At 42.2% G+C, this 72,089-nt stretch overlaps 3 protein-coding genes and 1 pseudogene across 3 annotated transcripts; all 4 read left to right on the top strand.

Moving 5' to 3' along the window:
* Nucleotides 1-5,805: 5,805 nt before the first annotated feature.
* LOC132883800 (trypsin-2-like) lies at nt 5,806-7,649 on the top strand. The gene is made up of 6 exons (XM_060917823.1): nt 5,806-5,845; nt 5,965-6,115; nt 6,202-6,452; nt 6,760-6,896; nt 7,400-7,501; nt 7,602-7,649. The coding sequence occupies exons 1-6, from the start codon at nt 5,806-5,808 to the stop codon at nt 7,647-7,649; spliced, it is 729 nt and encodes a 242-aa protein (XP_060773806.1).
* A 14,691-nt stretch (nt 7,650-22,340) lies between these two features.
* On the top strand, nt 22,341-31,879 carry LOC132882641 (trypsin-2-like). The gene is made up of 7 exons (XM_060915727.1): nt 22,341-22,380; nt 22,477-22,630; nt 22,717-22,967; nt 27,065-27,198; nt 27,279-27,380; nt 28,095-28,208; nt 31,835-31,879. The coding sequence occupies exons 1-7, from the start codon at nt 22,341-22,343 to the stop codon at nt 31,877-31,879; spliced, it is 840 nt and encodes a 279-aa protein (XP_060771710.1).
* A 125-nt stretch (nt 31,880-32,004) lies between these two features.
* Nucleotides 32,005-54,930, top strand: LOC132882640 (trypsin-2-like; annotated as a pseudogene).
* A 3,621-nt stretch (nt 54,931-58,551) lies between these two features.
* Nucleotides 58,552-60,535, top strand: LOC132883799 (trypsin-2-like). Its single transcript, XM_060917821.1, has 6 exons — nt 58,552-58,591; nt 59,284-59,434; nt 59,521-59,771; nt 60,042-60,178; nt 60,274-60,375; nt 60,488-60,535. Exons 1-6 carry the CDS (start codon nt 58,552-58,554, stop codon nt 60,533-60,535), a joined length of 729 nt encoding a protein of 242 aa, XP_060773804.1.
* The last annotated feature ends 11,554 nt before the right edge of the window (nt 60,536-72,089 follow it).

Below are 72,089 nucleotides of genomic sequence, written 5' to 3'. Positions count from 1 at the left end.
TGTACAACCCCAAAACAGGATAAGGTGGGATGGTATGTTGAATTTGAAATTAAAACCGAAACCAACGATTTGTAAATAATCTTTGACCTGTATTGCGTTCAATACAACACAGCAGCACATGATTTGATGTTTTGATTAAAATATCCCCTTGCCAATAGTCAAGTAGCAGGTAGATCTAATATGGTCCTTGTCTTGCTGGAACATGTTTGGGCTTCTTAGTTCCAATGCAGGAAAACTGTAATGCTACAGCATACAAAGCCATTCTGTGCAATTGTGTGATATTGAAACATTAGTCAGATTGCTGAGTATGAATCAGAATGAAATTAACAGTTGGCTTATGAGTGTTTTGGTTTGGTATGTTTTCCCACTGCGCATATTTAAAGGAACCAAAAACGACATTCTGTGCTAAAATTGGCAGGTTATATAGGGCTGAAAACTTACTCTGAAAACATACAATACATATAATAGTGGGGCGGCACGGTGGTGTAGTGGTTAGCGCTGTCGCCTCACAGAAAGAAGGTCCTGGGTTCGAGCCCCGTGGCCGGCGAGGGCCTTTCTGTGTGGAGTTTGCATGTTCTCCCCGTGTCCGCGTGGGTTTCCTCCGGGTGCTCCGGTTTCCCCCACAGTCCAAAGACATGCAGGTTAGGTTAACTGGTGACTCTAAATTGACCGTAGGTGTGAATGTGAGTGTGAATGGTTGTCTGTGTCTATGTGTCAGCCCTGTGATGACCTGGCGACTTGTCCAGGGTGTACCCCGCCTTTCGCCCGTAGTCAGCTGGGATAGGCTCCAGCTTGCCTGTGACCCTGTAGAAAGATAAAGCGGCTAGAGATAATGAGATGAGATGAGACATATAATAGCATTGCACTGCTAATAGAATTATTATAATAAAAACGTGTGTTTGGCTCCATCTTATGGTAGAAGTTGAACATTTTTGGAAGACTTTTTTTTTTTACTACAGCTGAATTTGCTGCTAGTAGTTTTCAATTTAAGGGTGGCATGGTGGTGTAGTAGTTAGCACTGTCGCCTCACAGCAAGAAGGTTCTGGGTTTGAGCCCAGAGGCTGACAAGGGCCTTTCTGTGTGGAGTTTGCATGTTCTCCCCGTGTCTGTGTGGGTTTCCTCCGGGTGCTCCGGTTTCCCCCACAGTCCAAAGACATGCAGGTTAGGTTAACCGGTGGCTCTAAATTGACTGAAGGTCTGAAGGTGTGAGTGTGAATGGTTGTTTGTCTATGTGTCAGCTCTGCAATGATTTGGTGACTCCAGGGTGTACCCTGCCTCTTGCCCATAGTCAGCTGGGATAGGTTCCAGCTTGCCCACGACACTGCATAGGATAAGCGATTACAGATAATGGATAATTTTCAATGTTGACTGATTCAAAAATATTAGGAGTAGTCTGTAGAAAATGAGAAACAAAATAGATCTCAAAATCTAAAAATAAATGTTGCATAAAAGTCAGCATTTTACCGTATTATATGGGTATCACACATTCAAGTCTTGCACACAATTTGTAAATAATAAAAATAGATGAAATGTGTTACTCTATTCAGGAGTATTCCATTTTCTGAAAATTCAGGTAAATGTCTACGTCTATTTTACTGTCTTAAGAATGTGTCATTCAATTATGAGGATTATCACATCTCCAACGGCCTCTTAGTTCCAACATGTCAGTGGAAACCACTGCCATGGCTGCAGTCAGCCATGTCCGTATCCTCAGTAGGAGCTGGGATAAGATATACATTAATTTTTACATCTTTTTGGCAAGTTTTGTAACAGCTGCAACATGCCGGGGCATAAGGATGACTATCAATGTATGAATTCTTTTCAAATATAAGCAAGGCCAAGACTTTCACGATTTTGCAAAGATTTTACTATATTGTAGAACTATATTTCAGACCCCTTTTCTCTCTCAGAATTAGCTATAAAAATGGAAATATATTTAATTTATCATATTGGTTTTAAAAAAAGAATCATCCTCGCATGCCTTCACAAGTTATATGACTTACAAGTCTTAAGTTAGTCAATATCCAATTTTTATTTTTACTTCTCCATATCATAAGTCACTCAACCTGACCCCTTACCATCTCGCTGATACACACCTTCTTTGAATGCTTGTCCTTTTTGTCCTGCAGTGTTTAATTGCACATTCGGCTTCCATTTCCTGAAGTGACCAATTTGCTGGTCGTCCATTGGCAGAGTGACCAATAACCTGGTCATTCATTGGCAGAGTGGTTTGTACTGATTTTCACCTTGACTCATAGCTTTCATCAACCAATTAGATTCTTAAAGATAAGTGAAATCAGACATTCTTACCAGTTCAGACACAGTTCTGATGCTGAAGTGAAATGGAATCAGTTGTGGATTTTTTTATGGAGTATGCTCATTATGTGGCCAGAAATTTATACAAAAGATATCTGAGGCTGTGTGCATCATGGGCAGAGAACCTGAGATTGACTAGAAGGTGGGGTCAGCCATTATATGCCCCTGTGGAGTAGCTGGAGGTCAAAGGTCTTGCTCAGTGGCCCAAGTGTGGCAGGTTGGTGGTGCTAGGATTTGAGCTCTTAGCCATTTGATCAGGAACCCAGAGTCTTAACCACTGAGTCTCCACCACTCCAATAACATCTACAGTGTCTTACAAAAGTATTCATCCCCCTTGGTGTTTGTCCTGTTTTGTCGCATTACAAGCTGGAATTAAAATGGATTTTGGGGAGGTTAGCACCATTTGATTTACACAACATGGCTACCACTTTAAAGGTGAAAATTGTTTTATTGTGACACAAACAATAATTAAGATGAAAAAACAGAAATCTGGAGTGTGCATAGGTATTCACCCCCCCCCCCCCCAAAAAAAAAAAAAAAGTCAATATTTTGTAGAGCCACCTTTTGCTGCAATTACAGGTGCAAGTCTCTTGGGGTCTGTCTCTATTAGCTTAGCACATCTATCCACTGGGATTTTTGCCCATTCCTCAAGGCAAAACTGCTCCAACTTCTTCAGGTTAGATGGATTGTATTGGTATACAGCAATCTTCAAGTTATGCCACAGATTCTCAATTGGATTGAGGTCTGGGCTTCCAAGACATTTAAATGTTTCCCTTTAAACCACTCCAGTGTAGCTTTAGCAGTATGTTTAGGGTCATTGTCCTGCTGGAACGTGAACCTTCATCCCAGTCGCAAACCTCTGGCCAACTCAAACAGGTTTTCCTCCAGAATTGCCCTGTATTTAGTGCCATCCATCTTTCCTTCAATCCTGACCAGTTTTCCTGTCCCTGCAGATGAAAAATATCCCCACAGCATGATGCTGCCACCACCATGCTTCACTGTAGGGATGGTGATCTCAGGGTGATGGGTTTGCACTACGCATAGTGTTTCCCATGATGGCCAAAAAGATCAATTTTAGTCTCATCTGACCAGAGAATCTTCTTTCATGTGTTTGGGGAGTCTGTCACATGCTATTGGGCAAACTCCAAACGTGTTTTCTTAAGCAATGACATTTTTCTGGCCAGTCTTCCATAAAGCCCCGCTCTGTGGAGTGTACGGCTTAAAGTGGTCCTATGGACAGATACTTCCATCTCCGCTGTGGATCTTTGCAGCTCCTTCAGTGTTATCTTTAGTGTCTTTGTTGCATCTCTGATTAATGCCCTCCTTGCCCGGTCTGTGAGTTTTGGTGGGCGGCCTTCTCTTGTCAGGTTTGTAGTGGTGCCATATTCTTTCCTTTTTGCTATAATGGATTTAATGGTGCTCCGTGGGATATTCAAAGTTTGGGATATTTTTTATAATCCAACCCTGATCTATACTTCTTCACAACTTTGTCTCTGACCTCTTTGGAGTGCTCCTTGGTTTTCATGTTGCTTGCTTAGCAGTGTTGCAGAGTCGGGGTCCTTCCAGAACAGGTTGATTTTATACAGACATCATGTGACAGATCATGTGACACTTTGATTGCACACAGGTGGATCTTAATCAACTAATTATGTGACTTATGAAGTGAATTGCTTGGACCAGCTCTTATTTAGGGGTTTCATATGAAAAGGGGTGAATACCTATGCACACTCCAGATTTCTGTTTTTTTCATCTTAATTATTGTGTCACAATAAAACAACAATTTTCAACTTTAAAGTGGTAGGCATGTTGTGTAAATCAAATGGTGCTAACCCTCCAAAAATCAATTTTAATTCCAGCTTGTAATGCAGAAAAACAGGACAAACACCAAGGGGGGATGGATACTTTGCAAGACACTGTAGTCTAACATATCTGTGAAGATACTCAGTTATCCAGGTACATAGTAATCTGTGGTTGGTAGAAGAGAGCAACTGGACTTGCTTGAAAAGTCTTGAAGACGTTTCGCCTCTCATCCGAAAGGCATCCTCAGTTCTGTCTGTCTAATAGGGAGTATCAAGTATTTATCCTCTCATGGATCATCATAGAATCCGAATCAGCAAGTCCAGTTGCTCTCTTCAACCACCCACAGATTACTATGTACCTGGATGACTGAGTATCTTCACAGATATGTTTCTATGCACTTTGGGATGAGATCCCTTCGACTGGTGCGGGAGTGTGAGAGGACTTCCAGAAAACTGGCAGACATCTTAGCCAGAGAGGATCGTTCATTTTTGTCAACCTGGAACGACCATCACTGAACAGAGGTGGGTGTCTATGACATCTATCAGCCGCTTACAATGCAGCCATCAGCATTCTGATTCGGATTCTATGATGATCCATGAGAGGATAAATACTTGATACTCCCTATTAGACAGACAGAACTGAGGATGCCTTTCGGATGAGAGGCGAAACGTCTTCAAGACTTTTCAAGCAAGTCCAGTTGCTCTCTTCTACCAACCACAGATTACTGTAGTCTAACACATTAGTGCAGAAATAAATAAGCAGTAAATAAAACAGTTATGAAGCATGTGGGCCTCATGTTTGCTGGGATTCATCCTGAATCTTAATAGTGGTTGAATGAATAAAATGGTAAGTATTAAGTTATGTGCATAAATAATTTATGATAGTCTACTATAACTAGCCAGTGTATTTCTTTATTTGCTGTTTGCTTTGAAACCATAGCTATAAAGTACCTATCAGGCATGTGTGTAGGAAGTGTGAGAATATGTATGAAATCTTCAGCTGTTAAGAGACTGATAGGATCCCAGCAGAAAAATACTTCAAGTTAAAGAGATTCTAAACTATTTTACCAGCAACTGGAAAACAAATAAACCATCGCTCACTGTGCTGTTTTCTCCACTAAATTACCTTGTATTCATGTATTATATATTGTATATTATAATATATTATATAAGGGAAAAAAACATTCAAACATACAAAGCATAATTATGCATAATCAATTCTGAACATAATGAATTCACTTTTGATGTAATTTCCATTTAAGTTAAAATATCTTCAAAATAAACAGTTGATATCCCAACCATTTTATATGTCCAATAAAAAAAGAAACACCAATTCTAAATTTAATGGGGTTTAAATGTTTTTTGACTGCACTGCATTTTTATTGTGTGGAACAGTTACATCTTAACCATAAAATTGGTGCAATTACCCATTTATATTTGTGGGGGAAAAAAGCAAGATTTTAGTCATTTAAAATAATAATTTAAGAATATGTTCCTGACACTATGAAAAAATGTTGAGTGTTGTATCTCAGTTATTTTTAGCATACACCAAGTCATTAATTTACAGAGTCACTTATCAGACTTGAGATAATCTTTAGGTCCCAACTGTTGATTGGTTCATATGGAACTACTGGTTCGCATAAATAGGAGTGTGAAGTGAGATCCCCATCATCGGCAATCAACAGCCATCATGAGGTCTCTGGTCCTGCTTTTGCTTGTGGGAGCTTGTTGTAAGTATAATCCTCTTTTAAAGACTCCAGGGCAGTATGATCTAACAGACAACCATAATAATGTATTTTGATAGACAATATTTTATTTTATTTTATTTTGTTTTATTTTTTGCATATAGTTGCTCTGGAGGATGACAAAATTGTTGGAGGGTATGAGTGCCAACCCCACTCCCAGCCTTGGCAAGTGTCTCTGAACTCCGGCTATCACTTCTGTGGTGGTTCTTTGATCAATCAGAACTGGGTTGTGTCTGCTGCTCACTGCTCCAAATCGTAAGTGATTTATGTTATGATTAATTAATTAGTCATGATGAAAAATACACCTCTTGAACACAGAACCATTTCCCTCCCATCTCTAGTCGTATAGAGGTTCGTTTGGGTGAACACTACCTCAACGTTGATGAGGGTCATGAGCAGTTCATCTCCTCCTCCCGTGTCATCGTCAATCCCAACTATGACTCCTGGAACATTAACAATGACATCATGCTTATCAAGCTGAGTCGACCTGCTACCCTGAACAGCTATGTGCAGCCTGTGGCCCTGCCCACGAGCTGCCCCCCTGCGGGTACCAGGTGCCGGGTCTCTGGATGGGGAAACACCATGAGCCCCAGTGAGTACAGACTTTTATCATTAGCCCTAGGCAACTTGTTTGTGAAAATGTAGCAGATGGTCTTAAAATGCAATTTAAACTACAAGGAGTAGGAGTTTTATGTCTAACATACATGAAGATGTGACAACATTGTGTGGAAGTATCCCAACACTGACTCATTTTCATTTCTCTGAAAGCAATTTTTCAAATTTGGGGAGGAAAAAAATATTTCCCAGTTGCTTTCTATTTGTATTTTGGATTGTAAATAATATATTCCTGTTTGAATGCTCTTTACTTATGTTGACTCATTTTGGAAACTTGCTTGCAGCTGCTGATCGCAACAAGCTGCAGTGTCTGGAGGTCCCTATTCTCTCTGAAAGGGATTGTAACAACTCTTACCCTGGTATGATCACTAATGCCATGTTCTGTGCTGGCTACCTGGAGGGAGGCAAGGACTCTTGCCAGGTAAAATGAGATACTGCTGCATTATAATTATTTCTTTTACAACAAGCAGAGAGCACAACATTTACATTTTAAAACCTTATATGCAATAAATTTTCTCATTCTCATCTCATTATCTCTAGCCGCTTTATCCTTCTACAGGGTCGCAGGCAAGCTGGAGCCTATCCCAGCTGACTACGGGCGAAAGGCGGGGTACACCCTGGACAAGTCGCCAGGTCATCACAGGGCTGACACATAGACACAGACAACCATTCACACTCACATTCACACCTACGGTCAATTTAGAGTCACCAGTTAACCTAACCTGCATGTCTTTGGACTGTGGGGGAAACCGGAGCACCCGGAGGAAACCCACGCGGACACGGGGAGAACATGCAAACTCCACACAGAAAGGCCCTCGCCGGCCCCGGGGCCTGAACCCAGGACCTTCTTGCTGTGAGGCGACAGCGCTAACCACTACACCACCGTGCCGCCCGCAATAAATTTTGATTTTCTTTTTCATTCAGGGTGACTCTGGTGGCCCTGTGGTGTGCAATGGTCAGCTGCAAGGTATTGTGTCTTGGGGCTATGGCTGTGCTGAGAAGGATCACCCTGGTGTCTATACCAAGGTAAAATAAGTTCTACCTGTTATACTGTGATCAGATATGCTATACATCATGTACATCAAATGTTTCTTTTACACAAACAATCTTCTCACTCTGCCTCTAGGTCTGCATTTTCACCAATTGGATTACCCAGACAATTGCCAACAATTAAATCTGCTCCAGCCCTCTGAAGACAATGCAATATCATTCTGCAAAATCCAACATCTGAGATTGTTAAAATAAAACTTCCTGAATTAATAAAACTATATTGTACGATCCTTCATTCATCAAAACTTGATTTTCTTTCATGAAAAAAATCACTGTAGTCATGTATTTGGATAACTTTACCCTGAAAAACACATTTTTCCTTTTTTTCATCACAGTACACACTGTTCCTTTTGTTCATCATATTGAGACATTGTAAGCACAATTACAATGGAATTTATTTGGAGAAAAATTATTACAGTGATTTCAAACATAAGGGATTACAGTCAAATGATGCTGCTAGCTCTAAAAACAAATGAGCAAGAGCTTTTCTCCTACTCATTTTACAGCAACATTCAATGTCATATTAATGAGAAATTGTATGTTGAAATAGTGGAGAACTGCAAACAACAAAACTCTCTGTCCATGCTGAAACGTACAAAGAACACACATCTGTCAAATCATTCTACCTCTCAACCTTGTTCAATAGCACTTATAGGAAGACTTTTTTCAACAGTCAACAAACTACTCCAACCAGGGCTGGACAGGCCGTCTGGCGTACCGGGCAAAATCCCCGGTGGCCTAACGGTCCAAGTGGCCTGATGGTCCAAGATATTAATTAAATAATAATTATAATAATAATTTTACTTTGAAACCGGCGGTCCGGCGCATAATATAGAGTCGCGGTGCCCTATTGGTTTATTTTCAGTGGACTGAACCAATCAGCGGCGCTCTGCCACCCCCACCCCTCCCATGCCCCTTCCCTGCACCGAATCAGCTCCGCCGAGATTTTGCCTGGTTCGTAGATTACCTGTGGAAGGATGGAGAAACCAAAACGCAAAGGCGGCACGGCGAGGCTGCGAGAGAAAAAAATTAAACAGCTCGAAGCAGACGCAGCAAAATGCTCAAAAATAACAGACCTGTTCACTGGAGGGACTGCTGTAGCCTCCACATCGTCCCAGTTTGAGGTTTTTGAAAGGGAACCCGATGCCGAGGGACAGAATGAGGGAAGTGTAGCACAGCAGCAGCCGGTAAGCAAGCAGTAACGTTAGGACTAACTTAGGATAATAGGGACTTTAAGGTGACGGAAGTAAGCAACGTTAGCTCTATATCACATGAGAATCATGAGCAACTGTTATTTTTACATGTCGTAGCAGTTGCATTAAATAGTGCTTTGCTTTTGTTTCTGCTCCACCATGCGAGTTCCAGAACAGGCGAGGTCGCGAGGACCATGTTTTTACTGTAAAAGCATGCCCGAAACCAACTCCAGTCCTTTCTTTTTGGTAACCTTGGTTGGTGTCATGTACACAAGTATGAGACGTTTATCTTATGATTAGGGCGTATTAAAAAATAAATGTGTCCCCTTATGAAAAACACCCTGCGTTGTACTGCAGTAGGCCTATCTGCCGTTTTTATTCTGCAGTAGTATTGCAGTATAGACCCCTTTCACTGACGTCACCCGAAACCGGAAGTAAACAGACCCTGCGCCATTTTGGAAGACCAACAAACTCGTGATAAGGGGATAATAACGGCAGCGGTATGTGAACCCACGAGAATAAAGTGGAGTGACAAACGACTTAAACAAACAAATCTGAGCTGTTTTATTTATGATTTATTGGCCCAACAGTAGATTTGAAAGAAACCTGTGTGAGACTTGGCAAAAAACTGTGGATATAATGGATAAGTCTGTGCATGATCTGCGGACACTTTGAGGTAAGCAAACGCAAGAAATTCAGATTTAAAACATGCTAAATTGGCCTCAAGTTGATAACTGTATGAGGAGCAAGCCTCCCAGACTTCTACAATTTAATAATAATAATAATTTAGGATGGTTTGGGGCTTGCTCGCTGCTGCCAGGTTGGTTGTTGAGTAGTCTGACTGTTTTTTTTTTCTTGCGTGTGGTATCATTGTTGACGCGAGGTTGTTTTTTGAACATGCCAATGCGGACACGATTTCCCCTGATGAGTTATAACTTCAGACGCGATGCGTGTGTGGAGGTGTGGAGTCTGCGTGATATGTGCGTAAGATAGGCTTCTCATGTGTTTGGAGATCCGCGCTCTGAGACAAGCGCAAGCACACACACCCCCAAGGGAAAAAAGGGGCCCCCCGAAAATATCGGCATAGTTCGAACACTGAGTGTAGGCACTGGGTGTAAACAACAAATAGTTTACAATGTCTGGGTAGCAAACAGATGGCAGAATTGGTGTCCGGTCCTCCTTATGTTTCCATTCTCCCTTGCCCCGAGTCTTATCATATGGGTCAAACCCATCAATCACAGCCAGTTTCTCCACATACTGTGCCCTTTCTGCAACTGGTAATGTACTCACATAACCAGAATTATCATCCATCGTGTCACTTTACTCTCGCTCGTACTTTGTTTTATATTGTGAGTGCATGTACTTGGTCTTCCAATATGGCGCCTAACAAAATCTCGCGGAGCGGTGACGTCATGTGAAAGGGGTCTATACTATCATGCCTTCTGCAGTAAAAGCAATATTTTGCACACGGAAAAATTGGACTACAAAAATACTGCACTTTACAGCATTACACTGCATAATGCAATATTTTAGATGTGGGAATATTACAGCACTACAGAAAAACGGCAGTTTTCATGTTATACATTGCAGTTTTTTCATAAGGGTAACTGAATACTGAGAGATTACTGAATAGAGTGGAGTGTATGTGTTGATGGTTAAGGTTGTTGCCCAGTTTTTCTAGGTTGTTCCAAATAGATTTATTTAATCAATTAATTATTTATGGAGTAGTTTATAAATTGCAATATTCTATCCCTCTCTTCCTGTCTAGTCAAGCCAGGCTCTTGTGGCAGGTGAGGTTGAAGAGAGTGAAGACACAGTAGATTACTTCTCACGACCAGAGCCTGGTAGGATGCAAGCGTTTTTAATGCATCATCCCAAACAAGATGCTACAAACGCAATTGTAAAGAGGGTGTTCACTAACAAAGATGGCACAAGCAGGAAGTGGCTGACGTACTGTAATCAACGTCATGCTTTATTCTGTTTTGTATGCTTGGCTTTTAGCAAGACTACTGATTCCTCCTCCGGGGGGCAGGTTACTAGTCGTTTGTACTCTGGTAATTATGAGCCTGTCGAAGTCTTAATATTGGCCTACCTAAGTCAAAAATGCCCGGCCCGTTTTTTTGTCCCAGTCCAGCCCTGACTCCAACAACTCTTTTCTTCATCTCTTTCCAAGTAAAATTTCCAAAATTTACAACTATCTGGCTGGTCCTACCTCCATTATCTCTTCTTCTCCCCTTTCCTCTTCCCTCATTACTAGCGATCCCCCATCATGCAATCCACCTCTCTTCCACCTCTATGCATTTGACTTTGTTGATTCCTCCTATGTTGGTGAGTTCATCATGTCAGAGAAAGGAGGCGGGTTAAACTAGCAGGTCATTCTGGATTGTATCTGTGGCAGCGAGGGTGTGGTCCAGCATCGACTGTAAATGGCGAGGCGTCAGGTTGAACCAGCAGGTAACATGTGATGATACACCTGTGTCTAATTATTGTATGTCTATTAATTTGTGTCTCTGTGTGCCTTTCAGATTGCCAGTAACCAGAGAGAGAGAGAGCACTGTGTCAACCAAAGTATATGTTTATGGGTGTGTACATGTGAGAATTAAAATCACTGGAAAGTGAAAGCAACAGAAAATAAAAACACACCTTGAATTTTCAAGTCTGTCTCCCAGTTCCTCATTCCATAACCCACGACAGTGTGATAGTTCTCACTTGTGTGTAGCCTACTTATGGGTGTTTTATCTTTCAGTAGGTGCTGTGAGCCAGAGAGAGATGGAATTGAAGCAGCTGACATAATACACTCACTGTGAACTTGAATTTGAATATGAACTTGAAGGTAACGAGTCATGAGCGACTTAGAGTTTTGATTTTGTTGAATTTATCATTCAGTTGGAATAAGCAGCCACTAAAAAGTGCTTGGAGGACAAATAATGAATGAATGAATGAATGAATGAATTTATTTTTATTTCGAACATGTATAAAAAATGTATGTAACTATTTGTACATACAAAAGAAAGAAAATGAGAAGTTAAAAAATAAATAAATAAAATAACAAAGAGCTAAGACATTACAAAACACCGCACACTGTTCGACAGAGGAGTGGGAAGAAGTACAATACTTTTTAAATTTCCCACCCCTTTTTAACTACCCTGAAATCCAAACTACATTAATACACCTATAAAAATATATACCATATATACACTTCATGAATATCTATATAAATAAATAATTACAAAAATAAATATATACTACATACCATATATACACTTCATAAATATCTATATAAATATATAATTACAAAAAATATATATACTATATACCATATATACACTTCATAAATATCTATATAAATATCTAATTACAAAAATAAATATATACCACATATACCATATACTAAGTTAGTTCTAATATAACAATCAACCCTATTCTATTTATCCCTCATCATTCTCCACTGACATACTTCCTCTTCTATATACTTGTTTAAAAATATTTTTTGTACCTTTTTTTAAACAGATTTATATTTGCACTTTGTTTTATTTCTGTCTCCAGTCTGTTCCATAAAGTCACCCCACAGCTCGATACGCACATGCTTTTCATATTTGTTCGAACCTTTGGTTTTTTAAAATTTAGGTCTCCCCTTAGATTCTATCCCCCCTCTCTCTCACTAAACATTCCTTGTATATTTTTTGGCAATAGATTATTTCTTGCTTTGTACATTATTTGTGCTGTTCCGAATTTGACCAGATCCATAAATTTCAACGTGTGATTTTATGAATAGCGGGTTTGTGTGATCTCTGTATCCTGTTTTGTTTACTGTCCTTATTGCTCTTTTCTGTATTGTACATATCGGCTGCAGAGTGGCTGTGTAGGTGTTTCCCCAGACTTCGACACAGTAAGTCAGATATGGCAAAAATAACGAGCAATATAGAGTACGCAAAGATTTGCAATCAAGAATATGTTTTGTTTTCCACAGAATTGCTGAGCACTTTGCCAGTTTTGCTCGTACATATCCTACATGAGGTTTCCAGCAGACTTTATGATCCAAAATCACACCAAGAAATTTAATTTCCTGTACCATTTCTATCTTAGTATTGTCTATTATCAATTCTACATTACAATCTATTTTGTGTTTCCCAAACAACATGATCTATGTTTTGCTTAGATTTAATGATAATTTATTTTTGTCAAACCATAGTTTTAGTTTATTTATTTCAGTTGTGATTGCCTCCAAAGTCTGCTGCAAATTCTCACCAGAACAAAAAATATTGGTGTCGTCTGCAAACAAAACAAATTTCAGTACTTGCAAAATTCTACATATGTCATTGATATATAATATGAATAATTTCGGACCTAATATTGACCCCTGTGGTACCCCGCATGTAATGTTCATGAAATCAGATTTATGGTCACCTATCTGCACAAACTGTTGCCTGTTTCTTTGATAGCTCGACAGCCAGCTCCACCCAACTCCCCTAACACCACACTTTTCTAGTTTACTTAATAATATACTATGATCAATGGTATCGAATGCTTTTTTTAGGTCCACAAATACTCCAATTGCTATTTTTTTATTGTCTATACAGTTTGTGATTTCCTCTATTAGTTCCATTAGTGCCATCGATGTTGCTCTGTCCGTTCTGAATCCATATTGACTGTCTGTAAGGAGGTTGTGTTTTTCAATGAATTTGTCCAGTCTATCTGAAAAAAGTTTTTTGAGTATTTTGGAGAATTGGGGGAGTAAAGAAACAGGCCTGTAGTTTGTGAAATGGTGTCTATCTCCAGTTTTAAACAATGGTAACACTTTTTTGCAATTTTCATTTTGTCTGGAAATGTACCTGATTGAAAAGATTAATTGCAGATGTGGGTGAATGGTTTCACAAGTCCCTCAATAACTGTCTTTACTGTTAACATGTCTATATCATTCCAGTCTGCAGAGGTTTTGTTTTTACATTTTCTTACAATTTGCATAATTTCTTCATCATCAGTTGCAGTTAGAAAAATTGTACTTGGATTTCTGTCCCCCATATCTTCTATGTCCCCACATTGTGTTGTCTTGGGTTCCTTTATTTTTGCCGCTAAATCTGGTCCCACATTTACAAAGAATTGGTTAAAACCATTCACCACATCCTCCATATTATTTATGGTCTTATCATTTTCAGTGTAGTACTCTGGGTAATTTGTAGTTTTGGATCCATTTCTCAATACCATTTAATACAGTCCATATACCTTTAATATTGTTTTATTTTTCTCCACTAATTTATTATAATAGTCTTTCTTACATATCCTCATAATATTAGTTAATTTATTTTTATATTTTTCCTCTGCCTCTATAGTTCGATGCTTTAAGAATTGTCTGTTTAATATATTTTTCTTTTTGCAGGCATTTTGTAGCCCCTTGGTAACCCATGGACTATTTGTATATTTATGTATATTACTGTATTTCTTTATAGGACAATTTTTATTATATAGTTCATTGAATATTATTAAAAATTCCTCATATGCTTTATCAACATCTTTTTCTTTATAAACTACATTCCAGTCCTGTATCATTAAGTCATTTTTTTAGTGCAATCATGGTTTCTTCAGTTTTCACTCATATAATTTTTAGTATCCTTTTTCTTGCTATAATTACAGTAATATTACATTAAAAATAGGTAGGTGGTCACTGATGTCTGTTAATAGTAGTCTATATTATTTTCCAGGATATTAGTAAATATATTATCTATTAAAGTGGTGCTGTGAGAAGTGATCCTGCTTGGTCTGGTAATAGTTGGATACAGTCCCATACTGAACATTGAGTTAATGAACTCTTCTGTCATTTTATGTTTCTTATGATTTAAGAGGTCGATGTTAAAATCACCACAGATGTACATGACCTTCTGTGTTGATTTTATAAACATACTTTCCATCCAATCTATAAAAACTTCTATGCTTGATCCAGGAGATCTGTATATACAGCTCACCGTTATATTTTTCATTTTTTCACAACATATTTCTACTGTAATACACTCCATCCAATCATCAACAGCTACCGTCATTTTATTATTAATTTTATATTCCAAACTATTATCAACATATATTGCCACTCCCCCTCCTCTTTTGTTCGTTCTGTTGATATAATTAAATTCATACCCGTTCAGCTCAAAATCTACTCCCATCTCATCACTGATCCAAGTTTCTGATATGGCTATTATATTGAAAGGAGTGTTGAACTGACTAAGATATTCCTTCATTTTATGGAAATTGGCATACAGACTTCTGGTATTGAAATGAATAATTGATATCTTATTTCCTTCTCTGATTGTTGCATTGTATTGATTTTCAGTGTTATACCGGCAGCTGATATTGATGTTGCTGAAAAGATTATTTTCTGGATCAATATTATTTTCCATATCTTGTGTTTTATGCTCAGTATAAAGGAAAGTGTCCAGTTCTTGTGTCCAGTGTCCCGTCCTTGTGTCATGATTGTAAGTTGCTTTGATTGGCTCCCTCAGAATTTGTCCAGTTCCCCAATATCTCGGATGACCAGGATCTTGGCCTCTTCTGGAGATCCCTTCAGCTTTATGAATATTTTGCAGTTTTGTGTCCAAGTGTTTTGGATTTTCCCCTGTTTCCTCAGGAGTCTCGCCTTTCTTGCAATGTCTGCGTTTTTTTTTTTTTTGGTTAAGTGCTCATTTAGAAAAAACATCTGAGACTTTCAGTTTCCTCCCTTGCTTTAACAGTTGCATTTTATACTTTCTGTTGGCAAATCTTATTCTTAAAGCCGGTTTGTCTGTGTTGCTTCTCCGTGGGAGAGGGTGACATGCTTCAATGTTTGTACTTTTTACCTCTATCCCTTTGGAGTGCAGGAATGCTGTCACCTGTTGCTCCACAGAGTTAGCATCCTCCTCGTTCTGCTCCTCTCCGTCTCCTCTCGCCACTGCTCCAGCATATGACCGGGGTTTAATCTGCAGTCCGGTCACAATGATGCTATTTATCCGGGTGTATTGCTCCAGATCCTCCACTCGGTTCTCGAGAAAGGCGATCCTCTTTGCCTTCTCCGTGTTCTGCAGCTGCAGAACTTTGACCTCTTCCACCAGGTCCAGGATGGTCTTCTGCTGCATCTTAACAGCAGAGATTTCCTCACCCAGAAAATCGAGGGATTTTTTGATGTCGTCAATCTCCTCCACCGTAGGAGCTCTCTTCGGGGGCATTGCATTTGTTGTTGTTACGCAGCCCGCAGGTTAGGTTACAAATAATAATAATAAGAAGAAAGCTCTGAAAAAAGTCAAGTTTATTTGTATCGCGCTTTTAACAAAAGACATTGTCGCAAAGCAGCTTTACAGAAAATGAAAGACTTTAAACATGAGCTAATTTTATCCCTTATTGATCCCCAATGAGCAAGTTTTTGGCCAGGGTGGCAAGGAAAAACTCCCTCAGATGACATGAGGAGGAAACCTCGAAAGGAACCAGACTCAAAAGGGAACTCATTCTCATTTGGGCAACAACAGACAACATGATTATAAATAACCCGCTTTTATAACTGTATCCAAGAGAGTCAAAGTATAACTGTGAAACCAGGAAACTCATTATAGTTTTAACATAAAGTCTGTTTTGTTGAAGTTATAAACTGTTCATTGATGGAAACTTGAGTGCAAAACTGTTCATGACAACTGCAGTCCTCAAGTTAGCAAGTCAACTATAATCCTCAGGCATAAATGTATAACTGAAAATGTCCAGAGCATCTTCCAAGTGTGACTTTTGATTGTCCATAAGGGGCCATCCTCCACAGGAGCGAAGTGATGAGACTCCAGCCAGATGTAGGGCATCAGGATGGATCAGGCAGGTATGAGGAGCAGAAGAGGTCAGCATCTTGGTCTCAGGATTGACATGTAACTCAGAGGGCCTGACAGAGTGAAGGAGGGGTGAAAGAGAGAGAGAGAAAACACAGGTTGTTAGGTATGCCCAATGTCACCTTGTAACGAACTCACTACGAGTTGTCAACAAATCTTATAACTTAGTGCATGAAAACGCGCTTACAACATATTTTCAATGTGAATATTTTATTGTATGATGGTGTAGAGTGAGAGAATAGCCTTTAGGGCAGAGTCTTTAGTCCAACCACTGCGTAAGCAGTATAACAAAAACCGCGCACCGCCCGTGCGCTTTCCAAAAACAAAACAATCCCGCCAGCAAAAATAGGAAAAAAAAGGAGCGATCTCACCTCTTCAGATGTGGGTTTAAGTCCGATTGTACGTTCCTCAAAAAGGGCGAAGAAGAACAAAAGTAATCCATAAGCGTGTAGCAGTCAATCTATTTTGGGTCTTTGAAGAATTCTGAAGGATGTCAGAATGTTCACGCGCCGGCTTCCATCTACCTCCATTCATTCCTCTTTCCGCTTCCCCATTCAAAAAACAAGCACATGATTTAAAGAGTCTATATCCATAGGACAGGGAGCGAGAAGGTGTGTGCATGTGACAGTGACAGGGTGAGTGACAGGGAAGAACCCTATAGACTCCTAGGCTCATGCTCGCCCCTGAATTTCTCTTAAAGTGAAGGCTTTCTATGTATTAATTTACATAGACATTTTAATACCAAAAGTGTTTTTACCAAAACACTCTATGCCTGAGATCCCTCCAGATCTACTCTTTTACCTCATAAAAGTTGCCTCTTTCACACATCCATAATGGACTCAGTAGTGGTGCTGACAAAGCCATCCAGCTTGTGGATGGTTCTTCTTTCTCTCTCAACCCACCCCCTCTCTTCTCCCCCTCTCATTCCAGCTAGTCAGGATCTGCTTTTCACCATGCTTTTCTTCCATCCCTCTTCTTCTTCTCTAATGTTCCTCCAGGCTCCTTCTCTCTCCACACAGGGGAAACCTCCCATGCCCACAAGGACCAGAGCAAAGCCCGGGCACTTTGGCTGGAGCTGTTTGGAAGTCACACTACAGGCCCTCCCTGATTAAGCAAGAATGTACTGCATTCCAGTGAATATTCAAGGAAGAACATCTCAGGCCCAGATGGACTCAGGTTGCAACCAAACATCAGTCCACCAAAGCTTGATTCAGTGCATGATTGATGAAGTTGAGGTGTGTGTATGGGGATGTTCAAACCCAGAACCTTCTTGCTGTGAGGCAACAGTGCAAACCACAACACCACCGTGCAACCTCTTCCTTCCTTCCTTCCTTCCTTCCTTCCTGATTGATTGATTGATTGATTGATTGATTGATTGATTGAGGAAAGGGTATGTGGAGAATGGATAAACTGAGGAATATGGGTTATTTACACTATTTGATTAAGTTCCACTTCATCCAGCCACTGGGGATGCATAAGCATACTCTTTGTGCCGGTCCCAAGCCTGGATAAATTGGAGAGGGTTGCGTCAGGAAGGGCATCTGGCATAAAACTGTGCCAAATCTAACATGCGGAATGAAAAGAGAAATACCATACCCGGATCAGTCAGGGCCCAGGCTAACAATGACCGCCTCCGGTACTGTTGGTCAACAGGGTGCCAGTGGAAAGTGTGCGACCGTTGCGCCAAAATGGAGGAGAAAGAGAGGGGGGAGGCGTGTTAGGAGAGAGCGTGAAAGATGGAAGGGAAGGAGCTTAGAATTGAGGGTAGGAACACTGAATGTGGGAACATTGACTGGCAGAGTGAGAGTGTTAGCAGGTATGATGGAAAGAAGGAAGTTGGACATTTTGTGTGTGCAGGAGATGAGGTGGAAAGGAAGCAAGGCCAAGAACATTGGAGATGGATGCAAGTTGTTTTATTATGGAGTCAATGGAAGGAGAAATGGTGTTGGTATTGTTTTGAGGGAAGAGTTGGTCAACGTTGGATATGAGAATGAAGGTTGGATGTGAGAATGAAGAGAAAGAGTCTTTCTGGGAAAAGATGGATGAAGTGGTAGAAAGTATACCGAGGGAGGAGCACGTGCTGATAGGAGCAGATTTCAATGGACATGTTGGCGAGGGAAACAGAGGAGATGAGGACATGATGGGCAGATATGGTGTAAGAGAGAGAAATGTGGAAGGGCAAATGGTGGTTGATTTTTCAAAGAGGATGAATTTGGCAATAGTCAATACATACTTCGAGAAGAAAGAGCAGCACAAGGTGACGTTTAAGAGTGGAGGAAGATCTACACAGGTGGACTACATACTCTGCAGAAGGGGTAACCTGAAGGAGATTGGAGACTGTAAAGTGATGGCAGGGGAGAGTGTAGCTAGACAGCATCAAGTGGTTGTGTGCAGGATGAGCTTGAAAGTGAAAAAGAGGAAGTGTGAAATAGTGGAGCCGAAGATTAAGTGGTGGAAACTAAAAGAGGTTGAACATCAGAAGGAGTTTAGGGAAGAAATGAGACGAGCATTGAGTGATCATGGAAGTCTGCCGGAAGATTGGAATACTACTGCTGTACTAGTAAGAGAGGCAGCAAGGAAGGTGCTAGGGTGGTCATCGCGAAGGAGGAAGGAAGACAAGGAGACATGGTGGTGGAACAAAGAAGTGCAGGAAATTATAAAAGAGAAGAGGCTAGCAAAGAAGAATTGGGACGAGCAGAGAGACGAGGAAAGCAGGCGGTTATACAGAGAGACGAGACAGAAGGCAAAAAGAGCTGTAGCGAAGGCGAAAGCAGATGCATACCAGGAGTTGTGCGAAAGACTGGAGACCAAAGAAGGCGAGAAAGACCTGTACAGACTAGCTAGGCAGAGAAACAGGGAAGCGAGGGATGTACAGCAGGTAAGAGTGATGAAAGATGGAAATGGAAATGTGCTGACAAACAAAGAGAGTGTATTAAGAAGGTGGAAAGAGTACTTTGAGGATTTATTAAATGAGGAGAATCCAAGAGAGAAAAGGTCAGATTCATTAGAGACAGCAAATCAGGAAGCAGAGTTGGTTAGTAAGGATGAGGTGAGGGCAACCATGAAAAGAATGAAGACTGGGAAAGTAGTCGGACCAGATGGTATCCCGATTGAGGCTTGGAGATGTTTGGGTGAGATGGTTGTGGAGTTCCTAACGAGATTGTTTAATAAGATCCTAGAGAATGAGAAAATGCCAAATGAATGGAGAGTGTGCTAGTCCCAATATACAAGAATAAGGGAGATGTACAGAGCTGCAGTAATTACAGAGGAATAAAATTGATGAGCCACACCATGAAGCTATGGGAAAGGGTATTGGAGGCGAGATTGAGAAGAGAGGTATAGCAATCTGTGAACAGCAGTACGGGTTTATGCCAAGGAAGAGCACATCGGATGCAATTTTTGCTCTAAGAATGTTAATGGAGAAGTACAGAGAAGGCCAGAGAAAGCTACATTGTGTGTTTGTAGACCTGGAGAAGGCATACGATAGAGTGCCGAGAGATGAGTTATGGTATTGTATGAGAAAGAGTGGAGTGAATGAGAAGTATATTAGAGTGGTGCAAGACATGTATGAGAACAGTGAAACAGCAGTGAGGTGTGCAGTTGGAACGACTGAATGGTTCAAGGTGAAGGTGGGACTCCATCAAGGATCTGCTTTGAGTCCTTTTTTGTTTGCCATAGTGATGAATAGCTTGACGGACGAAGTGAGGCAAGAGTCACCATGGAACATTATGTTTGCAGATGATGTGATATGTGTTGAAAGTAGAAAGGAGGTTGAGTTGGGTTTGGAGAGATGGAGATATGCATTGGAACAAAGAGGAATGAAGGTGAGCAGGAGCAAAACAGAATACATGTGCATCAATGAGAATGGGGATGAGAGTGTAGTGAAGCTGCAAGGAGCAGACGTAAAGAAAGTTGGTGAATTCAAGTACCTGGGGTCAACTGTGCAGGAAAATGGGGGCTGTGATAGTGAGGTGAGAAAGAGAGTGCAGGCAGGGTGGAGCAGTTGGAGAAGGATTTCGGGAGTCATTTGTGATAGGAAAGTCCCAGCAAAAGTGAAAGGTAAGATGTATAAGAGAGTAGTGAGACCAGCTATGATGTATGGATTGAAGACCGTACCCTTAACGAAGAGACAGGAGGCAAAATTGGAGGTGGCGGAGTTGAGGATGTTAAGGTTTGCGATGGGAGTGACAAGGTTGGACAGGATAAGGAACGAGTACATCAGAGGGACAGCACATGTGGAGAGCTTGGGAATTAAGCTAAGAGAGATGAGACTGAGATGGTATGGGCACATCCTGAGAAGAGATGCAGAGCATGTGGGAAGGAGAATATTGAGGATGGAGCTGCCAGGCAAACAAAAACAAGGAAGGCCAAAGAGGAGATACATGGATGTGGTGAGAGAGGACATGAAAGTGGCAGGTGTGGTAGAGAAGGATGCGGAAGACAGGGAGCAATGGAGACGAAAGTTCCGCTGTGGCCACCCCTAATCAGGAGCAGCCAAAAGAAGAAGAAGATTAAGTTCCACTTCGTGCTTGGGTTGAGGCATGGCAAGAGTCTGCTGTTATTGAGCATGTTGGATAATATTGTAATAAATATGTGCATGATAAATAAAATATTGTTATAACAAGAAACATTGCTTGTTAACATAAGTTTGTATGTCATAATAACATGAAAATATCATTATAATGTGAAGAAACATCTTGTTATAAAAATAAACTTTTCACATTATAACATCAAATTGATCTGTTTTTTTTTTTTCTTTTCCCACATGGCAGCAACACACTTCCATAACTACAGAATCTCAAAGCTATGAAAACTAAATCTTTGGTACAGAGATTTAAAGATATTAAATGAAGTTCGCTGGGCTGTAATCTCAGTAAGATCTTCATGTCTATGATGAAATGTGCATGCACATGTGTGAGGACCGACTGTTATTTGTAGCCCAGCCCTAAACTGTCAATCAACTTACCAACCATGCCCTTCTATTTATCAACACATTTATTGTAGGTAAAATATTGGAGGAGATATCAAGGTCAGCTGAACTCCATCCATCCATCCATCCATCCATCCATTATCTGTAGCCGCTTATCCTGTGCAGGGTCACAGGCAAGCTGGAGCCTATCCCAGCTGACTATGGGCGAGAGGCGGGGTACACCCTGGACAAGACACCAGATCATCACAGGGCTGACACATAGAGACAAACAACCATTCACCACCTACAGTCAATTTAGAGCCACCAATTAGCCTAAGCTGCATGTCTTTGGACTGTGGGGGAAACCAGAGCACCTGGAGGAAACCCACACAGACACGAGGAGAACATGCAAACTCCACACAGAAAGGCCCCCGTCAGCCACTGGGCTCGAACCCAGGACCTTCTTGCTGTGAGGCGACAGTGCTAACCATTACACCATTGTGCCACCCCATCAACTGAATTCATGTTTAAAAAAAAATACTACTCCTGAAAATAATTTGTGGAGCTTTAACTTCAAATTCAAGCTTGGCTCCTTTCCACTTTCACCAATATGAGAATGGGTATTAAAATTGTAGTGAAGCCAGCCACTAAAGGGTCTCAACGTCTCAATCCTTGTTATAATGTCCACATATTCTTACAGTCACTTAAAAGTACACATTGTTGTATCTTAGTTATTTTTGGCATGATGCAAGTCATTCATTTACAGAGTTACTTATCAGACTTAACTTTTGGTACAAACTGTGGAAATAGTCCATATGGTACTGCGAGTTCACATAAATAGGAGTGTGAAGTGTGATCAGCATTGTAAGTGATCTACAGCCATCATGAAATTTCTGGTCCTACTTTTGTTTGCAGGAGCTAGTTGTAAGTATAAACATTTTCTACAGACTATCGGGTTAGATGATCTGACAGAAAACAATACGGAATATATTCTAATACAAGCACATCTCCTATATCCAGTAGCTCTGGAGGATGACAAGATTGTTGGAGAGCATGAGGAGTGCATACCCCACTCCCAGCCCTGGCAAGTGTCTCTGAACTCCGGCTATCATTTCTGTAGTGGTTCTCTGATCAATCAGAACTGGGTTGTGTCTGCTGCTCACTGCTCCAAATCGTAAGTGATTTATTTTATGATTAATGAATTAGTCATTATGAAAAATACACCTCTTGAACACAGAACCATTTCCCTCCCATCTCTAGTCGTATAGAGGTTCGTTTGGGTGAACACTACCTCAACATTGATGAGGGTCATGAGCAGTTCATCGCTTCCTCCCGTGCCATCATCCACCCCAACTATGACTCCTGGAACATGGCCAATGACATCATGCTTATCAAGCTGAGTCGACCTGCCACCCTGAATAGCTATGTGCAGCCTGTTGCACTGCCTAAGAGCTTCCCCCCTGTTGGCACCCAGTGCACAGTCTCCGGATGGGGTAACACCTGGAGCCCCAGTGAGTACAGAATCAGTTTAGTAACCCTGGGTGATTTATTTGCTTGTAAGAGGAAAAAAAAAACATAGATTATCTTAAATGTACAAAAAGTAGGCGTTTTATGCCTAAAATGCATTAATGTTTGGAATGCATTAACAATGTTTGGAAGTATTACAAGAACCATTGACCACTGGCTGGTTTTCATTGGTCCGAAGGCAGATTTCCAAACATATCAGATTATAAATAGCATGTATATATTATGATCATTCTGCTTTACTGTGGGTGGCATGGTGGTGTAGTGGTTAGCACTGTCGCCTCACAGCAAGAAGGTTCTGGGTTCGAGCCCAGTGGCCAACGGGGTCCTTTCTGTGTGGAGTTTGCATGTTCTCCCCTTGTCTGTGTGGGTTTCCTCCAGGTGCTCCGGTTTCCCCCCACAGTCCAAAGACATGCAGGTTAGGCTAATTGTTGGCTCAAAATTGACCGTAGGTGTAAATATGAGTGTGAATTGTTGTTTGTCTCTATGTATCAGCCCTGCGATGACCTAGCGACTTGTCCAGGGTGAATCCCGCCCTTCATCCATAGATTAGATTAGATTAGATTAGATAAAACTTTATTGATCCCTTTGGGAGGGTTCCCTCAGGGAAATTAAGATTCCAGCAGCATCATTACAGATAAACAGAGAAAAGAAATAGAGGAAAACTTTGAGATAAATTTAAATATAAAGTAATAATAATATTTACATATACATATAAATAAGTATTTACATATACATATAAATAATTATTTACATATATAAATATAAAAAGAATAAGATATTGGGAAGAGGGAGGGGGGAAGGGGAGCGGTGGCAGGAAAGATATTGCACTTTATATTGCACATTATATTGCGCATTGTCCAGTATTGCTTATTGTTAGGCTAGGCTACTGCCCCTTCCCATCCTCTGTCCTCCTGTTACCCCTCCTCCCCCCAGAGAGGAGTTGTACAGTCTGATAGTATGAGGGACAAAGGAGTTTTTAAGTCTGTTCGTCCTGCACTTGGGAAGGAGCATTCTGTCACTGAACAGGCTCCTCTGGTTGCTGACGACGGTGTGCAGAGGGTGACTGGCATCATCCATGATGTTCAATAGTTTGTCCATAGACCTCTTCTCTGCCACCATCACCAGAGAGTCCAGCTTCATGCCGACCACAGAGCCGGCCCGCCTGATCAGTTTGTCCAGCCTGGATGTGTCCTTCTTGGATGTGCTGCCCCCCAGCACACCACAGTGTAAAACAGGACACTGGCGACCACAGACTGATAGAACATCCACAGGAGTTTCCTGCAGATGTTAAAGGACCGCAGCCTCCTAAGGAAGTATAGCCTGCTCTGTCCCTTCCTGTATAAGTGATTGGTGTTGCAAGTCCAGTCCAGTTTGTTGTCCAGCCACAGCCCAAGGTACTTGTAGGAATCCACAGCCTCCACCTCAACTCCCTTGATCAGGACTGGTCGTGACCTTGGTCTGGACCTCCCAGTCAATGACCAGCTCCTTGGTCTTCGAGGTGTTGAGCTGCAGATGGTTCCTGTTGCACCACACAGCAAAGTCCCTCACCAGGCTCCTATACTCCTCCTCTCTGTCATCACTGATACACCCAACAATGACTGTGTCATCGTCAAACTTCTGAATGTGACACAGCTCCGAGTTGTAGCAGAAGTCCACAGTGTACAGGGTGAAGAGAAGAGGGGCCAGCACCGTGCCCTGGGGTGCTCCGGGGCTGCTAATCACAGTGTCAGACGTGATGTCCTTCAGCCTGATGTACTGCGGCCTGTCAGTGAGGTAGCTAGAGATCCAGGTGACCAGGCAGGGGTCCACTCGCATCCTGTTCAGTTTGTCCTGAAGTAATAGGGGCTGGATGGTGTTGAAGGCACTTGAGAAGTCCAAGAAGAGGATCCTCACTGTGCCATTTCCCTTATCCTGATGCGAGTGGGCTCGGTGTAGCAGGTAGAGGATGGCGTCTTCAACACCAACACCTGCCCGGTACGCAAACTGCAGACAGTTCTGGGCATGTTGTACCTGGGGTCTGAGGAGGCTGAGGAAGAGCCACTCCAACATCTTCATCAGATGTGAAGTGAGTGCCACTGGTCGGAAGTCGTTCAGCTCGCTGGGCCGATTCGTTTTGGGAACTGGAATGATACATGATGTCTTCCAGAGGGTGGGCACTCTCCCCAGCTGCAGGCTGAGGTTGAACATGCATTGGAGTGGTTCACCCAGTTCAGCAGCGCAGGTCTTCAGTAGTCGGGGACACACCTTGTCCGGGCCTGCTGCTTTCCTGGCATGAAGCTTCCTCAGTTGACCTCTGACCTGGTCTTCAGTAATGCATGGAGGAGTCTGTGTTGAGGTGGGGGATGAGTGGGAGGAGGGGGCTGCTGTGATGACTGGGGGGAGGTGTGTTGAGGGAAGAAGGAGAGATGGCTGCAGTGAGGGAGAGGGTGGGGGGGACGTGGGCTGGTTGAACCGATTAAAGAAGTCATTCAACTCATTCCCCCTCTCCACTGTCCCCTCAATGACTCTGGTATTTGTATTGTGGCCTGTGATGGTTTTCACACCTTCCCAGACCTTCCTCATGCTGTTCTCCTTCAGCTTCTGCTCCACCTTTCTCCTGTAGCTGTCCTTAGCTTCCCTCACGCAGAGTTTTACTTCCTGCTGTGCTGCTTTCATTGCCTCCCTATCCTTGCTCCTGAAGGTGGCCTTCTTCCTGTTGAGGACAGCTTTGACTTCCTGTGTTACCCATGGCTTGTTATTAGGGTAACACCATACAGTCTTAGCGGGGGAGACCACATCTGCACAGAAGTTAAGGTAATCCATCAGACAGTGTGTCAGCCCCTCTATGTCCTCACAGTGTGGGCTAAGCAGCACATCCCAGTCCGTGATGTCATAGTAGTCCCTGAGGGCATCTTCCATTTCAGGGGACCACCTCCCGATGGAGCTAGTTGTTGCAGGCTGCCTTTGAACCAGGGGGGTGTACTTCGGCTGTAGATGAACCAGGGTGTGGTCAGACTTCCCTAGTGGGGGGAGGGGTGTGGCTCTGTATGCATCCCTCACATTAGCATACAGCAAGTCAATTGTCCTGTTGTTCCTTGTTGGACAATCCACAGCCTGGTAAAAAGCAGCCAAAGTAGAGTCCAAAGTAGCGTGATTAAAGTCCCCAGAAACAATGATAAATGCCTGAGGGTGCTGTGTCTGCAGCCTTGCTGTGACAGAGTGAATCCTCTCACATGCAGCGGCTGCATCTGCCCTTGGAGGGATGTAAACACAGATGGTGATCACGTGACTGAACTCCCTCGGCAGATAATATGGCCGCAGGCTAACGGCTAGCAGCTCCAAGTCCGGGCAACATAAAACTGTCTTTACGGAGAAATGTTCCGGGTTACACCAGCAGTTGTTAACATAAATGATGAGTCCCCTACCTTTGCCTTTCCCACATGCTTTAGTGTCTCTGTCGGCTCTCACAGCAGTGAATCCCCGCAGGTCCACGTTAGCATCCGGTATGAGGTGTGTTAGCCATGTCTCTGTAAAGATAAATAAGCTGTTCTCCTGATAAATCCACTGGTTGTTCAGAGTGGAAAGCTCGTCGACTTTATTCGGCAGCGAGTTCACATTCCCCATGATAATGGAGGGAATGGATGGTTTGCAGCGCCGCCAGTTGTCTGCTAGCCTAGCCTTTAGCTTAGCTCCAGCTTTGCAGCCCCTGGGTTTCCTCCTCAGCTCCGCCGGGATGGGGTGTCATATTTTTTTTTGGCCATTGTTTTCAGGGCCAGCAGCTCCTCTCTCGAGTAAGTGAGAAAACTGGCTCCTGGTTGTGTGTTAAAGTTAAAAATATCCATATTATATAAGTAAAACACACCATGTCTTCATAAGAAGAACAGAAAAGTTAAAAAAGGAGGAAAAAAGAGGTTTAGAGAGCTAAAAACTACAGAGCTACTGGAGAGGCAGCCATCTCACACAGTACCCAATATATGTAATAGTCAGCTGGGATAGGTTCCAGCTTGCCCGCGATCCTGCACAGGATAAGCGGTTACAGATAATGGATGGATGGATGTTTTACTGCTCTTTTCTAATATTGCCTTATTTGTGTCATTTCTAGCTACCTATCGCAACAAGATACAGTGTCAGGAGGTCCTTATTTACTCTGAGTCGAATTGTAAATATTATTTCCCTGGTATGAGCACTAATGGCGAGTTTTGTGCTGGCTCCCTGGAGGGATGCAAGAGCTGCCCGGTAACATTGAGATATGCAGCATTAAAATGGTCTCTTTTTTAAGGCCTTATATGCAATTACTTTATCTCTTTTTGATTCAGGGTGACTCTGGTAGCCCTCTGGTGTGCAGTGGTGAGCTGCAGGGTATTGTTCCTTACAATTATGGCTGCTTGGAGACGAACTGCCTTCGTGTCTATGTCAAGGTAAAATTAAGTTCCATATGATCAGATAAAACCAGTTGCAATATGAGCAGATATAACCTACAGAATGTATATCAAATTTTTCTGTTATATGAATAATCTTGAAACATCATCTTTTCATTCTGCCTCCAGGTTTATGCGTTCATCAGCTGGCTTTCTCAAGTAATGGCCAACAGTTAATTCTGCTCCAGCACCCTTTATATAATGCAACAACATGTTGTGAAATCCAGCACCAAGATATTCATAAAAATTGCTGAAGAAATAAAACAGTCTTCGCTGACTTTATATCCAGCATGATTTTCTTACAAATATCAATTATTATAATCATGTACCTCAAGAAATACGTACTCCACCGTGAAATGCATTAAACATATTTATACAAGAAATATTTGTGCTCATCATTGCTCATATCCAGTGAATGTGGATCGAATAATAATTATTGTCATGAAAAGTTAGCAGTTGTCTGCCACTCTTGTCCATCACAGGGGGACACTGGGCCTCATTTATCAATCTGTTAGTAAAGTTGTATGTAAAAAAAAAAAGTGTAAGCCAACCTGAACTAAAATTTTTGGCAGAAAAGTTTTGGAAATGCTGATTTTCTTTGTACTCATGTATGTATGTTGAATGACAATATTCTCTAAAGTACAGGTCTCATGTACAGCACAGTTGATTTGCATATGGTGAAGCCCACAAAACTCTATTAAAGGCATTTCAAAGTCCATTGCACTGAAAAAGAGTAGATGGGGGGGGGAGGCTTTCTCAGAGGTTGAAGTGAAAGGTATTAAGACTTGCATAGAGGTCAATAAAGTATACAGTTATGGGAAAAAGAAAGTACACCCTCCTTCAATTCTATGTTTTCATTTATCAGGAGTTAAATAACAATTGTGTGGTCCTCACTAGAGCTGGGAATCGATTCAAATTTCAAGAATCGATCCGATTCTGAAGATTAAGAATCGATTCTTTTCGATTTTTTTTTTATTAAGAATCGATTCTTTTCAATTCTTTAAAATTCTGTCCGATCCAATTCAGGTTAGTGTTCTTTAAAAAAAAAAATCTTTAATTTCATGACTATGTCGCAGTGGCGTGCAGCCAGGTTTTTTTTTTTTTTCAGGGAAGCCAGAAATAAAGAACTATCTATTTTCTATTTTTGTTAACTACTTTTAACTTTTAAAACATTCAGGGGATGAACGAATGCATTGTGACTTCAAACAATATTGTTGCCAACCTACATACTCAGAATGGACAAGGAACGCAAAAAATTTAACAGCAAATCATAAGTATTTGTATTTACTGATGGCTGTAAGACTGGTTAAAATGGTAAGGGTCAATCCACCTCCAGCTGGGACACCAACCAATGCATTATTTGACAATAAGAATTCACCCAAAAGCTGTTGCAACCAAATGCATTATTTTTATTAATCAATATAAAAAAGACGGGCGGCACGTTGGTGTAGTGGTTAGCGCTGTCGCCTCACAGCAAGAAGGTCCGGGTTCAAGCCCCGGGGCCGGCGAGGGCCTTTCTGTGTGGAGTTTGCATGTTCTCCCCGTGTCCGCGTGGGTTTCCTCCGGGTGCTCCGGTTTCCCCCACAGTCCAAAGACATGCAGGTTAGGTTAACTGGTGACTCTAAATTGACCGTAGGTGTGAATGTGAGTGTGAATGGTTGTCGGTGTCTATGTGTCAGCCCTGTGATGACCTGGCGACTTGTCCAGGGTGTACCCCGCCTTTCGCCCGTAGTCAGCTGGGATAGGCTCCAGCTTGCCTGCGACCCTGTAGAACAGGATAAAGCGGCTAGAGATAATGAGATGAGATGAGAATATAAAAAAGACCTCTCAATCAATGTAACATGAAACATAAGAAACTGTAAATAAGAACATAAATAACCTGTAAATACAAAAGAACATAACATAAATAAGAACATAAGAGTCTGTAAACAAAGCATAACACTTTCACTTGACTGAATCTGATCTTTCACACGTTCCTTTACAGACTGATGCATGTTGGGTATTACGTCTTCGGACAATCGTTTGCGACTCACCATAGCATAATGTGGTTCCACGACATTCATAAGCCGCCTGAAGCCCTCATTTTCAACAACGGACTACGGCCGCATGTCTTTACAGACAAATTCCGCAATCGCCATGGTTATGCTATGAGATCGTGCTGAATTGGCTGGCAGTGTTAAACTTTCAGCTTCATTTGCTGTCCTGTTTGTCCTGTGGACGGCTTGATCCCCGGGTGATGTCGTTGCAAGTGCTTGTTCAAGTTCGTCGTATTTCCAAAATACTTCACTTCGATTTGACACAACTTGCAAACGGCATTGGTTTTGTCGAGCGCATCTGTGTCTTTTTCTTTTCGGAACCCGAAATATCTCCAGACTGGAGCCTTGAGAGACGGTGGTGTTTTCAGAAAGTTTTCGCTAACTCTATCACTACTCTCCAACGCCATGTTTGTTTGAGGTCATACACTGCGGGGTCACACACCGAGTGCGCCTGCGAGAATTTGATGACGTGACGGGGGTCACTGGGGGAAATGTTCGTGGTGGAAAAAATGTACTAAAAATAAAAATTAAAATAAAAAAATCGATCTTTGAACGTACGAATCGATCCTAAGTAATTAATATGCGAATCGATCCAGAATCGGAAAATCGATTTTTTGAACACAGGCCTAGTCCTCACCAACTTATATAAATAACAAATAACCTCAGGGGACAACAACAACAATTCAACATGCAGTAATTTTTTTCCCCAAAAAGTAAACAAACATTCAGCAGTACACCCTTCCTATTTCCACAGTAATTAAGAGAATAATTAGCAGCCAGGTGTTAGTAATGAAATGCATCAAGAACTGTGACCACCTCTATAAGAGCAGAACATTTGGCAGTTTGATGTTCTGGAGCACTGAGGTGTGTGTCTAAGGCTACATCCACACGACAACGGCAACGAGATTTTTTTTTTTTAAATATCGCGTCCACATGGGCAACGGATCAGTAAAATATCAGGTACATATGGCAACGCAACGCTTGCTGAAAACGATGCAATACAGATGCCACACCTCTACGTGCGCTGTAAGACGGTCCCATTGGCGACACCAGAACAATAGAACAAGCAGGATGCATGCGCATAAACCCCTTCTTCTGTAGCATCAGCCACATAAAGTTTTGATTATTAATCAGCAGTGTAAAATAGTATCTATTGTCTAAGACACATTTATATTTCATATTAAAATGTCTATGTAAATTAATACATAGAAAGCCTGGCCAGGGCGCTGAACATTCTTCTGCCTTCACTTTAAGAGAAATTCAGGGCGAGCATGAGCCTAGGTTCTTCCCTGTCACTGTCACATGCACACACCTTCTCACTCCCTATCCTATGGATATAGTCCCTTTAAATCACGTGCTCGTTTTTTGAATGGAGACGCGGAAAGAGGAATGAATGGGGGTAGATGGAAGCCGGTACGCCAACATTCTGATATCCTCCAGAATTCTTTAATGGTCCGGAATAAATTGAATGCTACACCTTGATGGATTACTTTGTTCTTCTACGCCCTTTTTGAGGAATGTATTGTTGGACTTAAAACAACATCTGAAGAGGTGAGATCGCTCCTTTTTTTTTCCCTATTTTTGCTGGCGGGATTGACTCTGCCCTAAGGGCTATTCTCTCACTCTCTCTCTCTCTCTCTCTCTCTCTCACTTTGCACCATTACATAATAAATATTCACAGTGAAAATATTTTGTAAGCGCGTTTCATGAACGAAGTTATAGGATTTGTTGGCAACTCTCATCGAGTTCGTTACACTTCTACTCGGCGTGAAGCACTCACAGTCATGTGGTTGTGACATCATCGTAAACAAATCCATTCTACTCATCCAGACGACTTCGCAACGGCGCCATTGCCAGATTTTTCCACTCCGGAACCCGTTCTCAAAAGATTTCATTTTGGGGCACCCAAAACGCCGGTGCCATGTGGACGCCAGGCCGAAACGATAAACAATTTTATCAGATTCACCTGAATCCGTTGCCGTGTGGACAGGGCCTAAATCATTCCCAGAAGAAAGGACCTCACTCATGACCTCAGAGAAGCAATCATTGCTGCTCATCAATCTAGGAACAGTTATACGGCCATCTCCAAACAATTTGAACTTCGCTATTTTACATTAGGAAAGATTGATTGATTGATTGATTGATTGATTGATTGATTGATTGATTGATTGATTGATTGATTGATTGATTGAAGCTCACCTCTTCTATAGACAGCTGCTAGCTTAACTTTTCAATGCTTTCAAGAAGCCTCATGTTTTATCAAAATAGTAGTGAGTTTCATGTGGTAGCCCCTCCCATAGCCACTGACATCAGTGTTAATAACTTCGGAACCAACAATTATGTGGTGCTATGCCAGTGCCAACTTTTCAGGACTGGCACCAGTGTCTTTTCAATCAAAATGTGTGGAATTGGTTCTAGATTAGGCACCAGCACCACATTGGTGGAAAAGAGCTATTGACCTAGTGAACTAGCATGAGGCTGTCTTTTGATTTTGACTCCAAAGCACTTCTATATGTCACTCTGGATAAGGTTATCTAATCAATGCTGTAAATGTATGTGATGGCCACCACCGACAACAATGTAGAGACATGGGGTGAGGCCCAACTCACTTATTATGCCCTACCCTCCTTGAGAAACCAGGGGAGTATAAAGGGTGCTGCCAACATCAGAAGTTAGATAAGTTTAGACACAGCTACTCTACTGATGTATTTTTCTTCTGTTCAACTAGTCCACATTGCTGATGATGAAAATGAGGGAAACAATGTTCCAGCCCTGCCGAGCATTCATGGGGCCCTCCTTCCTGCTCCAGCCAGAGACTGAAAAGCTCCAGGGGTCCTCCAATGCTCTCCATGGACCACCTCCATCCTGCCACCCAACGAATGCTCCCCATAGCCTCTCACCCCTCGGATGGTCAACTTACTTAACATCTGCAGTCCTGTCACACAAAAGACATCTGTCCTCACACCCCTGCACCTACCCCTTTTCCTCTAAACTGCCTAAATAAAAGAGCACTTTTTCTTGCACCTTACTTATTTGGTCCATGTTTTTCTGTGTTTGCCTCGATTATCATACCACTACAATGTAATAAAAATAAACCATTTAAACTTGACAGTATTCCAAAAACAAAAGTGCAGTATGATTTGAAGACAATCAAGTGGAGGTTTAAATTATGTATTATACATTATGCGTAAATTTTCACACTCAGTAATATGAGTAGGAAGTTTTTTTTTCTGAAATTACAGGACTTTCACAAATACCAAATGTCTTATGTTAAGACTCATTGTCAGTAACAACGCTGCAAGCCTGAGTTCGGGGCAGCCTCTAAACATGGCCGCTCCTGACTACACTCCCCATGATTCACAGTGCCCCTTGTCACCAGAGTACTAATTACATCACCTGTCACCAATTCACCTGCCAATTACCTCACCTACTTAAACCCCGTTCAAACAATCGCTCATTGGGGCGGCACGGTGGTGTAGTGGTTAGCACGGGTGCCTCACAGCAAGAAGGTTCTGGGTTCGTGGCCGGCAAGGACCTTTCTGTGTGGAGTTTGCATGTTTTCCCCATGTCTGCGTGGGTTTCCTCCGGGTGCTCTGGTTTCCCCCCACAGTTCAAAGACATGCGTTTAGGTTAATATGGGACGGCCTTGGGCTGAGGTGCCCTTGAGCGAGGCACCTAACTCCCGATTGCTCCCCGGGCGCTGTTAGCATGGCTACCCACTGCTCTGGGTATGTGTGTGTGCTCATTGCTCACGTGCATGTGTGTGTTCACTGTTTCAGATGGGTTAAATGCAGAGAGGAAATTTCACAAGTGTGTGATGAATAAAGTTGTGCTTTCTTTTCTTCTTCTTTCATTGCAAAGTATTGTTCTGTGTCCCATACATGACTTTTCTAAGCTTTCTGGCTGACTTCCTGTTTAAGACCACTGTTTAAGTTCTTTCCCAACCTTGTCTTCATGTCTGCTCTGTATTATGCTGTTCGCTGATCGATTGACCTCTGCCTGTTTCCTGACTATGATTCCCGCGCCACAATTTGGCTCTGTTTGCAGTCTGCGCTGCACCCGCTCTCCTCTGCAATTGCATCTGTAAGTGCTTGCGCCCTGACACTCATACGAATGATTTACAAATAAATCCATTTGTATCCAGCTTGATAAATGAAGCCTATAGATCAGGGGCGGGCAATTATTTTTTCCATGGGGCCACATGAGAAACAGAAAATTTTGTGGAGGGCCGGGCCAAAAGGCTGAACTAAATTCTGCATAATATTAATTGTATTTCTTTATATAAAGCAATAAATAATATTGTTTTTACAAGCTGCTAAGACTGGTAAGAGTATGGAAAAAACGAGATTGCCTTACAAAAAATGTCATTTATTCAATCAAATTTCCCAAAACAATGGTTAACAAAATGTGAACATTTGTACCATTTTTTTTCAGTCACATTCACCCCAAAACACAATAAAGACATCACAATATTGTCTTTCTACTCCAAATATCAAGCAAGATACATCATATTATAATAATGATGCCCACATTTGTAGTCTAATCACCTCATTTGGTGTTTTTCAGTTTTTCGGATCTGCTCTCCGCAAACTAAACACACGGCTTTATCTCTGACTTCAGTAAATAAATACTTAGCAGTCCATGTTTTGTTGAAAGCCCTGCATTCGGCATCTACCTTTCTTCTTTTTGCGGACATTTTGGGGGCGAAAGTCTTCTTGTGACCTGCTCGCAACAACGTCACACTATGTGATTGGCTGGACCGTTTGAAGGATGACGTACAAGTTTGTGGTGGGTCTGGACAAATTACGGAAGTAGTTATAGCGGGATTAGGTTTCGTGGGATTTCATGTCGCGTGCATTGCGTTTTTGTTGAACACAACTTCAAAATAAAAGCAATGCACATTCAGTCCATGCATGAGGTAAAATTAGAAAATAAGTTTATTTTGTAATTTCTAATTAACCTTACACGGGCCGGTCAGAATGAACCAAAGGGCCAGATGCGGCCCGCGGGCCATAAAATGCCCAGGTCTGCTATAGATGACTTGCAACCACATGATCAAAACGTGCTACGTCATGAGCATCTGCCATGATGGTGGATATACAAAGCAACTAGGATGGCAGGTGCTGAAAGCATGTCTGTAAACAATGCTGAATTTTCTCACTATTACAACAATTTGAATGGTCCAGCGAAGATTTGATACAAAGAGAAGATAGATATGTGTGGTTTTGACCCGTATTATTTTTAAAAAGTCACATTTTTCTGTGGATAAGACACTTCTACCGACCATCAAGTACCCAGATATCGTGTTCTATCTGGCTCGGCAGACTTTGTGGGTTGACAAATCTCAAATAAAGGCTTATAAGTCCATGGAAGCCTATAACTTCTTTGTCTCTGGATGGGTAAATGTCTTATTAATTAAACCAGTCAACAATGACAAAGCAGTTGTACTTGCAAGGGTAAGTTAGGGCTTCTTTTGCATTTAGTTTACTTCTATGTGCAAACGGATGAAGTGTGAAATTTTGACACGTCTCTAGCTTTATGGCTCACAAATCACACTTCAATTTATTTCAGGTACAAGTTTGCTGGCGCTCCTAGAAGCAAAATGGCAATACATGTGTTAAAATTATAACAACAACTGAGTGAACCACAACAAGAGAACGCTCATCTCACCTCATTATCTCTAGCCGCTTTATCCTGTCCTACAGGGTCGCAGGCAAGCTGGAGCCAATCCCAGCTGACTACGGGCGAAAGGCGGGGTACACCCTGGACAAGTCGCCAGGTCATCACAGGGCTGACACATAGACACAGACAACCATTCACACTCACATTCACACCTACGGTCAATTTAGAGTCACCAGTTAACCTAACCTGCATGTCTTTGGACTGTGGGGGAAACCGGAGCACCCAGAGGAAACCCACGCAGACACGGGGAGAACATGCAAACTCCGCACAGAAAGGCCCTCGCCGGCCACGGAGCTCGAACCCTGGACCTTCTTGCTGTGATGCAACAGCGCTAACCACTACACCACTGTGCCGCCCTCACATTAGTATCATATACAACACAAAGATATCTCATCTCATTATCTCTAGCCGCTTTATCCTGTTCTACAGGGTCGCAGGCAAGCTGGAGCCTATCCCAGCTGACTACGGGCAAAAGGCGGGGTACACCCTGGACAAGTTGCCAGGTCATCACAGGGCTGACACATAGACACAGACAACTATTCACACTCACATTCACACCTACGGTCAATTTAGAGTCACCAGTTAACCTAACCTGCATATCTTTGGACTGTGGGGGAAACCGGAGCACCCGGAAGAAACCCACGCGGACACGGGGAGAACATGCAAACTCCGCACAGAGAGGCCCTTGCCGGCCACGGGGCTCGAACCCAGACCTTCTTGCTGTGAGGCGACAGCGCTAACCACTACACCACCGTGCCGCCCACAAAGATATTGCATAGCTAAAAAAAAAAAAAAAAAAAATGCTTAAAGCAGTGGGAAAACAAAGAGAATTGCGCACGCATGACTATATTTTGTATGGAATGTCACTTGACCCCACATTTGTATCTCCACCAACATGGCTGACATCCAAGTTTCTATTTTGCTTTGACGTCACTTGCAAGCCAAGGATTGCCATTAAAGTTACAGTGTTGTTTAATAGGTGAGAATTTTCCAACAATCTCAAACAACAATTAATTCAGGCCTCACTGTTTCCTTCTAAAAACAGTGGAGTATGAGATTCTTTTCTCATTCACCACTGAAAAGCGTTTCGTGTCGTATTGAGAAATCCAATGCAAAATTATTGGAGTCAGTAAATGTTGGACTCAAAATTAGACTACAGTGCAGCTATACAATAAGATAATCAGCTTGGCTATTTTCTGATCTAAGAGATTGACAGTAGTGTTATGAAAATTTAAGATTTGGAGGCCTAACTATTTTAAAGGAGAGTATACAGACTGAAGGACTAAAGGGTTGTAAACATGAAGCAAGATCTAAATCCGACTGGTGCCACTCTTTGTGGGTAATGTAGGAAATAATTAACCAAAGTGAAAATAGACCAACACAGATGAAAAAGACACTACTGAAGAGCACATATTAATGACAAGACTAGGTTATGAGGATATAAATCATCCCCAGTGCATGATGCTGCCATCACCATGCTTCACTGTAGGGATGGTACTAATTAAGGTATTTTTGGACAGTTTTGCTTCTCTGTTTTACTTCTTCAATCACTTTTTTATAATGAGTCTATCAGTAAGCGTACCTGTGCAAATTAGTTGCTTATGGCTATAGGGAACTACCTTCTGTAGCTTTTACTACCTACCTACTAAGAGGATGTACACAATTGTATATGCCTTTTCTATAAAATTATGGCTATGAATTATTTTTTTAACCTATGAGTTCTATTGTTTACGCCTCACTCGTAAAAGAGCTATTCCTCCTCTGATCAGGGGGATCATTTCTGTGATATACCTGAAGTGATGACGCATAGCTTCTATATTGTTGAGGTGTGTCCTCAATTACGCAGCTCTCTCAGAAAGGCTGTCTGGTGCACCTTTACTCTATTCTCAGCCTCTGTAACTCCTTCAGAGTGACTGTTGGACTTACTCTTGGCTTCCCTCACCAGTCTCTGTATTGTTTTTGCAAGTTTAGAAGGAGAACCTTGTCTAGGTCATACTTGGGTGGTCTAATGCAGCTAGGATGTCCCACCTCTTAGATATGATTTTAGGATCTGTTTCAACATGTCACAGGTGAAGGCCAGTAAGCCAATTCAACATCTCAGCAGACACGGTGCATGCTGGTTGAGGTCAAAGGGCACAGCTACCCAAAACAGTAGCAATGGCAGAACATTATATAAATATCGAAGAGTTTGAGCATTGGAAAGTAGATGTTTTGAAAGAGTTTGTAAAAAAAAAAGTGACTACATAGTTGCAGGAAAACACAAGAAGTCACTAACAGCCTTTGCTTATGCACTTTTGATACAAAATGCTTCTATAGATTTAAGTAAAGAAGCTGCAAAACAGGACTACACTTTACTCCTTGATATCGGGGCGCCCCCATGTGGTGGCTAGGGGTGGCTGCAGCCACCCCCAGATTACTCTGAGCCACCCTTTTAGCCACCACAAGGAGGCGCATTGGATTTCTGTAGAGCTAGGAAATATATTTTAAATCACAACACTAAGTTCATCTCATCTCATCTCATTATCTCTAGCCGCTTTATCCTTCTACAGGGTCGCAGGCAAGCTGGAGCCTATCCTAGTTGACTACGGGCGAAAGGCGGGGTACACCCTGGACAAGTCGCCAGGTCATCACAGGGCTGACACATAGACACAGACAACCATTCACACGCACATTCACACCTACGGTCAATTTAGAGTCACCAGTTAACCTAACCTGCATGTCTTTGGACTGTGGGGGAAACCAGAGCACCCGGAGGAAACCCACGCGGACACGGGGAGAACATGCAAACTCCACACAGAAAGGCCCTCGCCGGCCACGGGGCTCGAACCCAGGACCTTCTTGCTGTGAGGCGACAGCGCTAACCACTACACCACCGTGCCGCCACAACACTAAGTTAATGATGTGAAAAGGTTTTTTAACACAAAAGCCAAAACAATAATAATATACAATAGTAAGAATAAGAAACAGCAGTAGTCTTGTCAAATATGTCTTGGCCATTGTATTCTGTCATGAATAATAACCTAAATATATTATAAGTTAATATAATTAAAGTGTGATTGCAATAATAGTGTTTAAATATATAAATATAAATAAAGTACATCAATAAATAGTTTTTTATTTATTTATTTATTTATTTTTGGTTGGTTATGCCACCCCAAGAATTTGCCTAGCCCCCACTAGCCACCCTCAGAATTTTTTTCTGCTGGCGCCACTGCTTGATATACAAATTGGCGACAGCAAATTAACAATACCAGACCCATTGAAACTGTCAGACAGTTGGAAAAATGAAAAGGAAGCAGTTGATAAATGGCCCCATGTATCTGGATGGATATTAATAAGTATCTGATTAGTCATGACAAACATAACCTACTCACAAGGCTTCAAAACAATTATAAAGAAACGAAGTTGAAACTGTAAAACACAGACTACAGTGGTGCTTGAAAGTTTGTGAACCCTTTAGAATTTTCTATATTTCTGCATAAATGTGACCTAAAACATCATCAGATTTTCACACAAGTCCTAAAAGTAGATAAAGAGAACCCACTTAAACAAATGAGACAAAAATATTATACTTGGTCATTTATTTATTGAGGAAAATGATCCAATATTACATATCTGTGAGTGGCAAAAGTATGTGAACCTTTGCTTTCAGTATCTGGTGTGACCCCCTTGTGCAGCAATAACTGCAACTAAATATTTCCGGTAACTGTTGATCAGTCCTGCACACCGGCTTGGAGGAATTTTAGCTCATTCCTCCGTACAGAACAGCTTCAACTCTGGGATGTTGGTGGGTTTCCTCACATAAACAGCTCGCTTCAGGTCCTTCCACAACATTTCGATTGGATTAAGGTCAGGACTTTGACTTGGCCATTCCAAAATATTAATTTAATTCTTCTTTAACCATTTTTTGGTCGAACAGCTTGTGTGCTTAGGGTCGTTGTCTTGCTGCATGACCCACCTTCTCTTGAGATTCAGTTCATGGACAGATGTCCTGACATTTTCCTTTAGAATTCGCTGCTATAATTCAGAATTCATTGTTCCATCAGTGACGGCAAGCCGTCCTGGCCCAGATGCAGCAAAACAGGCCCAAACCATGATACTACCACCATGTTTCACAGATGGGATAAGGTTCTTATGCTGGAATGCAGTGTTTTCCTTTCTCCAAACATAACGCTTCTCATTTAAACCAGAGTTCTATTTTGGTCTCATCCGTCCACAAAATATTTTTCCAATAGGCTTCTGGCTTGTCCACATGATCTTTAGCAAACTGCAGACAAACAGCAATGTTCTTTTTGGAGAGCAGTGGCTTTCTCCTTGCAACCCTGCCATGCACACCATTTGTTGTTCAGTGTTCTCCTGATGGTGGACTCATGAACATTAACATTAGCCAATGTGAGAGAGGCCTTCAGTTGCTTAGAAGTTACCCTGGGGTCCTTTGTGACCTCGTCGACCATTACACGCCTTGTTCTTGGAGTGATCTTTGTTGGTTGACCACTCCTGGGGAGGGTAACAATGGTCTTGAATTTCCTCCATTTGTACACAATCTGTCTGACTGTGGATTGGTGGAGTCCAAACTCTTTACAGATGGTTTTGTAACCTTTTCCAGCCTGATGAGCATCAACAACGCTTTTTCTGAGGTCCTCAGAAATCTCCTTTGTTCGTGCCATGATACACTTCCACAAACGTGTTGTAAATATCAGACTTTGATAGATCCCTGTTCTTTAAGTAAAACAGGGTGCCCACTCACATCTGATTGTCATCCCATTGATTGAAAACATCTGACTCTAATTTCACCTTCAAATTAACTGCTAATCCTAGAGGTTCACATACTTTTGCCACTCACAGATCTGTATTATTGGATCATTTTCCTCAATAAATAAATGACCAAATATAATATTTTTGTCTCATTTGTTTAACTGGGTTCTCTTTATCTACTTTTAGGACTTGTGTGAAAATCTGATGATGTTTTAGGTCATATTTATGCAGAAATATAGAAAATTCTAAAGGGTTCACAAACTTTCAAGCACCACTGTAGATCCCATAGTATTACTACTAGATCTAACAGGCGTACACAACAGCAATACCCAGCTAACAAAGTGTTAATAATTTAATGGTTCATAGCCCCAGTATTGCGATTGTTAATGTAAATAGATCTATAAACAATATAATTTATCAGCTTACTAATTTCACTGGTGAGTGGCCTAGTGGTTAGTGTGTCCACCTCGATCGGGAAATTGCAAGTTCTACTCACGGTCCGGTCATACCAAAGACCATCATAAAGATGGTGCCTACTGGCAAGGCACGCTGCAATACAGATGTGAGTGGGGAGTCAAACTTTCGTGGTTACCAGAGGACTAGCCCCCCACTGTAACCCAAGCTATGTAATATAGGCGAGAAGCCGAGGGCTACAAAACAGAGATCGGTGCCACCAAGCGTGCCATGTATGGTGCAGGAAAGACTTTGACTTTTTGACTAATTTCACCCAATCACGACGTCCATCAGGATCTTTTAATTCAGTGGGAAATGGAAACCGTTTAAATGGTGGATCACACGTGCATCGCAATGTTCCTTTGTTGCATTTGTGAATGTCACAAAATTCCTTCTTCCAAACATTCAGATGACCTGTACCATTGTCACAGCCTTGTACTGAATAATGTGAACCTGACATAATGCCTTAAGGTAGCTTTTACCAAATAAAAGTAGCTTTAATGGCTATAAATTATCCGCACTCAACACACGCCTGAAAACTTTTGTGTGCAGAGGTGGTAGCCATGACATATGACCGGAATATATTATCGGAGCACCACGCATGCACACTGATAATGCCAGATTATTTCCATTATCTGGAACCGCTTATCCTGTGCAGGGTCGCAGGCAAGCTGGAGCCTATCCCAGCTGATTATGGGCAAGAGGCAGGGTACACCCTCAACAAATCACCAAGTTATCACAGGGTTGACACACAGAGACAAACAACTATTCACACACACACACACACACACACACAGTTTAGAGCCACCAATCAGTCCAAAGACATGCAGGTTAGGCTCAGGGGCGGTTTTAGGAAATCTGAGGCTCTGGGCAAAGGACAATTTGGAGGCCCCCCCTCAACCCCAACCCATACATCTGTAATAATAATGAGATGATGAATCATACATACTGACGAACAATATTTATTGTGAACGCATGGAAATGATTGAAAAAAACCCAATAAAGATCACTGAATATCTGAATAAAAGCTGTGTGTGTGTGTGTGTGTGTGTGTGTGTGTGTGTGTGTGTGTGTGTGTGTGTGTGTCTGCCTCTCTGTCTATGTGCGCTGCTGTCGGTGTGCCCATCTATCAGTCTCATGAGTGGTGGTGGCTGGAAATGTGTTTCCAGGAGCGAAACCCACTGGAACTAAGAGCTGTCTTTGATTCCCCGAAGATGCGACAACCAAAACAATAGACTGCGTCTGCACTGACCGAATAAAGCAGCCACTTTCTGTTGATTTTCTCTCCGTTTCTCATCGTCATAGCATAGTTTTCTTTGGTAAATTTCCTGGGTGGTTTATCCGCATTGGGTGGGAAAGCAAAGTTCTTAATTTGCACTGGACCTTTTTTAACTATTTCAATTCTCTCTGTGTCTGTTAACTTTGCTGGCCATAAGGCTGGATCTTCACTGATAGTGACTATGGGGCTTTCACTTCTGCTAATCACATTAATGTTTTCAGCTTCACTCACCGATTCTGTGGCCGTGTCATCAGTGGATTGATTGCCTGCTTCTTCTTCTGGCTCATGCTTGTTGCGAGACGAGTTAATTTGTGATGCTGGTGGTATAATATCGATATCTCTATGACTACCACTGCAGCTAGCATTGCTGTTGGCAAAACCCAGCTCATTAGGTGTGCTGGCCCTGGGTTCTTCTTCGGTGGAAGAACTTGTGTGGAAGAAGGTTGTTAATTTCGGTAGCTTTTCAACAAACTGTTCACTATCCTTTTTCCTCTTCCTTTTCTCACTGTCACTTAGAAATCGTTTCATTCTGATTTTACTTTAACAAAAAAATTTACGAGGGCTCTGCAGCTAGAGCTAGATGGTGCTGGTGCATGTATTCAGCCCGCTCGTGTCGTTGCCTAGGTTACTTCAAACACTACGGCTCTGAGAAAGAGCGAAGCCAGATAGCTGTGCATGACATCACGTCACATACTGGTGGTTTTGCTTGTGAATCTAGCTGTAGGATTACACGTCAATCATGCTTTATTGCTTTTATTATTTTCGTAGCAATGTGGTTCATGTCGAGTGGAAAATATGTATAATCACAATGAATTATTATATAGTAAATGATGTATAGCATGCAGGAAAACAGGAATACCGTAACGCAACGACGAGGCCCCCGATTGGACGAGGCTCAGGGCAACTGCCCGACTTTGCCCAATGGAAAGACCGCCTATGGTTAGGCTGTGGGGGAAACTGGAGCACCTGGAGGAAACCCACACAGACACGGGGAGAACATGCAAATTCCACACAGAAAGGCCCCGTCAGCCGCTGGGCTTGAACCCAGAACCTTCTTGCTGTGAGGCGACAGTGCTAACCACTACACCACCATGCCACCGTAATGCCAAATTAGCTTATTATAATTCAGTTGCATTCTTATTACGACTGAAGTAGCATGGTTTATATGTATTTATTTACTTTAAGAGAGAAGACAGAAAGAAAAAGAATTCCATGCCTACTGTGGGTTTAAATCTGGATATAGATACCCCTAATATTATGATCATATGTTTGGCGCCGGGAGGCACGGTGGTGTAGTGGTTAGCGCTGTCGCCTCACAGCAAGAAGGTCCAGGTTCGAGCCCCGTGGCCGGCAAGGGCCTTTCTGTGCGGAGTTTGCATGTTCTCCCCGTGGGTTTCCTCCGGGTGCTCCGGTTTCCCCCACAGTCCAAAGACATGCAGGTTAGGTTAACTGGTGACTCTAAATTGACCGTAGGTGTGAATGTGAATGGTTGTCTGTGTCTATGTGTCAGCCCGGTGATGACCTGGCGACTTGTCCAGGGTGTACCCTGCCTTTCGCCCGTAGTCAGCTGGGATAGGCTCCAGCTTGCCTGCAACCCTGTAGAACAGGATAAAGCGGCTACAGATTATATGTTTGGCGCCATCTTATGGTACAAACTGAAATTGACATGACTTGATAAGAGTTTTGGAAGTTCAGAAGGCAGGGATGTTAATTGTGCGCCACAGCATGCATGTACTCAATAAATTAACGTGTTCAGCTAGGCAGCATCCTCATTTCCAACAATACATGATGCAATTCCACACAGAATGGTTTATCTGTATTACAAGCCCACATTTATAATGCTGCAAAAGGACGCACAAGTTGGATCTTTGTTTACTCATTTCTGCACAATCAAAAGCAGGAGTTTCTAGGCATGTCATTAAAGTCTCGAAACAGAGGTGCTGTCTCAAACCTTTTACTAATTTTGGTGGTTTAGGTCATGATGGAGGTTTCCAAGATGGGTTGGGCAAGCGGACTGTTTGATGCAAGGCTGGTGGCAATGGATATACTGTACAGCAATGGAAAAATTAATAGACCACTTCTAATGATGGCCACCATTAAAAGTGGTCTTTTTTCCATAGCTATATACTACTGTATCTTTTCTCTTATTAAGTTCAGGTGAGTTAGTGCATGAAGAGACTTTTAAGAAATTACCACAGAGGGATTCTTCCCTTGCTTTACTAGACTTTCCTCCCACTGCAGTTGAATGAATGTGAGTTCAGGTGAAGTTCACAGTTCAGGTTAAAGTCACAGTAGTTGACGGTACTCACAGCAATTTACAGTTCGTCACAGTCAAGCACAGTTAATCACACACAATCACAGGAGCCTGTCAGACCACAGTGAGTATAAGTCAAATTTTCAAAAATAAATTAATTTAGACATTTATCATGTCTTTTTGTGATCCCACTTCTGACCAGGATTGTAGGAGAATTTTTCCAATTCATCAAATAATTCTGAAAGACAATGTCACAGATCAAAGGAGGGAAGTTTATTCTTCCACTGCAAAAGGAGTACACTTTAGCAATACAGCAGCGGTGAGAGATCAAGCAAGCATGCATGCTCAGTGGAGGTTTGCATCTTTTGTAGATAAATTTCCAAAAAAAAATTCTCATAGGTTACTCCATCCATAACAGCTTATCCTGTGCAGGGTCACAGGCAAGCTGGAGCCTATCCCAGCTGACTATGGGCAAGAGGCGGGGTACACCCTGGACAAGTCGCCAGGTTATCGCAGGGCTGACACAAACAACCATTCACACCTACGGTCAATTTAGAGCCACCAATTAGCCTATCCTGCATGTCTTTGGACTGTGGGGGAAACCGGAGCACCCAGAGGAAACCCACACAGACACGGGGAGAACATGCAAACTCCACACAGAAAGGCCCTCGCCGGCCACTGGGCTCGAACCCAGAACCTTCTTGCTGTGAGGCAACAGTTCTAACCACTATACCACCGTTCCACCCTATACAAGTTTCCACATCATCTTATTTGGTAATAACCGCTTCGGTAGTAGGTTCCCTAAAACCTTATGCATATAATATTGACATGAATAATGACAATTCTTAAAAGACAGTGATTACAGAAACAAAATATAACAGTAAATTTCCTAAACACATTAGTGGGCTGTGGTGTCTGTCATGTAGTGTGCCAATCCCTGCTTAGACAGGGAGCACTACGTCTTTGTACTGAGACTGATGAATAACTGTTCAAGTAAACAAACCTGAAAGTCAGCCAGGCCACCCTCAGTTTTAGCAGGTTGCTGTGTTCCAACCTCAGTTTGAGGGCCCATTTACCCCCTGTGACACAACATTGCTCCCAATCCCTAACATGCATCCATTCCTGTGTTTCAAGCCTGCAACATATTCCAGTTTGTCAAGTCAAGTTTAGCTTTACAGCGCTTTTAACAATAGACATTGACGCAAAGCAGTTTTACAGAAAATTAAAGACTTTAAACATGAGCTAATTTTATCCCTAATCTATCCCCAATGAGCAAGCCTGTGGCAACAGTGGCAAGGAAAAACTCCCTCAGACGACATGAGGAAGAAACCTTGAGAGGAACCAGACTCAAAAGGGAACCCATCCTCATTTGGGTTATAACCAGGGCTTTGAACCAGAATTTTTTTCCTATTGGTTCGTTCCGAACAGAAACGGAATTTTAACGTTTCCGGTTTTGGGTTCCACCATTAAATAGACGTTCCCGAACCGGTTAGAACAAAAAAATTTCGTTCCCGGAAAGTTTAATTACGTTCCCTGTCAGCTGTTTAACAAATGGCTATAAAGTTATGTCTCTGTCTCATCCAGCTTAAGCCAAATGTAGGCTAATTCTATTACAACCTTCATTAAATAAGATAAGAAATAATTCAAAACAAGTATTATTTCAAATGTTGGCGATTTGGATTCTCAGTATGTCTTCCCATCTACACAAACAGAAAAAGTGCCAAAAATGAAAGATAATTCATTTACTGTGTTACCAAAGTCTAGTCAGGCCCTATAGAGGGCTACCGCATGACGTCACCGCGCCGCGAGATTTTGTTAGGCGCCATATTGGAAGACCAAGTACACATCTATGCAAGTACATACATACATAAAACAAACTACACCTGAAATGTAGCCAGGGCCGGTTCTGCCCTAATCTGGACCCAGGTGCAACATCGCGCAACCCCCCCCCAAAAAAAACACCAGTCTAAATCAGGACAACCATCACATAACTATAAACATTTTATATCAACTATTTTAACTAAATGGGCTATAATCAATAAGCCTGCAGGCAGCCACGGCGGGCTGCCTCAGAAAAGTAACCATTCAATGACACAACTGAAAGCCTGCAGCCACTGCGGGCTGCCTTAAAAAGTAACCATTTGTCCTACCTTAAAACTTGTTTTGCATTTTCTGCCTCCTTTTTTGTATTTTCAACCCTCCGTTTATTTTCTTTCCTTTTCTGAAAACCCGATTTGTGTCCAGACATTTTGTTCTGCTACCAACGAACTAACTCGTCAGGTCTCGTCTCTCGAGCCCGCGATGATTCCCGTGGGAAGGGCAACAACTGATACATTTTTACAAACAGCCAATAGGGAGGTTGCAACGTTCAGGCTCTTCTTTGCTCAGACACTCAGTAATGCACTTACTCACTTATTATCACGTGGAGACGCGATAATAGTCCACCTTCCCGCTCTCTCCATTCAGTCAGCGAACGTCACACAGGAAGTGAACCCCAGCGGGTCATAGAAACTTGCGCAGGAGAAGAATGGCTTTTTTATTTGTAGGCTACGGAAACTTTGAGGAACGAAATAAAAACCGGTATTAACCGGTTACCATTATTTTTAATAAGCGTTTCTGTTCCGGAACATAAAAAATAATAAAGTTTCTGGTTTCGTTTCTGTTCCATGTGAAATAGAAAAAGTTCCCGGTTTTCATTTTCGTTCCTTGAACCGGTTCAAAGCCCTGGTTATAACAGACAACGTGATTATAAATAACCTTCTCCTATAACTGTGTCCTATAGAGTCACAAAGTATAACTGTGAAACCAGGAAATTCATTATAGTTTTAACACGAAGTCTGTTTTGTTGAAGTGATAAACTGTTCACTGATGGAAACTTAAATGGAAAGTTTGTCAACAAATGTGTGAGAAAATAATTTAAAAGTTTAAAAACAATGTAGGGTGGCACGGTGGTGCAGTGGTTAGCGCTGTCGCCTCACAGCAAGAAGGTCCGGGTTCGAGCCCCGTGGCCGGCGAGGGCCTTTCTGTGCGGAGTTTGCATGTTCTCCCCGTGTCCGCGTGGGTTTCCTCCGGGTGCTCCGGTTTCCCCCACAGTCCAAAGACATGCATGTTAGGCTAATTGGTGGCTCTAAATTGACCGTAGGTGTGAATGTGAGTGTGAATGGTTGTCTGTGTCTATGTGTCAGCCCTGTGATGACCTGGTGACTTGTCCAGGGTATACCCCGCCTTTCGCCCATAGTCAGCTGGGATAGGCTCCAGCTTGCCTGCGACCCTGTAGAACAGGATAAAGCGGCTACAGATAATGAGATGAGATGAGAAAAACAATGTAGGGAAACCCTACCCTTAAACTCATTTAATATGTTTCTACTGAAATATTTGTGATATTTTGGTGCACAGTTATTAGTTGGTGCTATATCCTGTGAGAAGTCACAGTGGAACATTGCTAGCAACATACAATTGCAATAATGGGAGAAAATTAATTGTAACAATCAGGGTTGAGGTTCAAAAACAAACAAAAAAAATGTTATTAAAATTTTTTACATTTGAGACCATCCATTACATCATGACTCACATCAAATAATAGTTTTAAGTTTCAGTGTAAATTTTAAATATAAATGTAAAGGTTAAATATAAGAAGAAGCAGCCTTTATTTGTCACATGCACACTCAAGCACAGTGAAATTCATCCTCTGCATTTAACCCATCTGAAGCAGTGAACACAAACACACACACCGAGCAGTGGCCAGCCATACTACAGCACCTGGAGAGCAGTTACGGGTTAGGTACCTTGTTCAAGGTCACTTCAGTCCAAGGCCACTCCATGTTAACCTAACTGCATGTCTTTGGACTGTGGGGGAAACCAGAGCACCCAGAGGAAACCCACAGGGAGAACATGCAAACTCCACACAGGAAGCCCCCCGTCAGTGACTGGGCTCGAACCCAGAACCTTCTTTCTGTGAGGCAACAGTGCTAACCAGTACACCATCATGCCACCCTACAGCTAATCAAACACAAGGTATACTACCACAGATTAGGTGCCTTACTCAAGGGCACTTCAGCCAATCCTGCTGGTCCAGGGAATCAAACCAGCAACCTTTTGGTCCCAAAGCTGTTTCTCTAACCGTTAAGCCATGGCTTCCCTTCCCATTTATATTATTTTTAAAGATTAAAAATAATATAAATGTGAATTTTGAATGTACAGTACCAGTCAAAATTCTGAACACACATTCTAATTCAATGGCTTTTCTTTCTTTTTTTTATCCCCCTGGCATATAATGTGGAGGGATATAGCTATCGCTCTGTCTGCCCGTCTGTCTGTCCATCTGTAAATGTTTTATTTTCCAGAGCATAACTCAAACTATTAGGATTTTTTTCACGAAACTTGACAGTTATGTTAAGTGACTAAAGGAGTTGTGCCTTATGACATTTTGGGATTTCTGTGATTATTTTTTCTGTATTTCCATGGCAACCAATTCAACTTGGGAAAATTTGGAGTGGGGTTTCATGTGGGGACCAGGGGGACATGTCATCTCCTGATGACTATTGTTTTATGAGTTAAGACACTTCATATCTTTAAACATTAACAGACTGTCATTTCTCTTTACTTAGTTGAGCGGTTCTTGACATAATATGGATTACTACAGTTGTAGAATAGGGCTATTTACTGTATATTATTTACTGTTTACTGTTTGATCTCAAATTCATTAAGAAGGCAAGAAATGGCACTAATTAACTTTTGATGAGGCACCTGTTAATTGAAAAGCATTCCAAGTGACTACCTCATGAAGCTGGTTACGATAATGCCAATAGTGTGCAAAGCATCAAGGTAAACTGTAGCTGCTTTGAAGAATCTAAAATATGAAATATATTTTGTTTTTAACACTTTTTTTTGTTTACCACAATTCCATATATGCTCCATATATTATTTCATAGTCTTGGTGTCTTCAGTATTGTTCTACAATGTAGAAAATAGTCACAATACAGAAAACCTATGAATGAGTTGTGGCCAAACATTTGACTGGTACTGTAAATGTTAAATGTAAATGTTGAAATTAAAATGAAAACCATGATTTTTAAATAATGTTTGACCTGTATTACATTCAAAACAATCCAACAGTACATTATTTGATGTTTTATCTCATTAATTTTATTATTATGATTATTTTTTTTAATAGACACATTTCCTTTTTGATACCTGCAACACATTTAAAAAAAAAAGTTGGAACAGTAAAGCATTTACCACTTTATAATGTTGATATTCCTTCTCACAACTCTTAAGATGTTTAGGGACTGAAAACACTCACCAATGAAGCATTTCAGGTGTTATTTTCTCACTTTTCCTGCAAACAGATCTTAAGGTGTGTAACAGTACGGGGTAGTCACTGTCATATTTTTTGTTTCAAAATTTGCCACACATTCAATATTGGAGACAGAGGGGACAGGCACCCTCTTCTTCCATAGCCATGCCTTTGTAATGTGTGCAGAATGTGATTTTGCATTGTAACGTTGAAATGTCCCTGGATATAAGACTAGCATTGTAGTAGTCAAGCCTGGAAGTAACAAAGTGTTGATGATCATCTCTCCTAAAGAGGGAGAAAGGGAGGGACGAAGCCTGGCAATGTTCCTAAGGTGAAAGAAAGCTGTTTTGGTAATGTTTTTACTTTGCGCTTGATATGAGAGTCTGGAGTACAAAATGACCCAAGGCTTTAAATGTGAGCTGAGGTAGATGTTATAAAACCTGGAATAAATCACAAGTCATGCTTCATTTTCTTTAGTGTGAATTTGGATGCAGTAAGTATAACCTCAGATTTATTAACAGTAATAAATTATACAGATTTATTACTCAGCATATGATTTATCAACAGCAAGTGATTTCCATCCATTATCTGTAACCACTTACCCTGTACAGGGTCGCAAACAAGCTGGAGCCTATCCCAGCTGACTATGGGTGAGAGGCAGGGTACACCCTAGACAAGTCGCCAGGTCATCACAGGGCTGACACATAGACACAAACAACCATTCACACCTACGGTCAATTTAGAGTCACCAGTTATCCTAACCTGCATGTCTTTGGACTGTGGGGGAAACTGGAACACCCAGAGGAAACCCACGCAGACACGCCGAGAACATGCAAACTCCACACAGAAAGGCCCCCGTCGGCCACTGAACTCGGTGTCACCCTGCAAGTGATTTCTCTTATGATAAATATAGCCATTATAGAAAATACACCTTTTGAACATCATAGAACCATTTCCCTTCCATCTGCAGTCATGTGGAGGTTCATTTGGGTGAGCACCACATCCAGATTAATGAGGGTACTGAGCAGTTCATTTCCTCCTCCCGTATCACCCCCACATCCCAACTATGACTCCTGGAACATTGACATTGACATCATGCTCATCAAGCTGAGTTGACCTGCCCCCCTGAACAGCTACTGTATATGCAGCCTGTGGCACTGCTTGAGCCACCCCGCCATTGGTACCTTGTGCACAGTCTCTTGATTGGGAAACATCATGAGCTCCAGTGAGTACAGACTTTTATCATTATCCTTAGGCAACTTGTTTGTGAAAATGTAGCAGATGGTCTTAAAATGCAATTTAAACTACAAGGAGTAAGAGTTTTATGTCTAACATACATGAAGATGTGACAACATTGTGTGGAAGGTCCGTGTATCATCCGATCATTCAAGTATTCCATTCAATCTGGAAAACGAAAAACAAAAAAAACACTCAATATTTCGTTTTCCTGTTTTTCTGTATGACCAAAAAATGAGGGATTGGTGTTTGTTTTCCCTTTTCCAGCTCAAAACAGAACAAATAATAAACAGGGAAACCAAAATGAAATAATAACTCTAATTTACGATTATTGATTTTCTCTATTCCCCACGCTACATTAGCCTTCCCATGATCCTCAGCGACAGTCCATCATCATCTCTGCGTCTATGAAACAGAAAAATTGCATGTGCATGTATATATCAAGTAATTTATTCATACATCCTATTCATTTAATATATTAAGCTGATGATCGGGGCGGCACGGTGGTGTAGTGGTTAGCGCTGTCGCCTCACAGCAAGAAGGTCCTGGGTTCGAGCCCCGGGGCCGGCGAGGGCCTTTCTGTGCGGAGTTTGCATGTTCTCCCCGTGTCCGCGTGGGTTTCCTCCGGGTGCTCCGGTTTCCCCCACAGTCCAAAGACATGCAGGTTAGGTTAACTGGTGACTCTAAATTGACCGTAGGTGTGAATGTGAGTGTGAATGGTTGTCTGTGTCCATGTGTCAGCCCTGTGATGACCTGGCGACTTGTCCAGGGTGTACCCCGCCTTTCGCCCGTAGTCAGCTGGGATAGGCTCCAGCTTGCCTGCGACCCTGTAGAAGGATAAAGCGGCTAGAGATAATGAGATGAGATGAGAAGCTGATGATCTCTTAATTATTATTATCTCAATATAATAGTAATCTGTACTCGAGTTGAGGGGGGATGGGGGGGATGCCATCCCCCCGGAATAAAAAATGGTCAAAATCATCCCCCCTCTAAAACGGGCATCCCCCCTCCCTTCCCTTGAGCAATTTTATCAATAAATGTGGACATTACTTCTATTTAACATTGGAATTAGAAATGCCATTCCACGTAGCTTTGCTGAAACTGAGCATACAGTAAGCTACCGTGAGAGAGGGCACGCGCAAGCGAAGCGTTTGAGGAGGTGACATTCAGTTGGGGTTCCGTTATTTTTTATTTCATTCGGCGTCAGTGACAGCAGCGGATTGCAGCATCATGGCCAAGCGGAGTGGACAGCAAGACCTAAGCAAGTTCGGATTTAAGATCGCAAGAAAAAACATTTCAGGAGGTAAGTCAAGAGTTACGAATATCAGTCCCACTTTCTGTGAGCCCACTATCATGTTGTAAGTTCCCGATATGTAGCCTAATTTGTGGGCGGCGGATAACAACACAGCTATCATAATGAATGTTAGTTTGGAGTCTAGCCAGCTATCGATAGCTTACTCAGGTTCATGTTAGCTTTGATTTCTTGTATAAGGCCATTAATTTAATCAGCCTGGACGTCCGTTTGTTATTCTTCAGGCAACAAATTCTATTGACTTGATATAAAAAGATTCAGTTGTTCATTTACATTGCCTGCTGAGGTTTTAATAAATTATTTACCAAACGATTTAAAAGGAGCCTACCATGACTATGAAGTTACACTTCAAATTGCACTAGTCATGGTAGGCTCCTTTTAAATCGTTTGGTAAATAATTTATTAAAACCTCAGCAGGCAATGTAAATGAACAACTGAATCTTTTCATATCAAGTCAATAGAATTTTTATTCAAAGCTGAACATTGGGAACATTGAGTTAAATACAGAGGTAGGTAGGGAACCAATAAGCTAAAACAAGCAACAGTAAATTGTAAATCTTCAGCTCTTCAGCTGTTGGTTCTCCTGCTTGCTCCTGTATTGTCTCCCACTCCGGGTCCTCCAGCTCCTGCCGCACTGTGTTGCAGTTGCTGCTGACTGTCATCTGGAATAAAGAGCAGTGGATAAGATAATTTAATTAAATATAATTATAATGTTATTTCTGATTTATTTATTATCTGAACGAGGATTTGAGCTTTGAAAAATGACCGGATTCTTTCTGTAACGTTGATTCCCGCTGTTATCTAGGTCACGTGACACCTTAACGTTGACGGTTACCAAGGAGCCGCCTTGGATACTTTGCTTCGATACATACCAGCACTTTGATACATACTGGATACAAGCTAGCAAAATTAGTTAAAAGCAGGCATCTTTGGAAAGTTTCTTTGGAAAGGGGAAAAGGCCCATTGAGGAGACAGAAGAAGAGCCTATGACGAAGAAAAAGAAAGCTGCATTTTAGCAGACACTTTGTCGAGTCCTACACCAATCCTGCTCTGCCTTACATGTTGTGACCGGCTCTCTAATGAGGCAATGAAGCCTTCAAAACTGCTAGTGTCGTTAATTTTAGCCTTCCTGTCTTGAATAACATTTTTTGTTGCCTGAAGAATAACAAACGAACATCCAGGCTGATTAAATTAATGGCCTTATACAAGAAATCAAAGCTAACATGAACCTGAGTAAGCTATCGATAGCTGGCTAGACTCCAAACTAACATTCATTATGATAGCTGTGTTGTTATCCGCCGCCCACAAATTAGGCTCCATATCGGGAACTTACAGCATGATAGTGGGCTCACAGAAAGTGGGACTGATATTCGTAACTCTTGACTTACTGTACCTCCTGAAATGTTTTTTCTTGCGATCTTAAATCCGAACTTGCTTAGGTCTTGCTGTCCACTCCGCTTGGCCATGATGCTGCAATCCGCTGCTGTCACTGACGCCGAATGAAATCAAAAATAACGGAACCCCAACTGAATGTCACCTCCTCAAACGCTTCGCTTGCGCGTGCCCTCTCTCGCGGTAGCTTACTGTATGCTCAGTTTCAGCAAAGCTACGTGGAATGGCATTTCTAATTCCAATGTTAAATAGAAGTAATGTCCACATTTATTGATAAAATTGCTCAAGGGAAGGGAGGGGGGATGCCCGTTTTAGAGGGGGGATGATTTTGATCATTTTTTATTCCGGGGGGATGGCATCCCCCCCATCCCCCCTCAACTCGAGTACAGATTACTATTATATTGAGATGATAATAATAATTAAGAGATCATCAGCTTAATATATTAAATGAATAGGATGTATGAATAAATTACTTGATATATACATGCACATGCAATTTTTCTGTTTCATAGACACAGAGATGATGATGGACTGTCGCTGAGGATCATGGGAAGGCTAATGTAGCGTGGGGAATAGAGAAAATCAATAATCGTAAATTAGAGTTATTATTTCGTTTTGGTTTCCCTGTTTATTATTTGTTCTGTTTTGAGTTGGAAAAAGGAAAACAAACACCAATCCCTCATTTTTTGGTCATACAGAAAAACAGGAAAACGAAATATTGAGTGTTTTTTTTGTTTTTCGTTTTCCAGATTAAATGGAATACTTGAATGATCGGATGATACACGGACCGTGGAAGTATCCCAACACTGACGAGTTTCATTTCTCTGAAAGCAATTTTTCCCAACTTGGGGAGGAAAAAATTATTTCCCAGTTGCTTCCTATTTGTATTTTGGATTGTAAATAATATATTCCTGTTTGGGGCGACACGGTGGTGTAGTGGTTAGTGCTGTCGCCTCACAGCAAGAAGGTCTGGGTTCGAGCCCCGGGGCCGGCGAGGGCCTTTCTGTGTGGAGTTTGCATGTTCTCCCCGTGTCCGTGTGGGTTTCCTCCGGGTGCTCTGGTTTCCCCCACAGTCTAAAGACATGCAGGTTAGGTTAACTGTTGACTCTAAATTGACCGTAGGTGTGAATGTGAGTGTGAATGGTTGTCTGTGTCTATGTGTCAGCCCTGTGATGACCTGGCGACTTGTCCAGGGTGTACTCCGCCCTTCGCCCGTAGTCAGCTGGGATAGGCTCCAGCTTGCCTGCAACCCTGTAGAAGGATAAAGTGGCTAGAGATGATGAGATATTCCTGTTTGACTGCTCTTTACTTATGTTGACTCATTTTGGAAACTTGCTTGCAGCTGCTGATCGCAACAAGCTGCAGTGTCTGGAGGTCCCTATTCTCTCTGAAAGGGATTATAATAATGCTTACCCTGGTATGATCGCTAATGCCATGTTCTGTACTGGCTACCTGGAGGGAGGCAAGAACTCTTGCCAGATAAAATGAAATAGTGCTACATTATGATTATTTCTTTTACAACAAGCAAATGGCACAATATTTACATTTTAAAACTTTATAATGACTGCAATTTGATTTTCTTTTTTCACTCAGGGTGACTGGACACCCTGTGGTGTGTAATGCTGAGCTGCAAGGTGTTGTGTCTCGGGGCTATGACTGTTCTGAGAAGAATCGCCCTGCTGTCTATACCAAGGTAAAATCAAGTACAGTCTCTTCCAATATGACCAGATACTGTATGATCTACAGCTTGTATATCATATTTCTGTACCATGAATAATCTTGAAATATTTTCTCACTCTGCTTCCAGGTCTGTATTTTCACAAGCTGGATCATCCAAACAATGGCCAGCAATTAAATCTGCTCCAGCCCTCTTTATACAATGTAATAACATATTGTGAAATCCAACACCAAAATATGCAAATAAAACTTCATGAAGGAATAAAACTATCCTGTTCTTTCAGCGTGATTTTATTTTATAAATATCAAATCACTATAATCCTGTACTTTAAGGAAAATTCCAGCCTGAAATACATTAAATGCATTTATATATGAAGTATACCATGAGTTGGCCTAGTGGTTAGCGTGTCCGCCTCTCGATTGGGAGATCGCAAGTTCTACTTGTGGTCGGGTCATACCAAAGACCATTATAAAAATGGTCCCTACTACCGTCTGGCAAGGCACACTACAATACAGATGCAAGTGGGGAAGTCAAACTATCACGGTTACCAGAGGACTAGCCCCCTGCTGTAACCCTAGCTGTATAGGTGAGAGGCCGAGGGCTATGGAAATGGAGATCAGTGCCGCACACATACGCCTCAAAAAGCTGGTTAGTACTAGGACAGGAGGCTGCTGGGGAAAACCAGATCCTGGCATGAGAGGGACTTTGACTTGGCTTGATATATGAAGTATTTGTGAAGTATTTCTGGAAGGTGATTCAGGTGCCACTTTGTTTGCGGGTGTTGTATAGTCATTATCCTCATGAGAAGCTAGCAGTTGTCTGCTGATCTTGTCCATCACAGGGTGACATTGCTAGCAAAGTAATGTACTGTATATGCCACAAATAAAGGTTTTCTTCTTTTTAGTAATAATACTTTTCCCTCTTAAAAGCCCAGATTACAATTCGACATACAAAAAAATGAATTGTAAGAAGCAAGGACATGATGAATAAATAAATAAGTAAATAATTCATCCAGTTTTCTGAAACATAAGAAGAGGGTTCTTATGAGAGCACAGGGGCATCCATTGAACACAGTGTGACAGGTCTTGCTCCAAGGCCCAACAGTGGCAGCTTGGCAGTGGTGGGGCTTGAATCCCTGGAATCTGACCAGTCACCTGTTAAGAGACTGAAAGGCTCCCAGCTGGAAAACTTACTGAAGGTTATAGAGATTATCAGACCAACAACTGGAAAATGAGTTAACCATCCCACACTGTGCTGTTCTGTTCAGTACACAGCTCAGCATGTATAGACTTTGTATTAAATGGAAAAACATATAAATAAATAAATAAATAAATAAATAACCCTACACAATAAATGAATTATATGAATTAGTTTTAATGTAATTTCCATTAAGGGTATAGTATGTGTAGTAGCCTGGAAAAAAAAACCCTTCCTCATGAAATCTGGACATTATCAAGTACAACCCCGATTCCAAAAAAGTTGGGACAAAGTACAAATTGTAAATAAAAACGGAATGCAATGATGTGGAAGTTTCAAAATTCCATATTTTATTCAGAATAGAACATAGATGACATATCAAATGTTTAAACTGAGAAAATGTATCATTTAAAGAGAAAAATTAGGTGATTTTAAATTTCATGACAACAACACATCTTCGAAAAGTTGGGGCAAGGCCATGTTTGCCACTGTGAGACATCCCCTTTTCTCTTTACGTAAACGTCTGGGGACTGAGGAGACAAGTTGCTCAAGTTTAGGGATAGGAATGTTAACCCATTATTGTCTAATGTAGGATTCTAGTTGCTCAACTGTCTTAGGTCTTTTTTGTCGTATCTTCCGTTTTATGATGCGCCAAATGTTTTCTATGGGTGAAAGATCTGGACAGCAGGCTGGCCAGTTCAGTACCTGGACCCTTCTTCTACGCAGCCATGATGCTGTAATTGATGCAGTATGTGGTTTGGCATTGTCATGTTGGAAAATGCAAGGTCTTCCCTGAAAGAGACGTCGTCTGGATGGGAGCATATGTTGCTCTAGACCCTGGATATACCTTTCAGCATTGATGATGTCTTTCCAGATGTGTAAGCTGCCCATGCCACACGCACTAATGCAACCCCATACCATCAGAGATGCAGGCTTCTGAACTGAGCGCTGATAACAACTTGGGTCGTCCTTCTCCTCTTTAGTCCGAATGACACGGCGTCCCTGATTTCCATAAAGAACTTCAAATTTTGATTCGTCTGACCACAGAACAGTTTTCCACTTTGCCACAGTCCATTTTAAATGAGCCTTGGCCCAGAGAAGACGTCTGCGCTTCTGGATCATGTTTAGATACGGCTTCTTCTTTGAAGTATAGAGTTTTAGCTGGCAACGGCGGATGGCACGGTGAATTGCGTTCACAGATAATGTTCTCTGGAAATATTCCTGAGCCCATTTTGTGATTTCCAATACAGAAACATGCCTGTATGTGATGCAGTGCCATCTAAGGGCCCGAAGATCACGGGCACCCAGTATGGTTTTCCGGCCTTGACCCTTAAGCACAGAGATTCTTCCAGATTCTCTGAATCTTTTGATGATATTATGCACTGTAGATGATGATATGTTCAAACTCTTTGCAATTTTACACTGTCGAACTCCTTTCTGATATTGCTCCACTATTTGTTGGCGCAGAATTAGGGGAATTGGTGATCCTCTTCCCATCTTTACTTCTGAGAGCCGCTGCCACTCCAAGATGCTCTTTTTATACCCAGTCATGTTAATGACCTATTGCCAATTGACCTAATGAGTTGCAATTTGGTCCTCCAGCTGTTCCTTTTTCGTACCTTTAACTTTTCCAGCCTCTTATTGCCCCTGTCCCAATTTTTTTGAGATGTGGTGCTGTCATGAAATTTCAAATAAGCCAATATTTGGCATGAAATTTCAAAATGTCTCACTTTCGACATTTGATATGTTGTCTATGTTCTATTGTGAATACAATATCAGTTTTCGAGATTTGTAAATTATTGCATTCCGTTTTTATTTACAATTTGTACTTTGTCCCAACTTTTTTGGAATCGGGGTTGTATGAAGAACTCGAGACTTTCTTGAACTGAAATTATCTGTCCCTTTTTGCACATATCTTAATCATAAGCAAAGTTTTATTTATATATATATATATATATATATATACACACACACCAGCCCCACCCTACATATATATATTATATATATGGTATATACCATAGATAGATAGATAGATAGATAGATAGATAGATAGATAGATAGATAGATAGATAGATAATGATCAGTTAATACACTAATAAATTACTATGTCTAATTTAAATAAAAATCTAAATGATAATTTAATGAGGTTTTAATGTTGTTGTTTGCACTGTATTGTCTCTGGGAAGAATAGTTAGATCATGGCCTTAGAATGAGTGAAATGAACTGTTTACATTAGCAGAGTGAACAACACGATTGAACAAAGGAAAAAAAGTATAATGATTTTCAAGAAAAAAGGAAGTTAGAAAAATTGACTAAATATTCCTTATTTTTCTTTTTAGGAAGTGGCTTGGTGGTGACTTAGGTAAAGGGTTCCAGGATTTCCAGTTCAATCCCAAGCTTGGCTCCAGCTCCCCCATGACCCTGACCAGTTACTGAGAGTGACCAAGTTATTTTTGGCCAAAAATAATTCATTTACAGAGTCACTTATCAGACTTTAGATTATTTTTTAGTTTCAATTTTTGATTGGTCCACACAGGACTACTGTTTGGCATAAATAGTAATGTGAAGTGAGATCCCCATCATAGGTGATCAATAGCCATCATGAGGTCTCTGGTACTGCTTTTGCTTGTAGGAGCTTGTTGTAAGTATAAAGCTGCTTTTTTTTTTACAGATGCTGAGCACAATTATATATATATATATATGAGTGATTCCACACTTATGGGTACTGAAATGGGGACATGAACTTATTCACCTAAAACGATTTCTTTTTTTACCATCAGGTCACAAAATATGTAATCTTTAATGAATGATATGTTAAAAGATAACTTTCATTTTCTGAGATGTAATAAAAACATATTTATATGCCAAAGTCAAGCCTATGAGTTCCAAAATGATGTCTGTTACATTACTTCTGTTACGATTGTCCATCTCGCGTCTGTTACAAATTAATTATAATCTAGCTATATACCATGTTAATCTTATTGAAAGAATGTGTATGTTTATTCTACTACACATGTTTATTAATTATATTTGCTAAAACATCACCTTCCTATGTTTCAAAAAGTAATTCTACATTGTTAAAATTGAGAATATATATGTCCACAACACTTCTGTTACGTTCTGACTTTGGCATATAAATATGTTTTTATTACATCTCAGAAAATTAAAGTTATCTTTTAACATATCATTCATTAAAGATTACATGTTTTGTGACCTGATGGTAAAAAAAGAAATGGTTTTAGGTGAATTTTTAAAAATAAGTTCATGTCCCCATTTCAGTACCCATAAGCGTAGAATCACTCATATATATATATATTTTTTTTTTGCATGCAGTTGCTCTGGAGGATGACAAGATTGTTGGAGGGTATGAGTGCCAACCCCACTCCCAGCCCTGGCAAGTGTCTCTGAACTCCGGCTATCACTTCTGTGGTGGTTCTCTGATCAATCAGAACTGGGTTGTGTCTGCTGCTCACTGCTCCAAATCGTAAGTGATTTATGTTATGATTAATTAATTAGTCATGATGAAAAATACACCTCTTGAACACAGAACCATTTCCCTCCCATCTCTAGTCGTATAGAGGTTCGTTTGGGTGAACACTACCTCAACGTTGATGAGGGTCATGAGCAGTTCATCTCCTCCTCCCGTGTCATCGTCAATCCCAACTATGACTCCTGGAACATTGACAATGACATCATGCTTATCAAGCTGAGTCGACCTGCTACCCTGAACAGCTATGTGCAGCCTGTGGCCCTGCCCACGAGCTGCCCCCCTGCGGGTACCATGTGCCGGGTCTCTGGATGGGGAAACACCATGAGCCCCAGTGAGTACACACTTTGATCATTAGCCCAAGACAATTTGATGTTAAAATGCAATTGAAAACTACAAGTAGGAGTTTTATGTCTAAAATGCATTAAGATATGACAACATTGTGTGGAAGTATTGCAACACTGACTGGTTTTCATTGCTTCGAAAGCAATTTTTCAGAACTTCTTTCCTAATTGCTTCCTATATGTGTTTTGGATTGTAAATAATATATTCCTGTTTGAATGCTCTTTACTTATGTTGACTCATTTTGGAAACTTGCTTGCAGCTGCTGATCGCAACAAGCTGCAGTGTCTGGAGGTCCCTATTCTCTCTGAAAGGGATTGTAACAACTCTTACCCTGGTATGATCACTAATGCCATGTTCTGTGCTGGCTACCTGGAGGGAGGCAAGGACTCTTGCCAGGTAAAGTGAAATATGAGAGTAAAGTGGAAAGCAAAGGGGACCATATTTATATTTTTGGCCTAATAACAATAAAATGTTAACTCTCCCTTATTCAGGGTGACTCTGGTGGCCCTGTGGTGTGCAATGGTCAGCTGCAAGGTATTGTGTCTTGGGGCTATGGCTGTGCTGAGAAGGATCACCCTGGTGTCTATACAAAGGTAAAATCAAGTGCTGTCTGTTGTAATATTAGATACAATCTATAGCATAGACAGCAAATGTCTCTTTTACACAAATAATCTGCCTCATTAATCTGCATCATTCTGCCTCCAGGTTTGCATTTTCACCAACTGGATTACCCAGACAATTGCCAACAATTAAATCTGCAATGCAGCAACGTACTGTGAAATCCAACACCAGCATTATATTAAAATAAACGTCTTCCTGAAGCAATAAAACTATCCTGTTTGACTTCATTTGGAAATTTGACTTTTTTTCTTAAAACATGTTCATGCACTATAATCCTCTTTTCAATAATGAATAACAGATGAATGAACCGATAGCCTACTTGTGGTTCCAGTAAGTTAGGTTTTTAATTAGCATAGTCATTTTTCTCTAGAAAGTACAAACTGCTGACAGAATAAGGTCATGCTTTGCATAGATATTACATAAACTTTGTTGTTCCTTACTAGTCTAAGCCCTGGAGGGCAACAACTACAAAAACGCTGACTCAATAAATCAGATTTTTCTGGCAATAAATCTGTAAACTGTTGAAAAATGTAAAGCACACAATTTCAATGACATATTGTGCACTTCATTGTTAAACCTGGTTTATACTTAACACGCATTTGTGTCATGACACAGATAAAAAGAGTTCATGGGTATTTATCGCAGCCAAAGCCACAGATGATGGGGAAAAGACATAGCTAGTACTCAGTCCTCCCATGATCTCTAGTTAAACACATGGTACATATCTGCAGTGGTATATGTCAGAACAACACGAATTGGTTGGTGGACTAAGAGATGTCTCCAGTTCTATACCCAGAAGCATTTTGATGAAACTTAACATTTCTTCTGCAGGTTCAATCAAACTTGGAATAATGTTCTTGAATTCTTAGTAATATTGTTCAAAATACAGCTGACGTGTAACCAATAACATGCCAAACAATACAGTGTAAACAAAATTCTCTTATGGCATCCAGTTCTTTCCATCTTGTATAGCATTCGATACTGCTTTCTCAAAGTGCAGTCCAAAAATCTTATACAAAAGTACTCACAATAGAAATGAATGATACACTAGTTGAATTGACATGTTTCAATTCAAAAGTCACTGATACTGTTGAATACAGATGAGTTAAAACACTTAAGGAATACTTTCAGTGAAAACACTTGATTTAAAATTGATCACATGAGGTTTCCTTTTCCCCCAGCACATTTCAAAACAAATCTATGCCTCTGTTAGCTTCACTTTCAAGAAGTAGTTTATTTGTCACATGTACACTCAAGCACACAGTGAAATTTAACCTCTGCATTTAACTCATCTGAAGCCATGAACACACACAAATACTCAGAGCAGTGGACAACTATGTTACAGCACCCAGGGAGCATATGGTTAAGTGCCTTGCTCAAGGGCACTTCAGCCCAAGGCTGCCCCATGTTAACCTAATCGCATGTCTTTGAACTATGGGGAAAACCAGAGCACCTGGAGGAAACCCATGCAGACACGGGGAGAACATGCAAGCTCCACATAGAAAGGCCCCTGTCGGCTGCTGGACTCGAACCCAGAACCTTCTTGCTGTGAGGCGACAGTGCTAACCACTATACCACCATGTCGCCCTACAGTGAAACACTAATATGTTAAAACGCTCCTTTAAAAAATGTGTTCTTTAATTTTCTTGTGATTTTGAGGAAATAACATAATTGGGAGGAATTCCACTGTGGACAGCATGATGCCTTATTGTCAAACTTTTATTCTGTGTAACCACAGAATAATCAACCCTGTTACTAATAGTTGGGAAAATAGTGCAAAAATGCATGTAAATACAGTATATTGGATTGACCATCGAATACATTCACTTGTGCATGATATTGCATGGACACCCTTAAGATGACTGTTCTTACTTTTTATATTTAAAAAAAAAAAAAAAAAAAAACCACACACAGGTCTATATATTTAAACCTAAAAACACAAATAATAATTAAAATATTTTCTGGTGTTCATACTGAGGATCCTTTCAACACAGTATTGTTTAACTTTATGTTAAAATGCAGGCACAGATGTATGCGCAGAGGAGAGCGGGATGCAGACTGACAAAGTGAGGGACAGGAATCAGCGTTGGTAAACAAGCAAGGGTTAGGCAATAGGCGAACAACACAGAGTAGATAAGGCAAGAGCAAAAATGTGAGAGAAATAGCAAAAGGGTCAGAATAAACATGAGACAGTCAGAAGAAACAAGGCTTGGCATGAACTGGAAAGACAGAATGATACTTCACACTGGAGTGTTATTTAGGGGAGCTTAAATAGGTGACCAGGTAATTGAGGAAATGAGAGACAGCTGACTTTCAGTATGAGGGAGGACAGAGGGCGCTGTGAATCTTGAGAGTTGTAGTTCAAAGTGTCCATGTTTGTTTACTCTCAGCGGGTTTACTGACAGAACCCCCCTGAGGAGCTACCTCTGGGAGCTACCTTTTTTCTTGGATGACCCCTGCCTCTGGATGCTGGTTTGTTGGGGTGCTGGGTGTGAAATTCTTGTTTTAACAGGAAATCTAGGATGTCCTTGGCCCTGACCAAACTTTGTTCCTCGGGTCCATATCCCTCCCAGTCCATCAGGTCCTCGACTTGGCCTCCTCTTCGTCTTGAGTCAAGGATCTTATTTACCTGGTACATAGGCTCTCCCTCGAGCTTGAGTGTGGGATGCTCCTGGGCCGGAGTGTTGCTGGCAAAAGGTCCCGGGATAGCAGGTTTTAGATGTGCTACATGGAAGGTGGGAGATATTCGGTTATGTGGGGGAAGTTCAAGATGATATGCTACTTCATTAAATGTGATGTATTACCTTGAATGGCCCGATGTAACGTGGCTGAAGTTTTCTACAGGTGTTGTGTTCTCATAGGTTCTTTGTTGCTACCCAAACTCTGTCACCAGGGGAAAAGTTTAGAGTCTCTCCTCTATGCTTATCCACATACTCCTTGTGGGAGACCGAGCGGCAAGCAGAGAAAGACAGTGCTTCCAAATCCAATTTCAAATTTATTTTTTTTCCAAAAGTTTTAAACGTCCAAACAACAAAAGAAAATAAAAACCAAATTCAACTAAAAGAGTTCTAGGCCTATAAAAAAGGTCAACATAAGAGAACTTAAAGTAAATTAAGGAGCTAAACAAAACGTGACTGAACTCAAAAAAACTGACTCCCCAAATGAAACACTGAAGGGATACATATACCTGGCTGGCCAGCCCATGGAGACACACAGGGAAGACAAAGACCAACCACAGTCAACAACACTCCTCCAACACGGACAAAGGCCAGCCAAAAACAAAGACAAAGGTAAGTAAACATAATTTTCTAAATCAAAATAATTATATTTAACGTCAATAACAAATAAACAATATAATTCCAACAACACTGCACTTCCTATTCCCCCATGACGTTCCCGAGGAGTTGGACCATGCCACCGGACTCTTAACGTGAAGTGGTACCAACAGGAAGCCCTTTGCCCGGATGACGCCAGGAGGAAGTTGGGAGCCGCAGCTGCTTCACACCGGGGATTTCTCCACCAACACCACGATAACTTAAATAAACTCAGAAACACAAAATGTAAGTAACGGAACTCAAAAGAACAATTATGTGCACGTAGCTGTAACTTAAGTATGAACCACTAAATAAAGTGTAAACTGAGACATCAGTGTTGCGTGCTAATTGTTTGTTTGTTTAATGTCTCGTGTGTATGTTATGTAAAGTGTATGCCAGATAGTTGTGACGGTAACTGAATAAAACAGTGTGTAATGTTAAATGGGAGTCAAATAAATGATAACTAAATGTGCAAAAATGTAACAAAACAAAGGAAATATGGTGCAAGGGAGAGTGCAACTACAGCGCCTTGCCTTTTAACAATGTGCGGCTGCAGGGCCGGCCATCACATCCTCCCCCCTTCTGAAGTGACGCTGGAACAGCGAGAGAGGTAGTCTGCAGTCACGTTGACCGGACCCGGGACATGACGAATGGTGAAGCTAAAGGGCTGCATGGCCAGGTACCAGCGGGTGACTCTGCTGTTTGTGTCCTTCATCTTCTGCATCCAGGCCAGAGCCTTGTGGTCCGTCTCCAGGATGAATTGCCGTCCAAGAAGGTAATATCTAAGGGAGTCCAGAGCCCATTTGACAGCTAAACATTCCTTTTCTATTGTTGAATAGCGTGACTCACATGGAAACAGCTTCCTGCTTATGAAAGCAATGGGGCGACGGTCATCCGGTGGTCCCTGGAGCAAGACTGCACCAAGCCCCCTTTCCGATGCATCTGTTTGCAGCACAAACTCCTGCTCAATGTCTGGACTGAAAAGAACAGGAGTGTTACTCAAAGCTTGCTGTAGATCATGGAAAGCGGCCTGTGTTTCTGGGGTCCACCGCACTTGAACGGGGCACCGGGAACCCACCATGTCAGTCAGCACGGCAGCTCTAGAGGAAAAATTGGGGATGAAGCGGTTATAAAAGCCAGCCATACCAAGGAAGGACCTCAGCTGTTTTTTGGTTCGAGGCAGAGGGCAGTTGTTAATGGCTTCCACCTTGGCTACCTGGGGCCTGACCTGGCCGTTTCCTATGACAAAGCCAAGGTATTCAATTTCTGCTTTGGAAAAAGAGCATTTACCAGGATTGATGGTCAGCCCCGCTTCCCGGAGCCGTGTGAAGACAGTCTGCAGATGTTCCAGATGTTGCTCCCAGGACTCACTGTAAATCACAACATCATCAAGATAACCCCCTGCAAACTCTGACAAGCCATTCAATACCTGATCCATTAGTCTTTGGAATGAGGCAGGTGCCCCATGAAGGCCAAATGGGAGGACTTTGAATTGGAAAAGGCCCCATGGTGTTCGGAATGCTGTCAGCTCGCAGGATCTTTTAGTGAGCGCTATCTGCCAATAGCCTTTGCTGAGGTCGATGGTGGTTAGGTAGCGGGCTTTCCCAAGGCGGTCGATCAGTTCGTCAATCCTGGGTGTTGGGTAAGAATCAAACTTGGAGACCGAGTTAAGATAACGAAAGTCAATGCAAAACCGAATTGAGCCATCTTTCTTTGGCACTAACACCACTGGGTGGCACCACTCACTCTTGGATGGCTCGATGATGCCGAGGGAAAGCATCTGGTCCACTTCCTCCTTCAGGGGACCCAACAGCCGCTCAGGAACACGATAGCTCATGCGTCGCACTGAAGCATCTTGCTTAAGGACAATGTCATGAGACACAATATGTGACAGTCCAGGCACTTCAGAAAAAACATTGGGACTACATAGAGCTCTCACCTCCTGCTGTTTGTCTTCCGACAGGTGCTGAAGGTCCAGGTCCAATGACACCATCTGGGGTAAGTATTGTTCTTCATCATCATCTTCTTCCACCACTCATCTGATGAACATTGACTTTGCTTCTTTTCCAGGTCTAGACACCCATTCTTTCAACAGATTGACATGCAGGACTCTACTGGATCGACACTGCCCTGGGACTGAGACATGGTAAGTAGTAGGCCCAATCTTTTCTTGGACCACATATGGCCCTTGCCACTTAGCGAGTAGCTTGCTCTCATTACTAGGTAGCATAACCAGGAACTTCTGACCTGGTGCAAAGCTGCGCTGGCGAGTTGTTCGATCATACCAGGCCTTCTGTCCTTGCTGTGCTTGGGCCATGTGCTCCTGTGCCAGGGTGGACATCTTCTGCAGTCTCTCACGCATCTGCAAGACATAAGCAGCAACATTAACAGGCTCCCCCCTCCCCTCATCTCCCTCCCAGATTTCTTTTAGGAGTGATAGGGGCCCCCTAACCTCATATCCATACAAAAGCTCAAAAGGAGAAAAGCCAGTCGAGGCCTGGGGTACTTCCCTGTAAGCAAAGAGGAGGAAGGGTAGCCATTGGTCCCAATCAGAAGCCATCTCATTGACAAACTTCCTCAACATTTGCTTCAGAGTCTGATTGAAGCGTTCAGTGAGACCATCTGTTTGGGGATGGTAGGGTGTCGTTCGAAGGCTCCTAATGCCCAGGAGCTGGTACACTTGCTTCAGTAAGGTGGACATGAAATTTGTGCCTTGATCCGTTAGAATCTCTTTTGGAAATCCAACGCGAGAAAAGAATTGCACTAGACAAGATGCCACACGTCTCGCCTTCACTGACTTCAGGGGGAAGACCTCTGGGTATCTCATGGCATAGTCAGTAATCACCAACATGAAGCGGTTCCCAGAGCTGCTCTTCTCCACCGGGCCCACAATGTCCATCCCCAAGCGTTCAAATGGTGTAGTGATGAGGGGTAATGGCTGCAGAGGTACTTTACAGGGAGCTCTCAAGGCAGTCTTTTGACATTCAGGGCAGCTTTTGCACAGCCGCTCCACATCAGCTCTCATTCCAGGCCAGAAGAAGTGCTTGCCGATGCGAGCTCTGGTCTTGTGTTTGCCCAGGTGGCCAGCCCAGGGAATAGCATGTCCCAAGCCTACCACCAGCTCATGGACTTCTTTTGGCACTACCAGCCATTCCACATTGCCCTGACACTGATAAAGCACCCCCTTCTTCAGCACAAACTGCTCCTTTCCAACCTCTGTGTCCTCTATAGACTCCGCCATCCGGAGCATCTCACCCAGGCCAGGATCTTCTCTTTGTTTCTTGCCAATGTCACCAGGCAGTTGCACATCAACTGGAGGTTCCGGAATTCCCCTCACAGTGGATTGCTCTGGCATTCCAGCCAACTTCTCCCTCCTCTTCTGTCGGCGTGATTTTCGCAGCTTCCCAGGCAGTACCTCGATGTCTGCGTTGAAAAAAGGGGAAGGCACTTAGAGTGGGAGATGGGTCTTCCACCAACTTGGCTTGGGAGCGGGTGATGACAGAGTTGCAGGTTGCCATTGGCTGCAGCAGATCCAGCAACACAGGAAAATCACAGCCCAGAATGACATCATAAGGTAAGTTTCCTGCCACTCCAACAGTTATCAGGTACGTTTGTTCTTGTACTTTTATGTAGACATCAGCAGTTGGTATAGGTTTCTTATCTCCATGGACACATCGGATGGACACTGTGTCGAACCTGTTCACCTGGCTTGGCTGGACATAGTGTGGCTGGATGAGGGTCTGGTCACTACCCATGTCAAGAAGAGCCGTTGCCGTCCTCCCATTCACCATGACTGACCTGAGCTGCAGGGACTGGTTGGTCACACCCAATGATGGTTCCTTCTTGGGTATGCAGCAGAGTTGAGTCAGCTTTGCTGGGTTCTTTGGGCAGGCTGGCTTTGCATGGCCCTCCTCTCCACACAGGTAGCAGATTAGTGGTCTTCTGCTCAGACCTGAGCCATAAAACCTGTTTTGAGGCCTACCAGCACGCACAGGTGGTCTTGAAGGGGGACTGTGTTGAGTTGGTCTCTGGGCATCTCGGCCGTTCTTCCAGGACAAGAAGCTCCAGGGCTGATCTTTCCTCCTAGCAGACACGTATGTGGAAGCCAGTGTAGCAGCCTCCGAGGCAGACTTTGGGCCATGCTCCTTCAGCCAAACTTGCAGATCCGGGGCTACCATACGTAGGTATTGTTCAAGGATTATCTGCTCACCAACTTCCTCTACACTTTTCTTTTGAGGCAGAATCCACTTGTTATAGAGTTCTTTAAGCCAGACGTAGAGTTCCTTGGGGCTTTCATCAGGGTCAACCTCAAGGCCACGGAACTTCAGCCTGTAAGATTCAGCATTGACGTCATACTTTTCTAAAATGGCTGCCTTTACCTTGCTGTAGTCTTCCGAGTCACAGACGTCCATGTGCACGTAAGCACCTCGGGCCTTGCCAGTCAGAAGAGGAATCGGATAAAAAGACCAGTCAGCTCTGGGCCACCGACAGGCTCTAGCGATTCTTTCAAATGCGATTAGAAAGTGTTTGATGTCGTCTTCATCCGTTAGCTTCAATAACTTTGGGTGAAGAGTCTGACTGGGATGGTCTGACCTGTCCTGGTCTCCATGCCGACATGCAGTAGCAGTGTGATGATCCTCCTCCTCCTCTGAGGTGTCTGACCACTGGTGGTGGGCCTGCCTCCAAGGTGCTGACAAGGGCTGTTGGTAGTTGGCCCACTGCTTTCGCTTTGACTTCCCTGCTTCTGGCTTGCACTTCTGGTGTTCCTCTTGAGCTTTACCTGGGCCTGTGGTGGGTTGATCATGGAGGGTCTGGAATAGGTCTTGGAACCGATCTTGGAGGTCCTTGATGGTTCGCCACTGATGGTCTGCGTCCCTGTCCCTCCTTGCCTCCTGTTCCTTCTGCTGGGCCATATTTGCATGAAGAATGCCCACCAGGTCTGAGATGGTTGGTTCACGGCTGCCATTGCTCGCCTCAGGGTCCTCTTGCTTCTCCCCAGTTCCACTGTTATCCTCTTCCTCCCCGGTCTCTGCGTGGTCTTGGGTCGCTGTTGCTCCTAGTTCTTGTGCCCTTATCCGACCTCTCCCTCTTCCTCTTGAAGGCATCCCAGGGAGACAGGAAGTTGTTGGGAAGAAAAAAAAAGTAATAATAATAATAATAATAATAATAATAGGGAGGGAAAACTGTACTCTCTTACTGCTTGATCCCACTTCTGACACCATGTGTGGGAGACCGAGCGGCAAGCAGAGAGAGACAGTGCTTCCAAATCCAATTTCAAATTTTTTTTTTTCCAAAAGCTTTAAACGTCCAAACAACAAAAGAAAATAAAAACCAAATTCAACTAAAAGAGTTCTAGGCCTATAAAAAAGGTCAACATAAGAGAACTTAAAGTAAATTAAGGAGCTAAACAAAAACGTGACTGAACTCAAAAAAACTGACTCCCCAAATGAAACACTGAAGGGATACATATACCTGGCTGGCCAGCCCATGGAGACACACAGGGAAGACAAAGACCAACCACAGTCAACAACACTCCTCCGACACGGACAAAGGCCAGCCAAAAACAAAGACAAAGGTAAGTAAACAATTTTCTAAATCAAAATAATTATATTTAACGTCAATAACAAATAAACAATATAATTCCAACAACACTGCACTTCCTATTCCCCCATGACGTTCCCGAGGAGTTGGACCACGCCACCGGACTCTTAACGTGAAGCGGTACCAACAGGAAGCCCTTTGCCCGGATGACGCCAGGAGGAAGTTGGGAGCCGCAGCTGCTTCACACCGGGGATTTCTCCACCAACACCACGATAACTTAAATAAACTCAGAAACACAAAATGTAAGTAACGGAACTCAAAAGAACAATTATGTGCACGTAGCTGTAACTTAAGTATGAACCACTAAATAAAGTGTAAACTGAGACATCAGTGTTGCGTGCTAATTGTTTGTTTGTTTAATGTCTCGCGTGTATGTTATGTAAAGTGTATGCCAGATAGTTGTGACGGTAACTGAATAAAACAGTGTGTAATGTTAAATGGGAGTCAAATAAATGATAACTAAATGTGCAAAAATGTAACAAAACAAAGGAAATATGGTGCAAGGGAGAGTGCAACTACAGCGCCTTGCCTTTTAACAATGTGTGGCTGCAGGGCCGGCCATCACACTCCTTTTACTTGGCGCAAACTGTTACAAGACACTGATGAACCTCTTCCCAGACAGCTTGACTGCATCTGAACCAGTTGTCAACCGCTTGTACCTGGCTAGGAGTGTCATCCCAGGGGAACAAGGGCGGTTGGTAACCGAGTATGCACTGAAACGGTGTTAACTGGGTGACTGAGTGTTTGAGTGAGTTTTGTGCATACTTGGCCCAAGGAAGGAAGCATGCCCAGTCCCCCTGGTTATGCATGCAGTAGATTCTTAGGAAACAACCGATTTCTTGATTTGCTCTCTCTACTTGGCCATTAGACTGGGGGTGATAGCTTGACATGAGGCTTACCGATACTCCCAACCTGTCCATGAAGCTAGTCCAGAATTGTGAAGTGAATTGAGGGCCCCGGTCACTGACTATATCCTCGGGAAAGCCATAATATCTGAAGACTTGTTGAAACAGCAGTTCTGTGGTTTGAGCAGCTGTGGGGATGCCTGACAATGGGATGAGTTTAAGTGCTTTAGAAAATCTGTCGATGGTTACCATTATGGTGGTGTTTACTTGAGAACGAGGGAGGTCCGTGATGAAGTCAATGGCTAAAGGCCAATTTATGCTGACAATGCAGTCCTCGCAGACGGCGTTGCAGATGCCATCTGCGTAGCCCCCCTACCTTCGCAGACGTTCTTCGCGCACCTCCCAAAAATTGTGACCACCGCAGAAGCCTCGCAGACAGCATCGCAGACAAGAGGGCTCTGATTGGTCCACTCTACATCCGCTGTACACGCACTTCCACTTCCCTACTTTCCCGGTTTGGTTTGTTTTCACGACCACCATTTTTAAAAGCACGAGCGAAGATGGAGCAGCACGAAGAGCGGTTGATCAAGGAAGTGAGGAAGTACGTACATCTATATGACTCCAGTTCTAGTCATTATAAGTAACCGGAGGATAAACACTCCACTAACCACACCCACCAACTACTCCTAGCGATTTCGTGACTTTGCGCCCCCTTGCGTTGTGGTGGTGAATAACATCGCACATGCCTATTACTCCCCGCTCAACGATAAATTACAACTGTCTGCGAAAAGCTATCCGTGAAAGCCTTGTAGCAAGAGCATGCAGAGGCCCTAAGTGTGACCAGGGTCTCTGGGGAATCTGGAGGGGGCATAATTTGCCTGGGAGGTGGGGGGGGTTCTCAGGACTTTAGCTTGGGCACATTCAGAACATTAAGTGATAAACTGGTTGACTTATGTGAGCATGTTCTCCCACCAATACTTATTTTTCAGCATTTGGTATGTGTGTTGACTGCCCGGATGACCAGTGGCAGGAGATGCATGTGCCCAGGTGATGAGTTGGCTGCGAAGGTATGTGGGTATGTAGAGAAGGCCAGGTGGGAGATGAATAGGACAGTTTTGTGGCTGTGACTTCCTTATTTCTTTGTCCAGTTCCCAGGTGATGGATCGTACAAAGCACTGTGTAGGAAGGACATTGTGAGATACTGAGTCTTGGAGGGATGGACCAAACACCCTAGACAGCATGTCTGCTTTAGTGTTCTTGGAACCTGGACGGAATAAAATTGTGAAGTCAAACCTGGTGAAGAACAATGCCCACCTAGCCTGACATGGATTTAATCTCTTGGCTTTCTTGAGATACTCCAAATTCTTGTGATCCGTGAGGATTGTGAAGGGGTGAGTAGCTCCCTCTAACCAGTGCCACCACTCCTTGAGGGCTAATTTGATAGCGAGGAGTTCTCTGTTCCCCATGTCATAATTCCTTTCTGCTGAGAAGAATTTCTTAGAAAAGAAGGCTACTGGGTGTAGCTTGTGTTTCTCCCCAAAGCATTGGGAAAGAATAGCCCCAACTCCAGTATCAGATGCATCCACTTCACCGATGAATGGCTTAGTAGAGTCAGGACGCTGGAGTATGGGAGCAGAGTTGCTCAAGCGCCACAGGGACTAATGGAAGAGGATAGGGGTATTTAACAGTAACCTGGTTGAGACCTTTATAATCAGCCTTAGACCACCTCCTCGTTTTTCCACAAAAAAGAAACCAGCAGAAGCAGGGGACTTGGAAGGATGTATATATCCCTGTTTGAGGGCCTCCTGAATATACTCCTCCATAGCAACATGCTCCTTCTGGGACAGAGGGTAAATACAAACATGTGGTGGTGACATACCTGGTAGTAAGTCAATTATGCAGTCATATGGCCGGTGTGGTGGTAGC

Source organism: Neoarius graeffei, chromosome 3 (genome assembly GCF_027579695.1).
Source record: "Neoarius graeffei isolate fNeoGra1 chromosome 3, fNeoGra1.pri, whole genome shotgun sequence".
In the NCBI taxonomy this organism is placed as follows: domain Eukaryota; kingdom Metazoa; phylum Chordata; class Actinopteri; order Siluriformes; family Ariidae; genus Neoarius; species Neoarius graeffei.
Note: the sequence above shows the minus strand (reverse complement) of the source record. Positions and strands in the feature narration are given on the sequence as shown.

What these genes read in the sequence shown, in the direction of transcription:
- LOC132882641 (XM_060915727.1), top strand. Translation starts at nt 22,341, where the DNA reads ATGAAATTTCTGGTCCTACTTTTGTTTGCAGGAGCTAGTT. An exon ending in GGGTAACACCTGGAGCCCCA is followed by an intron (nt 22,968 to 27,064) that starts GTGAGTACAGAA and finishes TGTCATTTCTAG; the next exon opens with CTACCTATCGCAACAAGATA. An exon ending in AGGGATGCAAGAGCTGCCCG is followed by an intron (nt 27,199 to 27,278) that starts GTAACATTGAGA and finishes TTTTTGATTCAG; the next exon opens with GGTGACTCTGGTAGCCCTCT.
- LOC132883800 (XM_060917823.1), top strand. Translation starts at nt 5,806, where the DNA reads ATGAGGTCTCTGGTCCTGCTTTTGCTTGTGGGAGCTTGTT. An exon ending in GGGAAACACCATGAGCCCCA is followed by an intron (nt 6,453 to 6,759) that starts GTGAGTACAGAC and finishes ACTTGCTTGCAG; the next exon opens with CTGCTGATCGCAACAAGCTG. An exon ending in ACCCTGGTGTCTATACCAAG is followed by an intron (nt 7,502 to 7,601) that starts GTAAAATAAGTT and finishes CTCTGCCTCTAG; the next exon opens with GTCTGCATTTTCACCAATTG.
- LOC132883799 (XM_060917821.1), top strand. Translation starts at nt 58,552, where the DNA reads ATGAGGTCTCTGGTACTGCTTTTGCTTGTAGGAGCTTGTT. An exon ending in TTTGCTTGTAGGAGCTTGTT is followed by an intron (nt 58,592 to 59,283) that starts GTAAGTATAAAG and finishes TTTTGCATGCAG; the next exon opens with TTGCTCTGGAGGATGACAAG. An exon ending in ACCCTGGTGTCTATACAAAG is followed by an intron (nt 60,376 to 60,487) that starts GTAAAATCAAGT and finishes TTCTGCCTCCAG; the next exon opens with GTTTGCATTTTCACCAACTG.